General features: G+C 38.1%; 4 protein-coding genes, 2 long non-coding RNA genes and 1 pseudogene across 7 annotated transcripts; 3 read left to right on the forward strand and 4 right to left on the reverse strand.

Moving 5' to 3' along the window:
• Positions 1–5142: 5142 nt before the first annotated feature.
• LOC147495641 (rust resistance kinase Lr10-like) lies at positions 5143–10219 on the reverse strand. Of its 2 annotated transcripts, none has more exons than XM_086564255.1 (3): positions 10089–10219; positions 9920–10009; positions 5143–6584 (listed from the first exon to the last, which is right to left on the reverse strand). In XM_086564255.1, exon 3 carries the CDS (start codon positions 6479–6481, stop codon positions 5390–5392), a length of 1092 nt encoding a protein of 363 aa, XP_086420381.1. In that variant the 5' UTR covers positions 6482–6584; positions 9920–10009; positions 10089–10219; the 3' UTR covers positions 5143–5389. The 2 variants fall into 2 exon arrangements, with proteins under 2 accessions (XP_086420381.1, XP_086420382.1); XM_086564256.1 differs by having other exon boundaries at positions 5143–6635.
• A 7924-nt stretch (positions 10220–18143) lies between these two features.
• Positions 18144–21963, reverse strand: LOC147495642 (homer protein). The gene is made up of 3 exons (XM_086564257.1): positions 21550–21963; positions 18675–19026; positions 18144–18504 (listed from the first exon to the last, which is right to left on the reverse strand). The coding sequence occupies exons 1-3, from the start codon at positions 21919–21921 to the stop codon at positions 18317–18319; spliced, it is 912 nt and encodes a 303-aa protein (XP_086420383.1). The 5' UTR covers positions 21922–21963; the 3' UTR covers positions 18144–18316.
• Positions 21964–32018: 10055 nt separating this feature from the next.
• Positions 32019–32732, reverse strand: LOC147495643 (uncharacterized). Its single transcript, XR_015197621.1, has 2 exons — positions 32395–32732; positions 32019–32314 (listed from the first exon to the last, which is right to left on the reverse strand). It is a non-coding gene; the product is annotated as an uncharacterized LOC147495643 (long non-coding RNA).
• LOC147495644 (uncharacterized) lies at positions 32239–33197 on the forward strand. The gene is made up of 2 exons (XR_015197620.1): positions 32239–32373; positions 32731–33197. It is a non-coding gene; the product is annotated as an uncharacterized LOC147495644 (long non-coding RNA).
• A 791-nt stretch (positions 33198–33988) lies between these two features.
• Positions 33989–36069, forward strand: LOC147495645 (P-loop containing nucleoside triphosphate hydrolases superfamily protein). Its single transcript, XM_086564258.1, has one exon. It carries the CDS (start codon positions 34381–34383, stop codon positions 35827–35829), a length of 1449 nt encoding a protein of 482 aa, XP_086420384.1. The 5' UTR covers positions 33989–34380; the 3' UTR covers positions 35830–36069.
• A 4453-nt stretch (positions 36070–40522) lies between these two features.
• On the forward strand, positions 40523–43467 carry LOC147495646 (uncharacterized). The gene is made up of 3 exons (XM_086568444.1): positions 40523–40945; positions 41997–43307; positions 43420–43467. The coding sequence occupies exons 1-3, from the start codon at positions 40523–40525 to the stop codon at positions 43465–43467; spliced, it is 1782 nt and encodes a 593-aa protein (XP_086424570.1).
• A 15256-nt stretch (positions 43468–58723) lies between these two features.
• LOC147495647 (uncharacterized) lies at positions 58724–59909 on the reverse strand (annotated as a pseudogene).
• Positions 59910–72089: the final 12180 nt, after the last annotated feature.

A 72089-nucleotide genomic window follows, 5' to 3' on the forward strand; every position in this document is an offset into this window, starting at 1 on the left:
ATTTTTATCAATCCGTCAACAATTTCTTTATCTATGTTTTTCGGATCTTCCTTTTCTTTTCTTTTCAAAAAATCCACTCGGTTTTGAACTTCGTTTTCTGTGTCATGTATATATAACTGAGCAAATCTTAGCTTCTGGCCTGACATTGGCAGTAAAGAACCTATCTTATGATGCTTTTTCCCAGTCAATTGGAAAACATAGGGTCCACAACCTTTTTTGTTTATATCTTTGTCTATTTTTCCACCCATAGATGTCATAGCAAACATCGTATTGTATGACCGTATGTTTTCTCTGAATTTTCTTGATCTAGGTCTCCCATTGTAGTCCATGAGCTGCTTTAGAAAACTCGGAGGTTCTTTTAGTAATGGCAATTTTACCTTCCCTTGTTGGCAACAGATGGTGAACTTTGGATTCTTGGGTCTCTTATATTTTGTGTTCCTCTCCTCATACCAAAGTATAGCACCACAAAGGAGAGTAGACACTTGAAGGTCCTCCTAAATTCCACGGCGAGAATTTTCCTGAAAATGAAAATGCACACATGTTAATAATATAAATTAATTTAGCAAAACAATAATACAATTATAACTTTACTATTGGTGACAACTTTGTCTTGATTGTTCGTTGATCCGTAAACATCTCGTCCCGCTAAATTGTCATCGTCCGTAGCATTAATAAGGTGTTAACAAATGATTTTGTGACATACACTAAGAAATGCATTAATAAGGTATTACCAATTGTATCATAATCAATTTCCATATGATCATCGCTTGCCAAGGTTGTGGCATTTGTGTATACAAATAAAACCTCTTGTGACCTTTGTGTATTGCAAGAGCCAATATCCGGCGATAGATGAGAAAAGTAAGAATCCTAAAAGTTTTATTTCATAAATATATTATCATATTTTCAATATTGTACCTGATTGATATTGAGGAAGATTTGCATATTGAGTCTGCTGGAATAATGATTGTGAGATTGGATGTGATGGCTGCACATTGTTATATCCAATTGTTGCACACATAATGATGTAATTAACTTCTCATAAATGTATATAAATATAATATAAATATGAATTTTTTTTACCTAGTGAATGTTGAACATAAGGAAAGTACTGGTATTGTGAATGTGAAATTATAAGTGATGATTGCACGTTCCTATTGTACTGAAAAGATAATGGATACGAAGGAAAGAATCCATGTGCTTGTGCTGTTGAATGTTGAACATAAGGAAAGTATTGGTATTGTGAATGTGAAATCACGGGGGATGATTGCACGTTGCTATTGTACGGAAAAAATAATGGATATGAAGAAAAGTATATTAGTTGAGATAAAGATATGTTAGTTCATGTGCTTGTACGTGCTTGTGCTGTTGAGATAAATGAATGTGATAAGAATTACCAAATGCTTGACCGGCGGGTGAGTTTTGTCTCGGTGTGTTATGCATTCTTCTTCTGTGTGTATGGTTTCCCTTTGCTCTCAACTTAAACATTCTTTCGATGCGTGCTTGTTTTGCCTTCAGTTTTTTGGAGATATCCATTTAGTTCTGCACTGTAAAATAAATTAGTCAATAAAATAAATATATACAAACTAATATGGCATGCTCTCTGCAGGATGGCTGACTCCTCGTGCTACTATGAATGTTATTGTGCTATGAATAATGGAGACCAGCTTATGAAGGCCTCACAATCTAATATATAAGGAATAAGCAATGAAAACTCATCAGATGAAGCATTCGAGAGATGGAGGAAGCTTTGTGGATTTGTTATGAATCGTAAGCGTAGGTTTCACTGCCAATCTTTCCAAATGTTATGAAGCTCAGGCTATGTGTCAAACCAATCAGGTTGTTACATTTCCTACCTTTTCTCGTTTGTAAAATTTGTGCATGTTGATTTTTTCTTCTCCGGAACTTTATCTACAGAAGTTACTTTAATTTTTTCTTATGACGTGACAATCAAATTTGGATTCTCTAATTGTTTGAACAAAAAATCAATGTGAGTTGGGGTTCGGAATGGAATTTTTATTCAAGTGTAATTGAGGATATAGGTCTATCTATTTATTTCTAGTTCGAGGACTCGTAGTTCTAGGAGTTAACTCAGTTCTAGGACTATTTCATTAATAAGGGTATGGTAATTGGTCAGACTACAATAAAAACACTTATTAGCTTCCTTGATCTAATCCATGACGTCTATTATACAGGATGGACGTAGAAGAACCGGAAATAAACGGTTAAAGTTCAATAAGATAGAAATGAAATTGAGATTAATATTGTTCCATTTTTTATTTTTTCACAGGTAAGTAAGTTCCATTCTTTATTTTCAGGCTCAAAGTAAGAATTGAGATGAAAGAGGAGAAAGAGTAAACCCCCCTTTCAGGGCTTGGTATCAACTATGTCGTAAGGTCATCGAGCCTCCACCGACTTCGAAGCCTACCTCAGTGAGGCAGCCTTGAAGGAAGGATAGAAGAGCCCAAACATTTCAAAGTGGAATACCCGTTGTGCACTAATGTGACTATACTAATGTGCAGTCAGTTGGAGCAAGATGTTCGACTGCATATGTAAAGGCCTACATGGGTATTCAGTGGAATACAGGGGGCAATGGATGGTGCCAAGGGAATGATAAGAGAAGCGATTGGAGAGAAGCTTCATGTTTCTTCTTCCTCTCCATCAGGCACAATTATTTATATTGCAAACTTGGGATGTTCAGTAGGACAGAATACATTCTTTGCAATACAGACCATAGTAGAAGCCATATAATGCATATTTCAATCGCAAGGCCTTGGCCCTCAGACCCCTGAATTTCAAGTATTCTTTAGTGATCAAGTCTTAGATGACTTCAACAAACTCTTCATTTCCCTTTCTCCCAAAAGACAATATTTTGCAGCAGCAGTACCCGGTTATTTTTACTCTTGCCTTTTTCCCGAGTCTCTCCATTTTATTTACTGTTCATATTCACTTCAATGGCTCTCGAAAGTACCAAAAGAAATCTAATGAAACAAATCAAGGACGCTATAATTAGTGCTACTGGATTCTTACAATGTTGAATGTGCCCAATCTAATTGCATATGTTGACGCATTGCGAGGTATGGTTTCAGACTAAAGTTTTTTGGACTAAAGTTTTCTTTTGAAGTTGGTGGTGAGGTTTTGTTGGGGATTTTTCTGGTCAGCTTATGTGTGTTTCTTGTTGTTTGGTTTGCTAGTATTGGGATTCGTTATAGGTGGTGTTACAATATACTACTTTGATGAAGAACAGATTCACATATCAGATAACCTTAACTTCGATTATACCAAGAGTATTATTTCCATCATCATGTCTTGCCCAAGCATGTCATGTGGCTTGAATTGTAAAGAGAATATTGAACTTGAAAAATATGTAGGATCGCGTGTTATTGTTCCTAATCAGAATTTGAATCTTGATATTTCGTTGAAGTTGCCGGAGTCAGATTACAATCAGAAGCTTGGAGATTCTAGGTATATACATTTGAATCACTTTAAAAAATGTTAGATGTTTTACGTTCTATGTGTAGTGATTTTGTTGTCTGCATGTAGATCTAAGTTTTACGTGCTTTTCGTGCTTATGCTAGTTTCGTTGTCTTGTTGCATTCCATCATGTTGGGAACAACTTTCCTTGGAAAGACTACAAAGGACCCTTATCAAAACTTTGGTTCTTTGATTCTTAATTGTACACCATGGTTGTTCATTATATATGTGTGTCTGACTTAATGACTTATCGACCAATTAATGTTGTGTGTATAGGTTAAGGTGAACCTCTTATCGACTGATGGTGAAGTTACTGCCAGTCCAAGCTATCCATGTTGATCTACACGTGGGTGTTAGCAACTATTTTTATCTATTAAACACAGTGGCATATATTAAACACGGTGGGTGTTCCATTATTTATTTTCAAGTTTAACAAAAGAATTGAGATTAAGGCAAATACTTTCGGGTGGACTCGAAGCTGCAGATAGATCAGCAGATAACTTGGGCAGATGAACAAATTATTGTTAATATATAGAAGATGAGCAGCACAATTTGATTGCTAATAGAATTTGTTATCTATTTGTCGCACGGATTCGATTGCTACTAGAATTTGTTCTAATAATATTTAATAGATTGTGATGTTATCTATCTACAGAGTTTTAGTGGAGAGATGAATTTACGTGGGAGTCTACAGAGTTTTAGTGGAGAGATGAGTCTACGTGGGAAAGCTCTTTTATAAGAAATTGCCACCTAGGATTGTGATTGCCACCTCAGGTGGACTCTGCTTTAATATAGAGAGATGTGATAGTAGATTACGGTTGGAAAGATCAAGCTGTCCTTTTTTCCCGAAGGGAAGATCAAGCTGTCCTTTTTTTCGAAAGGGATTGACCACTTGAAGTTATAATCTAAAGGGATGAATGTTTGTGTAAGAGTGTGAAATTGTTAAATTCCCTTTTTCTCCAGTTCGAATTTATGTGAATGGTCAATTCTATTAATATATTATAGTAGACTAGTAGAAGTGGAAATGTACAGGTAGAACGACCCGAGGCCTCTCAAAAACCAAAAGCTTCGATACATGCAATGTTAAATTGCCAATTTCTCCATAAGCTTGAACTTATGTGAAAGGTCAATTCTATTAATATATTAGAGTAGGCTCGGGAACATATGTCAACATTCCCCCTCAGTGGGACCCGCTGTAAATACACAGGTAGAAGGACTATATATCTTTACCATGTTAAATTGTCAATTTCTTCAATAAGCTCGAACTTATGTGAATGGTCAATTCTATTAATATATTAAAGTAGGCTCGGGAACATATATGTCAACAGAAATCAAACAAGCAATAAAGCTAATAGGGAAAATAGGTTCAAGCTGTTGACAGGCACATAAAACTCAGTTACACTATAAGACATTCAATCGAACAATATTAGCAACATAATATTGAAATATTAGCACTGTCACAGGTTCACAGCCGCACCCAGATTCCATCCTTGAGCCACAAGATTTGGAAGCGCAGTAGGAAAAAAAAATTGTAAGTGCTGAATCTCGACTTTTCGTTCCACTTGCTTTTCTTCTCTTCTCTTCTATTCTCGAGCAACAAGTCAATCAATCAAACGAAACCTGATATTGATATTGTTAATTCACATTTGAGAGTTGATGGTCGGAGTGAAATTTGAGGAAAATAAATCCTGAATTACATTCAGCAGAAAGAATTTACAGAAAAGATTATTATATGCATCGTTACAAATTGCTCTTAAAGAATTCTTATGAGGAACCTATCGTCCAACCATAATATCGATCTCAGATGATAAACTGGCAATACTGAAATAATATTCACAGCTAGTCTCAGTTGGTCGCGTGAAATATTCACCATCCCTCTCAATCATATCTCCAGCATTTGTCAAGTCACCATAGTTACTTAAACGGACGGATCATAAAATGGGTTGGGAGGCCTCGTGACTTCTATTTCTCCTTCAAGTAAGTTCACCACGGTGCTCATTGAAGGTCTGTCTTCTCGCACATGTTGAACACACCATAGAGCAACCATAGACATTCTTTTGGCCTTTTCTCTATCTTTCTCCTCAATGTCGTGTCGTGCGAGAAGCTCCTCTAACTCCCCTTTCTCATATTTGTTCCAAAGTTGTAGAGGCCACTCTAGTCCCCCGTAGTTATCCATATTCCTCTGCCTCCTCACAATTTCGAATAACATACTGCCAAAGGCATAAACATCAGACTTGGAAGATACTCGGCCTTCCATCAATAGCTCTGGGGCCATGTAACCCCAGGTTCCACAAATTCTTTCCAAGGTGACATCGGTTATATCCCTGTCATATAGCTGCGACAATCCAAAATCTCCAACCCTGGGACAAAATTTGGAGTCAAGTAGAATGTTAGCAGGCTTTATGTCCTGATGGATTACCCTCTCTTCACAACCATCATGTAAATACGAGATTGCCTTTGCCGTCTCAACAGCAATATCATACAGCTTCTCCCAATCTAGAGTATGGTTATTGTCAAATAACAACTTGTCCAGCGATCCATTCTCCATGTATTCAAAGACAAGAGCTTTAATGTTGTCATCAAAACAAAATCCATAGAGTCTTACTAAGTTTCTATGGTAAGTCCTTCCTAGTATTCTCAACTCAGCCATAAATGACTCTTCTGCCTGCTCCCATAAAGTTCCGTTTAATACCTTAACAGCCACTAGCAATCCATTGGGAATTATTCCTTTGTATACCTTTCCAAAGCCACCATAACCTAAATGACTAGAGAAATTCCAAGTAAAGCTCTTCAGTTGTTTACCTGAGAATCTTATTGGTTTCGCTCTTGCCATTTCACTTAAAAATTTCTCCATTTTCGTGGAGTTGCTCTTTTCTCCTTGCTTTATTTTTGTCACAGCTCCAAAACCTTTAATAAGTTTCTTACTGAGCAAGCTCTTATCTCTGGAATTCTTTCGAAACCAGCCTCCAAACCAACTTCGATGAATTTGTGGATTTACCTCATTTAACATTTTCAATCAACTCATTGTCTTGGTCTTCGATTTCCCCATCGCTCTCCAACGCAGCTCCAACGTGGGACACAATATTCACCATGATGGAAGCTTGTAACAATCACTGCAGAAGGACAAAATATGTTACTAATATATTCAGAAGAGGCAATTGTGCCTGGAAGAAAAAATGCCACAATGAGCATAAGCTGAAATCAATATTCTTGTCAATCTACGATTCACATAGGCATTCAGCGAAAATCAAAATAATGAAGAGTGCAAAATAAAAAGATAAACCATATAAAGACCTCCTTCCCAACCATTCCTACTATTAGATCTTATAAGTTGTTTCAAATGTTCAAGTATTAATGCAGATAGTTTCTTTTTTCTTTTCTTTTTTTTCTTTTTTTATTTTTGCAGTTGGATAAAAATTTGTTGTTGTTGTTGTTTTTCGTGACAAGGACTTCAATACTTCATGTTGGGTGACATGAGGAAGAATGGATGACATTACAAAGTATAGTTGGCTTGGACCTGCCAACTTTCGCACTCATGGACGGTTTGTCATAACCATCTTACCTTCTAAAGTTCCTACTTTGGTACTGTTTCGAAGTTGGTTTGGTCTGACCAACTTGAAGAAGCGGCCTGTTGAACCAATCGAGATCCGTTTTGTCGAAATATTTTAAAATTTCAGAAGAGAATTGCTAGCGTCCTGACCCATTAAGGGGGTAGGACGGTCCTGACCTGGTAAATGACAAAATAAACTGAATGGAGAATGACTTGACCAGTCACTTACTTAATAATTTTAGGCTCTCTCTCCTTCGTTCTTTGTTGGTATACAGAATCTCAACCAGCCTTAATTCATCGGAAATATATATGCTCACCATCCCCACAGAAAGAAAAAAGCCGTGCAAACCCAATATATAAGTCTATCAACTTTAGCATCAATACATACATGTTAAAAAGAAGAATCTTGAATATTTATTTGAACCCAAACAAAATATACTAAGATTGGGTTGATATTTTTAACTAAGTTGATTCCAAAAATAACTTGTTTTCTTCCACTTTGTTTTTCTTGATGCAAGACTTGGTTTGATGATCTTATATATTCTCATCTCTCACCCATCTTTTCCTTTTGAAATTAATAGCATATGGAAGTTGGCTTGGTCGCAACCCATGGCGGATCCGAAAATCGACAGTTATTGAGTTATTTGTTTCATGGATGGCCATGAAGTTACTACTTCTACCAAGATCGATCTGGTAAATCTTTCCGGTGGAGAATTGTTGGTGGAGTTTGGAACTGTGGCTGTTATTTGGATCTGAAGAGATGACCGAGTCAACTCATTATGTTAATAGAAACTTGTTTAAAAGGTTAACAGTTAAGATTTTATGCCATTTACCAGGTCAGGACCGTCCTACCCCCTTAATGGGTCAGGACGCTAGCAATTCTCATTTCAGAATACTATAAAACCAAAGTTAAGTTTTTGAGCAACATAAGTTTATGAGAGAAACCAATTTTGATTGAGTGCAAGTAAAATTGAGAGAAAATCCTTGCAAAGAGATAAAACTTGTAAGGAGAGAGAGAGAAGTGTTGGAGAGACTTGTGATGAGTGATTGTAATATTTCTTCCCAATCTTATAAAGGATTTGCTTTGTGGAAATATGCATCATTGGTTGAACCACGTTACATCTTGTGTTTTCATTGTGGTATATTTTATTTTACATTGCAATTATTTGTTTGTGATAGTTAATTCCATAATTTAGGTTTGTGGTTGTTGGTTATGGTGAAAGCTTAGATTTTTCAATTGGAGTTATAGTGTCCATATTCAAACTATCTTATTAGAGATCGATTGGTATCATTTTCCCCAACAGTTCAATGTACTACTCTTATGAGAAGGTATCATCAGACCATTACTTTGATGAGTTAGGCCCCATTTTGCATTGATGCAACTTTTAAGCCTTATTCTTCAATCTATACGACTTGCTTCAAGTATGTAAATTGCAGTTCCAAAACAGTGTTTGGAAAAGCATGGTAATGATGCTTCTTTCTAACGAATTTATTTAGGGACAACACTTTAGACATGGTTTAGATTTAAAAGCACTACTTCGGTGCGCGAGATGTATCGTGCGCAGGAAGTGAGGGCCGTGGATCACTACTTCTTGATACAATACACACGCACCCCCCTTGTGATGAGTGGCCGAGATGTGAGGGCGTAGCCTACATCTCGCGCACAGTAGATTTAGCCTTAAAATAAAAAATGAAATGATAAAATGAGAACAAAGAACTATATAGTTAAACAAAAGCCAAAAGAGACCTAAACATTTTTATCATCGTAGAAGCGAACTCAAATGGCACTGTGGCACCCCGCTCTAAGTTTCATTTCTTCAGTACCTAGTTGCTTGGGTTGTAAGTAACAACCTCACTACATAAACAGGTTTTCAAAAATAAACGAATAACTCTGTTAGATTAAATCCAAGTCATGCACAACTCATGCGTCTATTTCCATTGCTTAGATTATTGCCAGTCTTATAGATTAAGTACTTGGAACTTTTTTTTTTTTTTTTGGGTAAGTGAGAACATAGTACAAAATATCAGGATATGGATATTTATCGATATTCAATTTCTGGATATGTATCGTGGATATATCCCTCTCTTTGGGGATATTTGATATTGTTTCACATGCAAATATCGTGGATATATCCAAAATATCGACAAATATCGTAGATATTGTGGATATTTCTTAATATATCATGATACATTATTTATATTTATTTGAAATATAATGGTACATATTAAATAAAATTGTTATATACACAAAATATCACAAAATATCTCCAAATATCACAAATATCGTTAAAATATCACCGATATTTGCAGTCGTATATATCTCTGAACATATTGTGATATTTATATATCTTTCTCTGAAATCTGGATAGATATCCCCAAATATCACGATATATCGAGATATTTTGTACTATGAGTGAGAATATACTTAGAACCATGGACCAAAATATCGCCTATATCCGATATATATCGGTATTTTGGTACACCGACATCAATATTTCCGACATATATCCACTGAATATAGAACCCTTTTTTTCCGATATATATCGGAATTTCCGATATAAAACTTTATATCGCCGATATAATCGATATATCCGATATTTACGATATATATCGGTTGACTTTTTGACCATTTTTTAATATAAATCCGATATTTCTAATATATTTTCGATATATTTCCGATATTTCCGATATTATATGTCCGATATATCTGATATTTTAAATAATTTGGAATAGTCACCAAAATAATGGATATATCCGATATATATCGGTTTTTGAGTACACCGATATATTGATCGATATCGATATTTTGGGCCTTGCTTAGAACACTCCTTTCTAATAAAGAGCAAATTATTGCTCAAGAAAAAATAGGCTATGTCTTGAACAAGGACAAGCTTTTACCTGGAATGAATAGATTTGGTAAGGATACGGAGGAAAAGCAGAGTTGTCAGTGAAATTCCAAAATCATTTATGCTCACTAATTTCGTCTACCTGTAAAAACAAAAGAGAATATCAATAATGTACTGAGACTGGTTTACAAAACAAACTACAAATGAAAGCTTGGGCATACCGATGAAGCGATGAACAAGAGCAAAAATGGTTTTCGACTCTCTTAGTTCTCATTTTCTCTGGGGAGTTTCTACCTGACTTCTCGAGTCATCATATTTCCGTGTGTACCCCACGCGTAATATGGCAGGTTTGGGTTGACATTTCTGGTTCTAAAGTCAAGTGTATTGGATTTTTTTTTTGATGTAACAGTAAACCTTTTATTAAACAAAACGAGATTTACATATGCCCAAGAAATCATAAAGGACTTGCATATTTACAACCATTGGCGCCTGATGCCACCATACAGACGAAAATGGCGGAAGGAAAGACAAGTCTCGAACAGGCCCAGTTGAAAAGTGTACATTTGATTGCCGTAACAATCGATAGTTCTTTACTTGAGCCGCCGCATGTGAGGCTAGTGCGTCTGCAACCCCATTTGCTTCACGATAAACCCAGCTGAAGTGCACTTCTTGGAAGTTACTCAGCACTATCTTAATCTGAGTAGCAATTCTATCTAATAACCAATGAGAGTTCAAGTTATCCTCCGTTAAAACCTTAAACAACAATTGAGAATCTGTTTCTACCTCAACCTTCATATATCCAGCTGCTGTCACAATTTGAAGTCCATATAATAAAGCAACAAATTCTGCTTCATTGTTGGTTGCGAAAAAAATTGGAATCGATGCTCCCATTATGAAAAGACCTGCTGAATCCCTGAGAATACATCCTCCCCCTGCATATCATGGATTCCCAATAGAAGCCCCATCTGTATTCAGTTTAACCAGGCCTTCTTTGGGTGGGAACCATTTAATATAAACCAGCATTTTTTCCCTATGCGTCTGGCGGGACATGACTTCCATAACCATCTGTATGTGTTTCAAGACTCTGCTAATGTATCGAGATGGATGTGGACGCTTACCTTGAAACCTTGTTTCATTTCATGATCCAAATAATCCACAAGACCCCAACAAAGTAGCGATCAAGACTTCACCATTTTGCATTGTCCTTATATATTGTAATAAGCACAATAACTGCTCCTTAAAACTGCCAATATTCATATTCCTCCGATCAACAAGGCCGCTCAAATTTGTTCCACACCAAATAGCTCTAGAAAAGGAACACTCAAAGAAAACATGAGTTTGTGTTTCAGGAAAGCTCTCACACATGGTGCATTCTGGATAAACATGAAAATGATGAGATGCCAAAATATCCGCTGTTGGGATGACACCTTGCAAGCATTGCCATACGAAAAATCTTTGTTTGAATGAGACTTTCATCTTCCAAACATGTTTGTAAACATTGTTATCCCAAACCAAAGTATCTGTTGTTGTAATCAACTGAATGCAACCATTATAAGCAGACTTGACCGAGTATTCTCCATTGTCCTCCCATTTCCAGATCAAAGTATCCTCCTCATTTGGTGTAAGAGGTATCGAAACAATTCTCTCCACATATTCTACCGGCCAAAATTCATTTAACCTATCCCAATCCCAGGTATTGGTATCCATGTCAATGAAGTCGAAACAAGGTGAAAAGGACAAGTCTAGTGGTTTCCCGATAAGTTCACCAAATCCTCGAATGTGGAATCCATTTTTCATCCCATGCATTAATAGAAGTACCATTCCCAAGCTTCGGACCGATCCGGCATTGATAATTTTTATGTGTTTCACAAATCCTTTTCCACAGGCCCGAACTTTGAAGTAGATTTTACTTCCGCCTTCAAGAAACTGGAATTGTGAAAGTACCTCTGTTTCATTTGATGAGCCCATAATGATGTTGGATTCAGTAGATCCCAACCTTTCTTTGCCAGCAAAACATAATTTTGTAACTGCAGTTCCTTTATGCCCAACCCTCCCTTATTCTTTGACATACATGCTAACTTCCACGGGAAATAATGAAGTTTCCTTGTTGATGGTGTATGGCCCCATAAAAAAGATCTTCTGATAGTCTCCATTCGATCCAGTATCTGTGAAGGTAAAACTGAATTAACCAGAGTGAGGCGGCCTGCCTTAGATAAACAATTAGCTTTCCATCCTGCCAGTTTCCGTTGAAATCTTTCCAATAGAGGACTAAACTTCTGAACTCTACCCTTCCCTGTCAAATTTGGCACTCCCAAGTACATTGGCAGGATAGAAGTAGACGGCATCCTGAAACTTCGTCTCAAAAAGTACACAAACCTTCTATGCAATTTGGGGGTGATGAATAATTTGCAACTTGGTTCTGTTGATAGTCTTACATGACACTCTACAATACTCCTTTAGCAGATTGTTCAAATGATGCTGCTCCTCGAATCCACACTTACCCAAAGACTAAAAGATCATCAAAGATACATTAAATGAGACACCGGGTTGACAAAATCTCCCCAATTTGCAACCATGTATAAGCCCTTTCTCTGTTGGTTTCAAGAAATTAAAAGGCGAAGCTCAACATAAAATAAAAAGGTAGGGCGAAAGGGGATCACCCTGTCTTAGCCCTCGAGATGGCTTAAAAAATCCATGTGCAGCACCATTTAGTAACACAGAGTAAGAAACATTCTGAACACAAAACATTATCTTATTAATCCAGTCCACCGGAAACTCAAACTTGGTTAGCATCACTCTCATAAACCCCCATTCAATTTTATCATAAGCTTTCTGCATATCAATCTTGAGAGCAAAATATTTAGCTTTCCTATTCCCATGCCCTCTTATCTTATGATAAAATTCATTTGCAAGCAAAACATTGTCATGAATACTTCTCTTGGGTAAGAAGGCAGTCTGAAACGGACCAATAATCCGCTGCAGGATTGGTCTCAATCTATTGACAATAATCTTGGAGATAATTTTGTAAACCACATTTGTCAGACTGATTGGTCTAAAATGTTCCGGGAGTGAAGGATTCATGATTTTTGGAATTAAAGCAATGAAGGAATGATTTAGCTGCAGGGAGAAAGAGCCAGAAAGGAAAAAACTTTCTTGTCGCGCTTACTTGATCCCCGCACCAAATTCGAAATCTTTGAAAAAAAAAATGCCCTCGATATCCATCCGGTCCTGGAGATTTAAAGGGCTTCATATGCTTCAGTGCAGTGACAATCTCATCAGTATCAACTCCTCTTAACAAAGTGAATTTTTCACCTTCATCAAGAGATGGGGCATGAACATTTAAAATCTGTGAGATTTCACCCCCAATATACAATTCCAATAATCTCATATAACAGTACTCATCATTTCCACTTTTAAAAATAACTCACAACATAAATACAACTTATATTCCACTTAGTAAATGCACATATGATATAACCTAATTAAATATGAATTTGGCACACCTTACCTTTAAGTCAGCACCTCTTCTTAGGGAGGACAACGTCTCTGCATAAAATGTTAATAAGTCTTACCCTCCTGCAAAACAAAGTTAGATTTTCCAAACGTAATCATTTATAATATACATCTATTTCACTCTCATTGCAACCATCATGGATATATATAATCTAGCATAATATATCGCCAATATTAACATTCATGTCACACCACTATATCCATTATATCATAATATATCACCAATATTAACTAACATTCATATCACACCATCATATCCATCATATTACGCTAACTATATTCACATTCCTTCATAAGAAATTATATGCATCATATCATAATATATCACCACTAGGAAGTACATTCATCCCTCGTGAGTATCAACTCACACAAACCACGTATACATTTCCTTGTAAGAAATCATGTACATCATAACACATAAATATTCATATACAATAACTCACTCATATGTAAAATCAATGTTTTACTTTAATATCACTTGTCTACTTATGAGAATGAGGAAAAAGTCATAACTAAGGAGTACATTCATCCATCGTGAGTATCAACTCACACAAACCACCTAAACATTTTTCATAAGAAATCATATACATCATATGCAATAACTCCAGCACACGTAAAATCAATATTTTACTTTGATTATTAATTATCTCGTTAACTCATTCATTAAAAGACACAGCCCAACCTTTAGTTCCTACTCCACGATTTGCACTACACACATTTGCCAAATCACACATATCTGTGTGTCTCATTCATTCCGAGTACCACTACAAGACATATGTCCCAAGTGGAATATCGCCTCCAAGAAACATACTTTCATCTTGTAAACTTGTAACTTGTGAGTCATAGCCATCTCTGGGCTCTCAATACACATACACAAAACCTCTTTTGGGCATAACAAAATATCAGGTCATTCATGGCACATTCAATGAATACCTTGGGTCATTCCCGCCACATTCAAGGAATACTTATCATAACAATAACAGGTCATTCATGACACATTCAATGAATATCTTGGGTCATTCTCGCCACATTCAAGGAATACCCATCATAACACTAATAGTTCATTCATGGAACATTCAATGAATACCTTGGGTCATTCCCGCCACATTCAAGGAATACCCATCATAACACTAACAGGTCATTCATGGCACATTCAATGAATACCTTGGGTCATTCCCGCCACATTCAAGGAATACCCACCTATATTCCCGTACATTCAAGGAATACAGCCAACCCGCAAGGCAAATGCATTAGTTCCTCTCTAAGGCAGCTTTTCACATGACATCATTAGTCATAAACATTTTATTTCATTTATTTTCATCAAAGAGGCGTGGAGAGATCTAAAGATGTGGGCGACACATTAAATTTTCACCGGACACTTTTACACCGGATTTTAACACTCAAAAGTTCTCATTTATTATAATATTTTTATTACAAAACAAACATCGCCTCAAACAATAATTCATTACTAAAGATTCCAAACACAATAACTAATCAACTCACCTCATTATCAATTATATAAATCTTAGATATCAAAAAGTTCAATCGGAATAACGCATTAGTTAAATGTCTCGTGAATACATTTTAAACAAACACAATCACGTACATAATTAAGTACTAACATTGTACACATATAGTTATCACAATATCTAATAACTAATAACTAATAACTAATATATAATATAGTGTAGTGTAGTGGCTGCTTTTTTTCAAAACTGCATACGTATCCAAATCTTTCAAGATTGGAATTAAGCCTTCGTAGTTCTTATCAACCACATAGTCAATACTATAGTTTTTCCTACATTCATCCAAATGACATGTAACTTAATTATTTAGAAACTAAGGTATATAGATATATTTTTTCATCTAGAACTTGAAGTCCTAACCTCAGCCCATCTAGAAGAAAACTTAGGTCGAAAACGGTAAAAATCCTAATATTCAGCAAACTAGATTTCTGACGGACTATCTTCCGAATGACACAACTCTTTTCACAGATATCCAAACGCATCAAGGTTTTTTGTGTTGAAAAGCTGACACACATAAATTACTTTCTCATGTTTTACAAAAATACCTAATCTTATTCTAAATGTGCCAAAACTAGGCTCGAACACAGTGCGAAGAAACTGATTTCTGACGCATTGTTTTCTGCCAATCAAACTTCCAAACGTCATAATTAATTCCACAGGCCTTCGAATGTGATGGGGCCAATTGGAATAGAAAGCAGACTTTCAGATTTTACTCTTTTATGTTTTATAAAAATTCTAACTCTCACCCTAACTATTTTAAAACTGTACTTGAACACAGTGCGTAGAAACTGATTTCTGACGCACTGTTTTTTGTCAACCAAACTTCCCGACATCATAGCTGTCTCTACAGACCTCGGAATGAGTCGAGTCCAATTGGGTTGGAAAGAAGACTCAGAAAACTCACTCTTTTATGTTTCGGCGAGAGTTTGAATCTGAACCTAACTATGTGAAAACGTGGTTCGAAAACAGGCACAGATCCGGATTTCTGCAGTCAGAAAATTCTGACGTACTAACTTCCGAACACCGTAACCATATCCACAAACCTCGGAATGTGACAAGGTTGATTGGGTTGAAAAGAAGACTTCCAAACCTTACTTTTTCATGTTTTCATAAAAATCTAGTTCAAACTCTAACTAAATTAAAACTGAGCTCGAAATTAGACCAGGCATAACCTTTCTTAAAATTTCAGCAAGTCTATTCTTATCTTCAATTGAAATGCACAACTTTGATCTAAATTAAGTTCAAAATGTATAATTCAATATATGCAAATATAAAATATTACTACCCAACTTCTATGCAAATGTTAGTTCACGGAAGGTATATTTTTAATTACAATAATGATTTATCAAGACAAATGCCCTCTACAAAAATGTATAAAAGAACACAGTGAGGTAGAGACTGCTCAAACGCAAAGGATCCTACTTGTCATGTCACATTAATAGAATTACTATTACACCTGAACTGATATTATACAAGCTTCTTAAGACTTTCTCCAACATGGAACTGAATAACCGAAGTTCAACAAAGTGCAATAGCCCATAAATGCAGCTTCTATGATCGATATCAATGAAAATGAATGCACAAGCAGCAGAAAACATCCTGGTTTTTAAAGTATAATGGCCTACCAGTTAGCATCTTAAGTGGACTAACACCCCAAATAATAGATAAATTTGTTTGAATGCACACATATGAGAAAGCAAAATAACACTCCATAACAACCAATGTAACTAAATATTTTCTGACAATCTACTCATATCTCCTAATTTCAGGTATCACAAGTGTTCAACATGTTAATCTTTAAATTCATGCAAATGCAAATATCGTTTCATTATTTTATTATGCAATTGCATTTATACACATATAAAGTAGGTACTTCCGATCTGTAATGATACGCTCAGTGTATAATGAACACACACATTCATGATTCATGCATAGTATCTATGCTCAGTGTTCCGGACCCTAATCCATTATACAACATACTAAAATAATTGGAGGTGCGAGTCTTTATAATTTGAAATTTTTTCTAGACAATTAGTTATATGGTAGCGCTTTTCTAATATTAAGGGGTGCGACCCCCCACACGCACGCACCCTATATCCATCTATGGGTATTCGTAGCTCTTGGCGGTATATTATTGCTGGAAGACTACTTCAACCGAACACCTTGTTCTCTACAAGTTTGTTACCGCACTTTCAAAACCTCTTTATAAGGATTGACTTATGGGATTGTACATAGTTGGAGGAGCTGAGCAGAAGAAGAAGAAGTTCAAAGGAGCACCAGCAGCAGCAACACCAACAGTGGTACTAACATTGTTAAACCCTCTTCAAACAGTTATAGCAATCAATTGTCTTGAATTGAAAAGGCTCCCTCTGTTCAACGAATAACATCAATCAGCACCAACTTCTCTCAAAGAAATCAAAGGAAGTAGAGAGTGGTGGGATTCACTAGAGTGGGATTATCCCTATCCCGAACATTTCTTTAAAGAGAAGATATAGTAAGTTACTTGTGGCTTTTATTGTTTTCAATTTTCCTTTTAACTATTTCATAATCTGATCTAATGAAATTTTCACTACTACGTAATAGCTCATTCAAAGAAGTCAAGAAGATCTTCTCATCAAGTCAGACATATATATATATATATATTGTAATAGCTGAAGTATTCACTTAAATTTTGCCGAAGATCTTCTCATCAAGTCAGACATGCCTAGAAAAATCTTTGTTTATCTGCTGCTGGTTTATGCAATCATGCAGTACTCTTGCAGGTGATCTTAGCGTCAAGAAGACTGTTACTTATATTAGAATTTTGTTAATAAAAAATGTCCATGAAGCCCCCCCGTGCCTTTAATTTGGCAATTCAGAATGTTGTACATCAACGCTTCACTCTTACTTATATATGTCCATGTCTGAAATTGCAAATGATAGAAGTTCAGCGCATGTTACTCTTGTTAGTATATATGCAGACCCGTTCCTCCCTTAAAAGCGGAAGGTCATGGCCATCCAATATTGTAAAGAGGCCTCCCTTATCCCTTCTACTATAAATGATAGTTTGTAATGATCACATAACAAACACGCCAGAGAAAGGCGATACAGATCATGGTTTCACATAGTTGCATGATTTCTATGGCAGTTCCTGCTCTGACAGAGTTCAACCAGTGAAGTATACTTCTTGGAATTAACTAAATATTCGCCTCTTCCTCTCCCTCAAATACAAAGCAATTATCTAACTTCTATGTGGTATTGCAGGGACTAAAGGATGATTACTATACAGGTTAACCTTGGATGGTATACAAAAATGTTACAAAGACAAACTGAATACTTGGATATTACATAAAGCATCTCTAGGACATTTATACATCTGCAGAATGACTGATGTTCATGTATTTTTTGTTTTTTTTTGATGTTCATGTCTTCTATGACACTGATCTTTTGATAGGAAAGGGACTCAAAAGCTTCAATTTAAAGCAGTAATCGAGACCAACAGCAGCAAAAACAAAGACAAGAAGATTTTCTGAGACATAAATTGCACCATCAACCGCATGAGAAAAAAGGCTCATGCTACTTAATTCCAATGGTGGCCCTGCCCCTAGTGCACCAAGCCCTGCATTGTCAAGCAGATGCATTATCATACTATCTGATATCCACAAGATTCTGTACAACTAAAGGTGCATTTAAATTTTAAAGCATTAATATTTTTAGAAATACATCACAAAAATGAGACTCAGTTTCTTTTGTTCTGATTGGCACCTCTACCAAGTTAACTAATAGTACCTTTAACAACACCAAAAGCAGCAAAGGCCCCACTCTTCAGATGAACATCATCCAAGTCTGTCCTTATAGTGTATCGGTAGGTTACACCAAATAAAGCACAACTTATGGCGGTGATTGCTAGAGGGAGTAGTAACTGCTCAGTGCTGGATACCTGAGAGAATGAAATAGGGAGTCCAGCGAGTGTGCCAACCATGGCAGAAACAGATGCTGCTTTAACAGACTCCCATCTTTCTTGATCTTTGTCAATTTCCACATCTTCAGAACCAACACCATCCATATTCAGTGAAAGAGAGCGCTCAGCCTCTTCAACCATGGCCCTAGCGTCAGACATTTCCTTTTGGCATTCTGCAATCTTAAACAACCATGAAACCAGACTTAAAAGTGAAAAAAATTTGTTATAAACCACAACAAATATTAAGGCCACAAGTCAACAACAGAAAATTTCTCCGATAGTCCTATTATTGATACTCCTCTAAAGCCAAAGCAATAGCACAATTTACCTATTGGAACTACATCCAAAAGAAAGTTCAGAACAAAATTTTGTAGCTACTGATAAATATAATCGGCTTACATAACAAAAGAAACACGAGTTTCAAGTATAATGACATAAGGAACTGAAAAAAACTTTAGTTCAACAATATGAAAATGGTCGCAGAGAGTAGGAAACTACGTCAAAATCTATTAACCAAGTAACAACAAGTGTAGTGATCTTATTTCCCATAAGATTGGCTTGATCCATTTAGGCATTAGCACAACTTTTCTTGTATTAAGTGTCAAAGTGAAAAATAGTCAAATTAGCCAAGTGTCAACTTGCATTGCAGGTACAGTAGAAAGTAGGAGGAATCTCCATTATATCGGAGTTGGTAAGTTCGTTGGAGTATATTCAGCTGGTAAGAAAACAATCCTCGCATAATAAGAAAGATCTGTGTGTGTGTGTGTGTGTGTGTGTGGGTGTGGGTGGGGGGAGGACTTAAGTGAGATAACACCAAATAGACGAAGGACTGAAGTGAGACAATTCCAAAGCTCTGGAAACAATTTAACTCAGAAAATTCTAGGGCAGCAAGAAAATTGAAATGTCATATATATTACTTTTCAAGTACCTACTATGATTTTTTTTTTTTGGGTACTAACTTACCAAAATAGAATGTGACTTGGGACCTGCTCCATTAATTATTCATTTTGTTCTTGTTATCTCCACATATGAATAGTAAAATTGGTATGACAGAAAAATCTATCTACAATTGCTATCTTAAGCTTCAAAGCGTTTTTCAACTTATTTTCATTCTAGAAGTTGGGAAGGGAAAACTTGTGTAGTCTATAGTTTTGTTCTTTGTAAAATGATTTTTTACATATTATATAGTAATTTCGTTTGTCTTATTCTCAAAAATTGGGCGGTGAAATTTGTCCCGTCCCAATCATTGCTAAATTTCATACAAATTTTGTTTGGATTCTGGCAATTGTTAGGATGTGGAAGTGACTTTGACAATCCGTTGGAGACACAAATTGCCAAATATTTTGCTACCTGTCATCAACGCATTCCTATAAGTGATTGCTACTTTACGACATAACAATAATTTAACAAATTTGAACCCCCAACGCGTTCTTATGTTCATTTGCATCTACCACCCATTGTCATATTCAGGGCCAAAATACGTTGCAATTTAGAAATGATTGGGAATTTGGGATGGGATAAGTTTTGCCGCCTCAAATTGAAGAATAAGACAAAATGAAACTTACTACATAATAAGAGCATCATCAAGACATCAACGCATCGCCTCAAAAAATTGTGACACATCGGCTTTTTTGTCCCCCAAATATTGTCATTGCTATTTAAGTATCAACGCGATTTTTTTTTATTCTCATACTATAAATGGGACCGCATAACTTGTGTTGTCCCAAATTACTTTTGAAAAGATTTTAAAATTGACTTTTCACGTGAACTTGTGCCGTCCCAATCTCAACGTGTTTTCACTCCCATTCTGGCAATGGGTAGTAAATGACAATGGATTTAACGTGTTGGGAGTCTGAATTGTCAAAATAATTGCCAAATCATCAAAATGACAATGGCTTCGTTGATGACGCTCTAATATGTGAAAAATCAATTTAAAATTGTTTTAAAAAGAAAAATGGAACGGCACAAGTTCTTCCGTCCCATTTATAGAATATTAGAATGGGATTAAAAACAAAAAGTGCATTGGTGCTTAACATAGCAATTGTACTGTTTAGGGGACAAAAAAACTGATGTTGCACAATTTTTTTGGCAAGGCGTTGATTATGCTCTAACGGGACATGTATTTGATACTTGAACCAAGGCCCAAAATATCGATATCGATGAATATATCGGTGTACCCAAAAACCGATATATATCGGATATATCGGATATTTTTCATATATTCATTTTTTTGGTAACTCCCTGCCTTTCAAACTATTTAAAATATCGAAATATCGGATATATCGGAAATATAATATCGGAAATATCGGATATATATCGAAAATATATTGGAAATATCGGATTTATATTTTAAAATGGTCAAAAAGTCAACCGATATATATCGATTATATCGAAATATCGATTATATCATATATATAAAGTTTCATATCGGAAATTCCGATATATATCGGAAAAAAAAAGAATTCTATATTCGGTGGATATATGTCGGAAATATCGATGTCGGTGTACCAAAATACCGATATATATCGGCGATATATCGGATATATCGGCGATATTTTGGTCCATGACTTGAACTACAACCATAACATATGTAGCAATTTTCTCACAATTCACTCACAAAACTCTTTTTTCAATAGCAATAGTAGTACACTAATGTCTTGCAAATCTTTCAGCATGCAAAGCAAATAAGATACTGAAGTTTACCTCAGATTGTCTGCTTTCAAGATAATCAACATACTTCTTCAACTTTGCAGCTTCAATCTCCTGCCTTTTAATCTCAGCAAGTTCTTTCTTTGCCATTTCAACTCTTAAACTAGCTTTCTCTAATCCATTTAACAACCCCTTATTCTCTTCTTTCTTCAAAAGCTCTTCTACACTTTTATCCACCATGCCAGATAAAACACTCTTTAAACTACCATTACTATTAATACTCTCTTCTGAACTACATCTAAGAAGAAAAGATTTTGGTATTGTAGAATACCCATTAAAGGGTTTCACTGAAGTTGAAAAAGAAAGTGGGAATTGAGTTGTTAGAAGAAACTTGGAATTCAAGGATGGGTTTTGTAATGTTTTCATGGTTTTGAAATTTTTTACTTCTTTTGAGTTGGGCAGTGAGAGTGTTCGTGATAGATGTGAGATATTTGGGTGTTTGGTTCTAAGTTATTGGGCTTTACCCACATCCAAGCCCAATAACAGCCTAACCCATGAGTAACCAAAATTGTGAGGGCCCAGTTTTGGACATGTTCTTTGAAGCCCAAGCCCAGAAAAAAAATTAACAGAACCGATTTTATATGCGTGGATGTTGCATTGTTTTACTAGTTTTTATGCAAAGACAATAATGTACAGACTTACAAATTACAATACTAGTATACTGGGGCGTGCCGTGGAGAGGGAGAGATTGAGAGGGCGTGGAGAGAGAGAGAGACGAAGAGAAGAGATGAGGAATGAGTACGGACAGATGAAAACCAATCAAATGACTTTTGTCCACATAACCTCCCTCGGTCCAGAACGCTCCGCTCACTTAATTAAGTAGCAACTCTAAAATTTCCATGTAGAGATTATGGCGCAAATTCATTGCACGAACTTCTTCAAACAGTTTAAATTTCATTGTTAGGTCCATTGTAGGATCTATAGTGCAAAATGCAATTGCGAGATGTAATTTGTTTGGGATGTTCAAGGCTGAAAAATACTCTGATGTAAGGCTCAAGTACAAAGTCCAATACCGATAGCCGGGAATTCTGTAGAGAAGCCCCTGTTTAAGTGCATCCACTTGAAGTCTAACCAGACGAAGCCCAATTAGCATTAAAATTTTCTCATAATTTGGACATGGGTTCTCATTCTAGTTTTTCTAGAGCATCTTTGAAAGTTTAAATCTTTTCAACTTGAAAGGTATTTTAGCCAGAGTGAATGAAGTGAGTGTACGCGTATACTATATTTGATTGGATTGATCTAAGTATGGATTACTAAGTAAACTTGCAATTCTAGTCTTAGTTGTTAACCGCCGTCGAAGGAAATCTTTACTCGGCCATTGTTGCGCAAACATTTTCACATTGGTTTTCGTGTAGTATGGAATATGGACTATATATAGGCTATGGAATAAGAAAGTTCTTAGTTAATGCATAAATTTTAGAACAATAAAATCTTGCTCCAAACATAGAACAACATAGAAATATAGAAGATTATCGGAAAAAAAACATAGAAATATAGAATACGTGTATCATAACTCATAAGTCCTTGATTTAGATATACATGATAACATGAAGATGAACTTCACTTGAAAATCACTCATCAAATAGATTACTTTAAAACAGACAGCAAGTACAGGTGCATCGACAGAGTCATAGAACAAGCCAAGGAAGACAAAATGAGTGCGCCATCTGGTGTAAAGAGATTAAATCATCACATCTTTCCTAAATTAAGGAACCCCATGACTGCGACCTTAAAACATAGCATAGTTTAATGGAAAAAAGCAGCAATGGTCCAAAAAGAAGAAACAAAAAGTAGCAATTGCTATGCAGAACTGTACTACCCTAAATTATACTTATTAAGACAGTTGGTAAAAGCTAATGTCGGATTTGCGTTTGCCACTCTTCGATTTATAATTGGATACATCATACATAAAATGTTTTTCGAACACTGTGTGGGATCAGTGGTGCTGGAAACCAGGTGGGAAGACGGTCATTGCGATGGGGATCGACATTGTAAGTCTTATATAAAGGTAAATGTTGTTGAATAGCTCTTGAGCAAGGATGGAACCAGCTCAGGGGGTGCCAGGAGTACAACTGCACTCCTTAGAACTCCAAAAATAATACCAGTATACAACTTATGTTTTATTGTCTATGTTTTCTGTGTAATTAAGCTAGTCCTTGATAAGATATATACCGTAGATGAGAACGAAATAATTACGCAAAAGTGCAATACACACTGTGTTTTCCCCATTGAGTCTTGGCTTTCCCGTTGGCCGGGTATGATTTTGTGAACAGGCATGCATCACCAAAAACTGTTTGTTATCAAGGAAGCAAACTTCAAATGCTTGGGCTGTGATTTCTATAAAAGACTTTCGAAAATAAGGAAGCTAAGCACAATAAAAAAGAAAAACCAAACAAACCAATATAAATTGTTTGGTATCAACAAAATTGATCCCTCTCCACAATTAACCAATATATATATATATATATATATCAATATTTTATCATCATAACAAAATATATGTATTGTGCTCTAAAAACTATGAAGCACACCAATCCAATGCAACGGAAACGTCAACTAATATCAAATGTAATAGAAGCAACAAACCACAACAACGGTGTATAAAATCAACTAATAACTCCTAATACAAGTAGTAAACAATGTAAATTACTCATCAATTAAAGTAAATAACTAAGAGAAGAGAGACAAAATTTTACGTGGTTTGGCTTGAGCCTAATCCACAACTAAATAAAGAAATTTTCAATAGATAGAATATTCAAAAGAGTACAATAAGCTCACATCTTGATTATAAAGAATCTCCAAAGTCCCCCAAGAAGAAAATCTCTTTTTTTCCCTCCTCACAATAATGTTCTCTCGACTTTACAATTATCCAATAGTGTAGACAACTACCAAAGAATTTGGGCATAAACAAATAAATAGAAGACTCAAATCTTTTTTCTTCCAAAGCTCTCTCAAAAGAGATACCAAATCCCAAACCCTAGCAACCAAATTTGTCTCACACCCACACCCATATCTTCTAAACCCTGAGTCTTTTATCTAGTGTAAGACAAAGGTACAAAAGTTGGTCGATATGACATTATAAATGTCATACTCCAATGTTATGTCACTTCTTATGGCATACTTTAGTAGACCACAATGATTATGTTCTCTGTTCGGCTATGTAGTATTGAACAGTACCATTTCCACATATGTCACAAATAGTGTCATACTCCACTGACATATTTTTGCCTAATAATTCTCCACCTCGGTGAGAATTTCCCAAATTTGAGCCGATCAACTAACCAACCAAACAACAACCAATCAATGTCTCTAAGGACCTAACAATGAATGCACCACAAGGTGGCTTCCTACGCATATACCACAAAAAAGGATCAGGGTTGTTTTAAACTACTTAAATATCATCTCCACTTCCAAGCTTGAGTCATCTAGAGAAGTTCCAACACCATCTCTCGGATTATGAGATGGTCCAATTCCTTCTCTAGGATTTAGAGATGTTCCAATACCCTGAAATCTTGTATGGTTCCCAACAACAACAAGTGGGTTCGCAACTTCAATGTGCACATGGGCTTGAGTACCTTCAACAACAAATGTGGCTTCTAATATTTCATTAGTTGCGTACCCATCCAAACTTTCAACACAAAGAGTGGCATTAGTCTCCACTTTTGATATCTCTTTTCCACATCCGATTCAAAATGCCTAAATGAAACGGTCTTCCGTTCATTTCCAGAGCCACGATCTTTCATCCTGGTAGAGTTTCCAACAACCAAACATGGAGAACAATCTCTACCTACACCAACCACACCTCCAGTTAATTAGAAAGTACAAATTCTTTCGCCTTGTGCCTTTCATTACTAGACGTGCACCAGTAACAATCTTTAGAGTTCCACCAAACAGAGCAATTTTTAAACCACTAGATTCTAAAGCACCGAATGAGATGAGATTCTTCTTCAAATCAGAAATATCCCTGACATTAACCAAATTTCTAACTGTTCTATCTTCTAATTTTAACCGGATCGCAGATTGTTCTAACCCCACTAATTTTGCAGGAATGACCAATGCCTAACAAAACATCACCATCTATCTCCTGAAGGTTAGCAAATCAATCCCTATTGGCACACATATGGTAGGAGCAACCCAAATCCAAAATCCACTCTAACATGGAGCAACCAATAGAAAATGTAACCGACAATGACAAATTTTTAACCACAATATCATCTTTACAACAATGTGCATGATTTAACTTTCTATTCAACTTGAATTGGGGAACCTATTTTTCCAGTATGCACATATATTCATTATTCACAAGAGCTTTTCCACTTCTTGACTTACGTCAAGAACCAACCAACCTACCATTGTTCAAATAGAGTCGGTCCTTTACAATTCTTCACATGTACTTGTCTTCCAATGTCTTAAACATATCATTCGTAAAGGTTTCCAAAACGACATAGTACTTCCAATCATTTAAGAGATAATACCGGACAACATTACAAGTTCTCATGTTCAACATCTCCCAAACGTCTACTTTTATACCTCTTGGCTTATTGTCAAAAGCATCATCCAAACTATTTACGGTTAACAAATCAACAACCTCAATTTTCCATATATCAAAGTCAATATTTCCATTTAAGCTTTCGATATCAACCACCATAATAGGAGTTGTAACCATAAAATTCGACATACTTGTCATATTTTTAATTTCCATAACACCATAAACACCAACAACCAAAGAAACACTCTCAGAAATTTCTTCAAACACTACAAATGCGAAACCAACCAATGAAACCCAAAATATTTGATTGCACCTAATTCAAACTTCTACCACAATCATCCAATTACCAAAAAGGCAAAGGTAGAACATTTAACTCTTATACTAATTTGTTGTTCCCCAAAAACTATAAAACACACCAATCTAATACAACAGAAGCGTCAACCAATATCAAATGTGGTTAGGGGTGACTTCAGATTGGATAAAGGGCTTTCAGAAAATTTTCCAATTTTTTTTGGAAGGCAATATCTTTTCCAAATTCGATCCAATTATTTTCTAGATGAAAATTTCTTTTCCGGATTCGAAAAGTTCGGAAAATCCAAAAATTTTCAAAAAATTTGGAATCAGCAAAATTTGAAAGTAAATAGAAAACTTGAATTATATAATCGGATTCTCTTTTAGGATAACTATTTTTTTTATCCAGTTAATACATTTATTTAGCAATTATTTTGAAATGTATTAATTCAGCAAACAACTTACCTTTTAACACGTTCATTCAGTAAGTTTTTTCTTCATGTAAATGCATTAATTCAGTAAATAGGAAAACGAAAGAAAAGGAGACATGTACTAGAATGACAATATTGATTTCTTGAATTTATGAGAGAGACAATGTTCTACTTCTCTAGGATTTTTATTTGGTTTGTAAACTATCTATAGTTTTAATTTAGTAACTAATGAAATAGACGGTTATATGTTAAAAATTCGGAAATAGGATCGAATCGGATCGGATTTTGAAAACACATCCAATTCTGATCTAATTATTTTTCAGAAAAATCAGAATTTCGAATATTGGAACACAAATATCATTGCCAAATTCGAAAAAATATTTGATCGGAATTCGAAAAAATTGGGTTTTTAGAAGGAAAAAAATGGCAACCCTAAATGTGGTAGAAGCAACAAACCACAACAACGGTGTATGAAATCAACTAATAACTCCTAATACAAGTAGTAAACAATGTAAACTACTCACCAATTCAAACAAACAGCCAAGAGAAGATAGCCAATTATTTACGTGGTTTAGCTTGTGCCTAATGTACAACCAAATAGAGAAATTTCCAATAGATAAAATATTCAAAAGAGTACAATAAGCTCTCACCTTGATTATGAAGAATCCCCAAAGTTCTCTAAAAGAAACTCACAAATCTCTCTTTTTCCCTCCTTACGACAATGCTCTCTCGACTTTATAATTATTTAATGGTGTAGGCAACTACCAAAGAGTTTGGGCACAAACAAATAAAGAGAATACTCAAGTCTTTCTTCTTCCAAAAGTCTACCAAATCCCAAACCCTAGTGACCAAATTCGTTTCACACCCATATCTTCTAAACCTTAAGTCATTTATATAGTGTAGGACAAAGCGTCGGTCGATCAATATGATATTAAATGTCATATATAGTCAAATGTTATGTCATTTCTTATGACATATTTCAGCAGACCACAATGATTTTGTTCTATGTTCGGCTCTATAGTATCAAACAATACCATTTCCACATATGTCACAAACAATTAATGTCATACTCCACTGATATATCTCTGCGCAATAATATGTTTGTTTATTTGAGGTTTCAGCTAGTTTCAGTCTAAATATATGACAAACCAACAAAGAAACATCCTCCATCAAACCAGACAATGGCTAGAAAAGAGAAAAAAATATAACGATAACACATATTTTGATATTTAGTGTCCCAAAAACAACTGATAACACAAATCACTACTTCATGTGGGTGTGATTGGTTTAACAACTTCAGCAGAAGACCATGTATTATTTGTAGAATATAATAAAGTGTAAGATAATGAACTAATATCACAGTAACAAATTTTGTATAAACCAAATCACATTGTAGGTTCCACAACATATCGCAGTCAAGGGTGCGTGGTCGAAGGGTCACAACCTCTCTTTCTTAACGTTCGTCTACCCCGAGGATATCCTCATAGGGACGCCAGCCGAAACCGTTGGATCTCGGATCCAACAGTCCGAAAATAAAAAACAAACTATATTCTCTCTCTTCCTTTTTGTTTTTGATTTTCGCACTGTTGGATCCGAAATCCAACGGTCTCGGAACACTCATCCCTATAGGGATATCCTCGTGGTAGCCCAAATCTAACTATGTAGCCACCTTTGTCTTTATACTATCCTTAGGGGACTACTCTAAGTTTGTTAATTTGCTTACAGAAACGAACTACATAAAGAATTATTAAAATCTTGTGAAGCAAAATATGGTTTTGTTCTGAGTAAGAGTTTCAAGTGATTTTGCTCCTAAAATCCGAATTAGTTAATTTAAGTTGTTCCAAGTAAATCCTCAACTAATCAGTAACCACCCATATAGCCATATATATAGGCATGAACCGGAGAAGTACTAAGAGTTCAATTGACAATATTTAGTTGGAAAGAGAATATTTTAGTATTATATTTAAATTGTTATAAGTGGGATGATGACATGATGTAGTATATATAAGGTAATTTAGAGTAAAGATATAGATAGTGGCCCAATTAAAACTCATAGAAAATGAACACATGGCTGAAATTCAACTTTGGAATATTTTTTGTGTAGATATTTATACAAGTATGTAAACAGTGCTACTTATCCATTAGATTTTTTTTTTTAAGTCTTCAAACATGTCTTTCAAGATCGATAGGCAGCCTGCTTTGGATTCTAATGCTAATTCAAGAAGTGATATAAAAAGGTATAATTTTAGTGACCTAAGGGAGGTTCTTCTAAATTATTTAAAAATGAAATTTATTCTAATTTTAGGGATTTAAAGTACTGAGAGTTCTTTTAAATTATTTGAAATGGGGAAATTTATTCTAATTTCAGTGATGTGAGGGGGGTGCTTCTAATAAATTGTACAGAGAGGGAAATTATAAAATTCATATTCCATAGTGGGGAGAGAGTTCTTGGAAATAAAGTCGGCTATCATAGTGTAGAGATAGGAGACTTCGAAGAGTCAATAATCCAATCTTATTGATCTTGATGTAATAAGAGAACTAATTTCGATCATAAATGAGTGTTCTTAAGCCTATTCCTAACTAAGTAGAGGTTTCACACTCCTCCATAAACCATAGACTAATGATGTACATTACCACCACTTTTATGATAGTCTAACAATTTAAGAACTATACATATATGAAATGTGCAATGTTGCTTCTATATTTTTGCGGGATAGTTAGGTACAAGTATGTAAACCGTGCTACGCACCGAGGTTTTTTTTTTTCTAAGTGACATTAGGAAGTTTTTTTCTCTATATAACAAAGAAGGGTAGGGTGGGTTGACAAAGTTCCACCTCATAAAGTAATACATGGTTGTGCCACCCCCTCACCATAGCCATTAGATTGTTTTTCTGGGGTGAGTTAACAGGTTTTTTGGGTGAGTTTAAGAGTTTTTCTCACCTCACCCACCCCACACAAAAAAGGCCTGGACTGTTTTTGGACTGAACTTTTATAGGTTGTTGGGCTCTAAAATATGAGTATTGACTCATTTAAATAAAAAATGGGGGAGGGGTGGATGCGCATCGAGGGCACCGAAGGCGCACGTATCTGTGTCATACGCAGTGTGCGTCGGGGGCGCCAAAGGCACGCGTATCTGTGCTATAGGCGGATGCATGCAGATCGGGGCCCCGAGAGCGCTGCATATCTATACCATACCATATGCGCGATCGAGGGCTCCAAGATGAGCGATTCTCATGTTGTACGCTGGATGCGCTGCGCGTGGGCTTAAAGGCTGAAAGTATTGGTGTCGTACAACACTGGTAAATACTAGTTCTTAATAAAATAGGATTTGTTCTAAATTCAAAAAAAAATGGAGAATAATTAAATAATTTAAGTGACATAATGAAGAGTGGGTTCTTGAAAACTCGACTATCATATAGTGTAAAGATGAGTGTATGACCCCATTACTAGTTATAATTAGAGATATTAGGAATATCCCAGTTGCAAAATCCAACATTTAGGTAATAATTTTGAAAAAACAACGTGGGTCATCTGATGGTGGGTCATCTCTAACTGACCATTTTCGCAAAGTAGCAGTTTTCACAAAAGTAGTATAAAAATATGTGTATTCTCAAAGATGAATAGAAAATTCGATCAAATGCCTTAGGGTCAATTAAGATGCCTAAAAATGTCCAAATGCTCAATGTGTAGTCAATCTATAGTGGGCTGTATTGTACAGCCAAAGAGAGGAGTTGCATTGTAGCAATTCCACCTTTGATAATGTTAGAACTGTTTTTTTTCTGTGCAGTTTAAATATTAAGCGGTAGCTAATCCGTTAAAGAGTGCATATGGATTAGACCTAATAATTGAAATATATCGGAGATTAATAGAAAACTAATCGGGTGATAATTTCGAATTGCATTGTAGCAATTCTACCTTTGATAATGTTAGAACTTTTTTAAACATTAAGCGGTAGCTAATCCGTTAAAGAGTGTATATCGATTAGACCTAATAATTGAAATATATCGGAGATTAATAGGAAACTAATCGGGTGATAATTTCAAATAAAATTTTCCTTTCCTATAGGTAACATGCCACAAATAACTAATAGCTAAATGTATATTGAAGTGAAATGATAAAAATGATAAACATATCCAAACAATCACCAAATTGCAATCATAGCCTCATTACAATATAGTCTACTATCAACAAATAAAAAATATATAAAATTTCAAAAACCTAAAAGCGTCCATGACTTGCTAAAATTATATCATGAGAAAGTTGGTTTAAATTGGGTTTTCTATATTATAGGTTTTTTGTTTTATAATTTCATATATACAAACCCTTAGACCTATTAATCGCCCTTTTTTAGACACGCATTTGTGATTGACCCTATTTAGATCAGGGTTTTTTCTACTAATCGTATTGGCGAATTGACCCTATTAATTGTCGCCTATTAAATTGCACAGAGTCATATTTCAAATGATAGTAGTAGCAAGGCCCAAAATATCGATATCGATGAATATATCGGTGTACCCAAAAACCGATATATATCGGATATATCGGATATTTCGGATATATTCATTTTTTGGTAACAGCTTCAAACTATTTAAAATATCGAAAATATCGGATATATCGGAAATATAATATCGAAATATCGGATATATATCGAAAATATATTGGAAATATCGGATTTATATTTTAAAATGGTCCAACCGATATATAAATATCCAATATCATTATATCATATAAAGTTTCATATCGGAAATGAAAAAAAGAATATATTCGTAGATATATGTCGAAATATCGAGCCATATATCGGATATATCGGCGATTTTTGGTCCAAAGTAGTCCATATTCTTTGAGTCAAAAGTCCACAGTCCAAACCCCAAACTGAAAAACCAAAGTGTCGTTTTGCATGGCCCAAAAGGTGCACACGGAATGAACACGAGTTTGGAATTTGATACCCTCAGTTTGGATTTAGCTGGTGAAAGAGAATGAATCAAACCACGTCACTTCAAATTGCATCTTTCTTTTCTTCTTAGCCACTGCTTAATCAATATATTAATTTTGGTTTGGTGAAGAAGATATAGAAAGAGTAATAAGAAGTTTGATTCGACCAACTACCTTTTTCATCATTCATAAACAAATACAAATTTTTAAGAAGAGGTTCTTGTTTAAGACTAACTTACAAAATGGGCCGTTTGGTTTACTGTAGCTTAATATGCAGCCTTTTTCAGGGAACACATGTCCTTGATCGAACTCTACAAAAAAGCCAAAGTGACATCGATTTTCATTAATATTGACCACAAATGGATATGGACAACTAGATACATAGTGAGCCAACAGAAATCCTCCAAGTGTGATTCATGTATTCAGCCTGGCCTGGATAGCCTTGATCTTCTTTGGAAACTTCATCCTCATTCCTCAAGGCGTCATTTGGCATTTGGCAAGCTTGTATAACATTAATTACACATGCTTATTTTGGCCCTGTTTTTTTCCAAAACTCGTGTCCAACAGCATATTGAGCGTGGGTAGCAGAAAAGCTGGCAGACACCCTCGGTTGTTCCTGCATGAGGGGAAAAAAATGTCAATATCGGTTCAACCGTTCGGAATCTTGATATACCGGTAAATTTATATATATTTTACATTTTTACATGAGGGAAATCGAGGCCAACAATAAAATATTGACCCACGAGATATTCAAAGTTTTCACAAAAAAAATTCAGAAAACTCAGGGAGTGGCAGTATTTCGCGCACAAGTGTGTTGATATGTATTGCCCAGAAACACTTGCTTGCCCTTTGTACTATGGTTCTTTCTTTTCCTGAACCACTACATGAAATGCTTATTGTGCACCTGAAGCTGGTGCTGAACTGTCTAATATGATTGTTGTACGTTGGTATCTCTTCAGTACTTTTTTTTTTGATAAGATGTCTTCAGTACTTGGTATACTACTTACTGCAACGTAGAATTCAAAATTACAGGGGGAATCATCTTTTTTACTGGAAGTTCAGGTTTCTAAAAATTACATTGCATTGGACTATTGAAGGGACGCAGGCGGGCAGACTGCTGAGATGAATCATTTTTCTGGGTAGTACCAATTGATAAAGACACAAGGAAGAAGAGAGACAAACAAATTAAATATTAGTCGATGAACTTGAATCTACCTGAAACAATTGAATAAGCTTTACTTTATGAGAAACATTGTACCAGTGGCCAGTACTATTGACTCTATGAGCACATTTGAGGTCATAAACGCTTTGGTTATTTGCTTTCCGTCAAATATCTAGTTATCTACACAGTAGTCAGTACAAATTGTTCAAATCAATTGTTCTTTCCCTGTTTTTTCAGATATTTAGATGAAAAAAGAAGATATATCTTCAGAATAATGCATTAGCTCATTTTTATAAGAATCTAAGATGGAAATATAATTATTTGACCTACTTTTTCCTTTCTCTGTCCCAACAGCTTTAATGCTTTATTTACCCTTGTATATATAGTTGTCTTTTTAATGAAGAAAAGAGGCTAATGAAAGCCATACATGCCATTCTATCTCCGCTTAATAATACAGCTACTCCAAAATAATATACCAAGACTCCATAAAAGTAACCAATATGGCCCCGCACAACTGGAATTTTGTTAATTTCTTTACCTAGAAATATATTTTAATAAAAACGTATCATTGCAACTCTCTTGCAAATATTCTTTAATTCTTCATTTAATAACAGATTTCTAATAAAAGTCAGTATGCAAGCAATGATCATAATATGAGATTATGGTAATACAGATTACAGAATATAATTAGTAATGGTAGTTGCTCTGTGGTTGCTGAGTTTACAATCATTTCAAGAGTACAAAATCTTAGTAGTTTAGGACATATTTCATACTGTTGTCAGTTGTAATGACCTGTAACTAGTGACTATTGTCCCTTCTAATAACAACCACCATTATCACGGCTCCACCAAATGTGAACTTTAAGAGAAAATGTACTTTAGAAAATGAAACCTTTCCCCTCCGCGGAACATGTGTCATGTGTGAAACTTTTGATAATTGTCATATTAATTTTCTTCCATGTCCCATACTCCCATCTAATGATCTTAAAATTTGCTCACGTAACGTGCAGGGGGTGTTTGCTCATTTGGCAACTCTAGTAATTATGCCCAACTTGATCGGTCATTAGGAGACTAAGTAAAACATTCAACATCATATATTTTTTTTTAAAAAAACATTCAACATCATATTGAGAAACCAATAAATACGGCAGAGATTGAGAAATAAAAGAGTCTGAAGCAGTGCCATAGCTGTATTTCCTTGAATAAAATCTGAGTCCAAATTCTGAAATTTCAGTCTCTCCTTCCTTCTTTCCTCCTTTGATTTGTCTCTATTCTTCATTTTTGACCCCCATTTTATTTAGCCGGCACATGCCGTCCTTCAAAGCATCAACAACAACAACTGTCCTCCCTCTTAAAACCCTTGTCTTAAACATCCTTGAATTCTCCTCCCTTCTTCTTCTCCCTCATTGGATTTCCTAAACCCAATCTCTGAGAAGAAGAAGTTTTAATCTCATAAGAAAAAAATAATTGTAAAATTGTATATCTTCTTCTATACAATTATTTTATTCTTTGAGAGTAACAATGATTTGGAGCAATTCTATAGTTGCTATATTTGCGGTTGCTGTTATCTGTGTAATTCTTTATCGAAGTATAAGTTTGAGATATGTACTGAGAAGATGGTGGAGAAAATTTGAAGGTCTGTTTCATGTATACCAGTTGTATAAAGTACCTGAATACAATGAAAGTTTTCAAGAAAACCAACTGTACCAGAAAGTATCAACGTATGTGAGTTCTTTATCATCAATTGAAGATTCAGATTTCGCAAACTTGTTTTCTGGTAAGAAATCAAATGAGATTTCAGTCCAACTGGATTCGAATCAAACAGTTCAAGATTCATTTCTAGGAGCAAGAGTTTCATGGAAGAATGAAGAGAAGGCTGAATTCAAAACATTTGTTTTGAAGATTAGGAAAAAAGACAAACGAAGAATTCTCCGGCCTTATCTTCAACACATTCATTCAGTTTCTGAAGAAATTGAATTGAGAAGAAAAGAAATGAAGCTATACACGATCATGAAAGACCAACGTTGGTCTAAATCACCATGGAGATCTGTGCCGTTTACACATCCTGCGAATCTCGAGACGATTGCAATGGATAATGAGGTCAAGACTAAAGTGAAATCGGATCTTGAATCGTTCTTGAAATCGAAACAGTTTTATCATCGACTCGGCCGAGTTTGGAAACGGAGTTATCTTCTTTACGGTCCGTCGGGGACAGGTAAGTCGAGTTTTGTAGCAGCAATGGCGAAATTTCTGAGTTACGATATTTACGATGTTGATTTATCCAAAGTTTCGGATAATTCGGAGTTGAAGTTGCTCTTGTTACAAACTAGTTCGAGGTCGGTGATTCTTGTTGAAGATCTCGACAAGTTTTTGAATGAGAAATCGACGGCTTTGAGTTTTTCGGGTGTGTTAAATTTCATGGATGGTGTTTTTTCGTGTTGTGGTGAGGAGAGGGTAATGGTTTTTACTATGAATAGTAAAGATCATATTGACCCGTCGATTTTACGGCCTGGGAGAATTGACGCTCAGATTTATTTCCCTCTTTGTGATTTTACCGCGTTTAAAACGCTTGCGAATAATTACTTGGGGTTAAAGGATCATAAACTGTTTCCTCAAGTTGAGGAAATATTTCAACATGGTGCAACATTGAGTCCAGCTGAAATTGGTGAAATTATGATTGTGAACCGGAGTTCGCCGAGTCGGGCTTTGAAAACCGTTATTACTGCGTTACAAACGAATGGCAGTGATGGAAGGCCACCGAAAATAAGTGGACGGCGGTTGAGTGAAAGCGAGACGAGTAAAGAAATCCGAAGTGGCGATGAATCTGTGGATCATAGTGGCGTCTTTTGCCGGGAAAGCGTACATACTGTGAGAGAGTTTCGGAAACTCTATGGTTTATTCAGAATGAAAAGTGGGAGGAAAAGTGCTAATGCGTTTGAATTGAATAATTCGGTGGAAAAAGAAAGTTGATGGTTTCGGTGGATTTGTACCGGGGTTGATACATAGAATTGTTAGAAGCCGCACAAAGATTCTAGCCGTGCACTTTTTTTATTTTATTTTATAATTTGTAGTTTTTAATTGTATTCAGAAAAGTCCATCAAAGGTTGTGGGGATACAATTTTCTTGTTTAGTTTAGGTGCCTTCTATTAAATTTTTATTGTACACAATTGAAATTTGAGAGAAAATATATTCCATTGCATTCATGTATAATCCTCCCATTCATGTATAATCAATTTCAACATGCATTTTTTACATGAATATTCATTCACATAATATGAATGAAATCTCTGCTATTTGTTAACTCAATTAGAATACTCGTAAATACAAGTATTTAGTATTTTTTGGCTCATGGCTTCACTTGTCTAAGAATAATAGTGGACCACAAATCCAAATTAATTTGTTAAACGATATTATACTTATAGAGCATCTTTAATGGTAATAACTCTTGAATACCATACACCAAAATTTTAAAAATTTGGTAAAAACAATCTTTAGTGATTAGACCAAACAAAAAAAAATACACCAAACTAAACATCAAATGGGTTTCAATCTAGTGTTTGGTTTGATGTTGTATCAATCGTACGACTCGGTGTTCAATAACCTGCGTAGTTTTTCAAATACCATGTAGGCTGTTGTGGGCTTTTTTGGCGCGGTTTTCAGAAAGCAACGTGAGCTTCGAAACAACGTAGGCTTTGGGCTAAACTGTACAACACAGTGTTTTGCGTGGGCTTTGTAGGGTGGTGTTTCAAAAACTGCTCTGGCTATTCTAGCGCAGTTTGGTGTCTAACTTTTTAAGGTGTTTGTTTGGTCAAAAAAATTTAGTGTTTTTCAGGTCTCACCACATGCTATTAGGCTAAGTCCAATAGTGCGGCAAAACATTAAATATCACGGACATTTTGATCCAATGGTGCGTCAAAACGCTAACCCGCCAACGCTATCGGTATAAATTTACTTATATATAGCGCCAGTTTTAACGAGATAGCGTCAAGTCTACACACTACTTTGAGTGGTGGGTAAAAGAAATCTAAACCACACGCGCCTTTGAGAATGGCGGTTTGGAAAGTCCAAATATATATATATATATATATATATATATATATATATATATATATATATATATATATATATATATATATATATATATATATATATATATATATATTTTTATTTTTTCCCCACACGTGTGGGAATGGCGGTTGGAGAGTCCCCCAAAAAAAAAAAAAATCCTACCCGCCATAGTCACTGGCGGTTAAGAGTCCTAAAAAAACTTTTTTTATTTTTTTTTCCCACACGCCTGTGGGAATGGCGGTTGGAGAGTCCCAAAAAAAAAAAGAATCCTACCCGCCATAGGCACTAGCGGTTGAGAGTCCTAAAAAAAAAATTTTTTTTCTCACACGTGGCAATAGCGGTTGGAGAGTCCAAAAAACAAAAAAAAAAATTCTATCCGCCATAGGCATTGGCGGTTGTGAAAATAACCATTGGATTGGGAAACGCTAAGCCGCTAACTGTGCGGGATGACGCACCAAACCATTGAACTTAGCTTTAGTCCTATACTCCCCGTGATGGTACGAAGTACGAACTAATAATTCGAATACATAACGATCCCCAAAGCCGATAAGGCGAATAAAAGAAACAAAACGTTCCCCAAAAAGGGTTTCCAGCTCCCGCATCCGAGACACCACCGCAAGCTAAGATCCGAACTAAGAAAGTTGAAATGTTGGCCAAGATTAACTGTATGCTTGAACGTCTTCGTTTGAGGAAGGAAAGAAATTATCCCGATTCTTTGCAAAGAAGCACAGTCAATATTAGCCATATGCGGCCGCGAAAGCCCGACAAAATTAGCTCTTTGCCTGAACCAGTTCTTGGCCACATAGTGTCCTTCATTCCTTCCAACGAAAGAAGCACTCAGAACCATGCATCATTCTTTCTTCCAGTTGGAGACATGTCTGCTCCTCTCTTCACAATTTGAACTTCAATCAAAATGACTTCATAATTGTAGGGGAGTGATATCTTCATAAAGTTATCAGACACGCGTGGAGCATAAGCGAACTCATGACATCGACCTCCAAAACCGACACAAAGCGGTTCCTTATGAACACACATGTGCGCAGCATAAGCGAACTCAGGACATCGACCTCCAAGACCGATCTGTGAGTAGCTCCTTTCATGTAGGTGGTACGAACAAAGATATCACGGTACGAACGCCTCGGATAGGATCACCACCAGGGGTAATCATTACCAAAATCTTACTTGTACTTCCCACCACCGGGAAATAAGGGCGACCGCGCCAACTCCCAATCAGCACATGACTAATAATATAACCAGCTCAAGACTCATTCACGATCTCCACCTTACACGTGTGCAAGAGACACACGTGTCTCCCGGATTGACCTTTCCTTTAGCCTATAAATACCACCTATTTGAACTACGTCGGGCCTGATTCCTCTCTCCCAGAAAAAGAGAAAAGACCAAAGAAAGAGGATACGTAGGCAGCTCGATCCACCCAGAAAATCTCAACCCTTTTTCCCTCTCCTATCGCAAACACTAAGGAAAACCAAAACGCTCTTTTACATTGGCGCCGTCTGTGGTTTCGATTACTTGAGAAATCACGTTACCCTAACTACAAACTCTCCAATTCTCAAGCCCACGAAGCATGGTCAGCCTCGAAGCTCAGGTTCAACACCTTGCAGAACAATTGGGTGTAACAAATGAAAGCATTTCCTTGCTCAGGCAAGAAAATGCTACTTTAAGGGCCCAAGTCGACGCTTATCAACAAAGACCGATCGGCAATGTTCTTTGAAAATGGCATCAACGAGGTTAATCGCCAGATTAACAAATTGTCACATAGGATAGGCCAAAGTCGCGGTCGGAAAAACGAACCCCAAATTGTTCAAAAATGCTCAAGACATACCGCGTGGCGTCCGTTCATCTGGCGACGTTCTCGGCCAAATCCTCTCCTCAAGATTTTATCCGACCCGATTCCCCATGTATGATGGCGGCTGTCCCGGTCAACATGTGGCTCGATACATTCGAGTTTGGCCCTCTACGGTTCTTACGAGTATGATCATCTTCACTGCCGATTATTTCGGTCGGTCTCAAGGATGGCGACTTGATTGGTTCTTCTCTCGAGCTGATTCTATTAAAACTTTTGAAGCGACTTATCGACTGTTTGCTAGCCAATCGTGCCTGACAGAGCGCAAGAAGGCGGATCTTGATTATTTGTTCGATTATCCTTCCGAAAAATGAGACCATTCGCCAATTCTTAGGCGGTTCAAAGGTTTGAACTGGTTGTGCATGGAAAGCGGATCGAAAGAATCTTTTGCCACACCGGCATTTTCAAACGCGCTGTCATGGCGTCGTAATACCGACTTTGTCGGATCGATGAAGGAACGCCCGAAACACTATCCGGCTATGCGCCGGGTTGACAAGTATATCAAGTTGCAAGAAAGTTTGAAGTCCAGTGGTTTAGCCGAGAACCAGGAGGTAGCAGCGATCTCTGATCATACTCCGCGTACCAAACAACGATCCAGGTCGCTGGCACCTACGGCTCAGACCCGCCAAGATAATAACAGAGAATTCGCTGTCTTGACTCACTCTCCTAGTTACATCCTCGACAAGATCCGGCGAGCCGCGTACTTCCGCCCAGATGTGAAGCAGCCGGCTGATAGCCCTGACAAGCCATATTGTGCCTTCCACAGAGCCAAATGTCATGAAACGAATGCGTGCTGGGGGCTTAAGCACTATCTTCAAGACCTTGTCGAAGCTGGTCACATTAAACATTACACCAACATTCCTGACGGTGATTTGCGTCATAAGCTCATGGCTCGCCCGGCGTCTTATGACCGATCTCCACCTCGCCGAGTCTTGTGATCGCTCTCCCCATCGCCGTCATCATAAAGACTTTCAAGCTCGCCCTGCCCGTAGAGGACGTCCCCAAGAGCGTTCTCGTCATGAGCGCAGACAACACTCCTCAGATCGGGATAATGCTCGCACAATTCACATGATTACTTTCCCCGATGATTCAGTTACCTCATCAAGAGAGAAAAGACGTCGTGTTGGCGCTCTTCACGAAGTATATCACTTTACTTCCCACGCAGAACACGCTCCGCGACGCTCAAGCCGCCATTCAGGAGATATCATTTTCACAGAGGCCGACCTCAACAAGGTCTGCCTTCCTCACAATGATGCACTCGTCGTCCACGTCAAGATCGGACCGATGGGCCGGTGAAGCGTCTTGATAGACCCGGGGAGTTCCTGCGACATTTTATTTTACCACACTCTTCAAGAAATGAGTTTACCCAAGTCAGTTCTGATAGACCCGATTGCCCCCCTTTATGGTTTCAATGGTTCCAGAGCCGACCCAGTCGGTGATATCATCCATCCCGTCTCAGTGGGTTCTAAAGAGGACCAAGTCAGCTGCAATACACGCTTCAGCGTCTTGGACATCCAGTCGTCCTATAATGCCATATTAGGACGACGATGGATCCACCAAATGCAAGTTGTACCTTCGACGTTGCATCAAGTTCTCCGTTTCCCGAGCCCCAGAGGATTGATGGAGCTGAGAAGCAATCAACTGGAAGCATATCAGTGTAACCAAATCTTGTCCGCATGAAAGACTGAAAGTACACCATTCCACACAAGTAGCGAACCCATCAATTATACCATGGCCAAAGACCTGGTTGCAGAGGTCAGAGTCAACACATCCAAGCAGCACGCTGGGGGCTCCAGTAAGAAGAGGAAGTCGTCCACTTACACTCCAGACGTCAATCCAGCCGTTGCCGCTCCAATGGATTCACAGACACGTGTTACACCTCCAGTCTTCCTGCCGACAATTACTCCAGCTCCTCTTGGTATGCCCAAAGAAGCCATTCCAGTTCCTGTCCTCGTCACCACAGCTGCCGATCCAATCCAGATGAATAGATGCACTCTCCCTCAGGACGTTGCAGTGCCTCCACGTGAAGAAGCGTCGCCACCCAGGCCAGCACCCCAACAGGTCGACAGAGAGCGGGTCAACTTAGGAACTGATAATGACCCTAAGTTTGTATATGTAGGGGCTAACCTTGACCCTACACTCAAGGCCCAACTTGTAAAAACTTCGGCTATGAATAAAGATGTTTTTGCCTGGTCGTATATCGATGTGCCTGGTATAGACCCTAGTGTAGCCTGTCATCGGTTAAATGTCAATCCTAATGCTAAGCCGGTTAAGCCACGACCTGACCCCGGTTATCTCTGCGGCTTTGAAAAGCCATCAATGACGAAGTCGACAAACTCAAGCAAGTCGGTTTCATCGGAAAGGTGGAATATCCCGACTGGGTCGCTAACATCGTCGCGGTTCCCAAAAAGAATGGCACAGTTCGCCTCTGCGTCGATTTCCGCGAATGTCAATCAAGAAACACCGAAGAAACCGGGCTGCAAGCGTTGACCGACTTGTCGACTAAACTTGCGGACATGAACTTCTTTCCTTTATGGATGTGTACAGCGGATACAATCAAATCCCACTCGCTGAGGAAGATTAAGAGAAGACTTCATTCATTACCGAACAAGGAATTTATTGTTATAACGTCCTCCCGCTCGACCTTTAAGAACGCCCGGAGGCGACATATCGGCGTCGTGCAGTACCGACATGTTTCAGGACATGTTAGGAGAGACCATGGAGGTTTACATCGATGACATGGTCGTCAAGAGCAAAAAAGCAGTCGACCATATTATCCACCTTGAGCAAGCGTTCTCCAGATTGCGCCGCACTCGAATGAAGTTGAACCCAGAGAAATGCCTCTTTGGAGCGTCCTCTGGTAAATTCCTCGGATATCAGGTGTCACAACGAGGGATCGAAGCGAATCCAAACCAAATCAGAGCGTTCTTAGACATGCGACCCACGAACAAAGAAGCGATAATCGGGTTGTCGCATGGTTTGCGCTTAATCGATTCATATCCAGGGCATCGACAAGTGTCGTCCGTTCCTACAACTCCTCAAGAAAGGTGAGCAGTTCTCATGGAACGATCAATGCCATCACGCATTCGCCACTCTCAAAGAATACCTCACCACACCTCCCGTCTTAGCCACACCCGAGATTGAGACAACCGGGCTATATACCGGCGATATCGATTTCGCAATCAGTTCGGTTATTTTCAAACAGGAGAACAACTCAGAAAAGCCGATCTACTTCACAAGTAAGACGGTCACGCCAGCTGAAAAGAATTATTCTTTCCTTGAACGAGCCGTACTTGCTTTGGTGTATTCGGCACGGAAATTCAGGCCTTACTTTCAAGCACATCCGGTCAACATACTGACCGACCTGCCACTGAAGAAACTCCTCCACAAAGAAAACAAAACTACTCGTATGGCCGTATGGGCCGAGGAGCTCGGTGAACACCACATGGAGTTTGTACCTCGCACCTCTCAGAAAGGTCAAGTCGTTGCCGATTTCCTCGTCGATTTCCCTGTTAACGACCCACACTGGCAGTCAGAGGTGGAGCTCACTGTTGTCAAAGAGCGTGTCAAATCAGTCTGGTCTCTCTTTGTAGATGGCTCTAGCAATCCCGGAGGGAGTGGCATCGGGGTCGTCTTAGTGTCTCCCGACGGAGTTATGGTAGAAAAATCAGTTCGACTCGACTTCGCATCTTCCAATAATGAGGCGGAATACGAAGCGCTCATCATGGGCCTTCGTATGGCGCTACATCTCAGTGTGCAAGAGCTCCAAGTCTTTAGTGACTCGCAACTGGTCGTTCGCCAGATCGCTAAGGAATACACTACTCAGGAAGGTAACCTTTCGAAGTATCTTCAGGTCGTCCATCATTTGTTGCCTTCTTTTAAGAATTCTACCATACACCATTTTTTACGTGATGAGAACCGTCATGCAGACAGCCTAGCTTACCTAGCCACTCAAACACCGAGTTGTGCTCCACGAAAACTCCTCATTGAGGTAGTCGATCGACCTGCATACCAGGTCGAACATGCCCTAGTTATAGCCGATATGTTCCCTCTCTCCGACGATCAGTTGCGCCAGACCTGGATGCAACCCATCATGGACTACATCCAACAGGGCATGCTCCCTGTCGAGCGTGCCAAAGCCAGGCAAATCCAATATCAAGCGCGTCGTTATTACGTGTTACATGATAAGTTGTTTAGAAAATCTGCTGGTGGACCGCACTTGCGATGTATTACTCCAGAGCAGGGACAATTGATATTTGCTGAAATCCATGAGGGAGAATGTGGAAACCATGCCGGAGGTCGTTCTTTAGCCCACAAAGCAATTTCCCAAGGCTACTTCTGGCCCCATATGCAGACCGATGCCAAAGCATACGTTCTCGAAGTAAAATGTCAAACATTCGCCATTAACATCATTCACCAAGACGCCGAAGTGATCAATATAACAAGCCTATGGCCATTTCACATGTGGGGCATGGACATTATGAGACCATTCGTCCCCGAAAAGCACCGGTTTTCGGTTCGTCTTAAGCCACCCGCGACTATTTCACCAAGTGGGTCGAGGCCATTCCTTTAGCACATGTCAAAGAATCGCATGTCTGCAATTTCATCTGGACCCATATCATCACCAGATTTGGGTTGCCACATACACTCGTCATGGACAATGGACCCCAATTTAAAGGCCGAACAGTCAAAGAATTTCTAGCAAAATGGAAGATAGTTCATGCATTTTCTACTCCACAGTACGCTCAAAGTAATGGTCAAGCGGAAGCCAGCAATAAGGCCATCTTAGAAAATTTGAAGAAAAAGATTGAAAAGAACAAGAATCAATGGCCGACCCAGTTGGAGAACATCTTATGGGCTCATCGCACCACAGCTCGGTCCAGTACCGGGGAATCTCCATTCTCCTTGTGTTATGGCACGGCCATTCCCACCGAAATCGACAAATCACTACGACTCGGTCCGAGCTCGTTGAAACCGGACACAATGATTTAAATTTAGCACGAGAGGTCGATTTGCTTTCGAAGAATCCGGCGTTTAGCTAACATCGAGTCGCATCTTATCAACAAATCTGAAGAACTCCTATAATAAACGGGTGCATCCTCGATCATTCCGGCTGGCGATCCGGTGCTCAAGAAGACGCAAGAGCGATTCCAAACTAGCCCCTAATTGGGAAGGTCCGTACATAGTAGAACGTGTTGTGGGCAGCGAGCGTCTTGGATAAAACTCGGAAGGAAAATTGTTACCTCGCCCATAGAATACTTATCTGCTGAAACGATTTTATCAATAAAACCTTTGTTGTTGTATATATATATATATATTTTTGTAAGCATGATAAGTTTCAGCTTCATTTTTTCTGTCTCCTAGTATAAGCTATTCCATTTACTGGCATCCAAACATTCTCCAGCTCACATCCGACATACGACCAGTCTACTTCCCCGCTCTCCCACGCTTAACGCGCCATACGCTCTCATAAACAAGAACGCTCTCAGCGAGCAGACAACTCTCCGGAGCTCACAGGCTACATAGCCTCTCCAATTCTTGTCACGTCGAGGACCTATATTTCTGGGATCGACTAAACGAGAACGCTCTCCACGAGCAGACAACTCTCCGGAGCTCACAGGCTACATAGCCTCTCCAATTCTTGTCACGTCGAGGACCTATATTTCTAGGATCGACTAAACGAGAACGCTCTCCGCGAGCATACAGCTCTCTGGAGCTCACAGGCTACATAGCCTCTCCAATTCTTGTCACGTCGAGGACCTATATTTCTAGGATCGACTAAACGAGAACGCTCTCCGCGAGCAGACAGCTCTCCGGAGCTCACAGGCTACATAGCCTCTCCAATTCTTGTCACGTCGAGGACTTATATTTCTAGGATAGACTAAACGAGAACGCTCTCCGCGCGCAGACAGCTCTCTGGAGCTCACAGGCTACATAGCCTCTCCAATTCCTGTCACGTCGACGACCTATATTTCTAGCGTTGACTATACGGCAGGATGTATATTTCTAGAATCATAAGCAGAACGCTAGTTACACACAAGTACACGGCAACATGCATACGGAACATCATGAATAACATTATATGACCATTCGTCACAACAACTACATCCACCGATCTGGCCGGGATTACCCGGAAAATCCGGATCGGTGCCCATTACAAAATTAGCCAAGTAGCGAACCGCCACTTTTCGTGGAAACCGTTCTCTGCGGGGAAAAAGCGAATCGCTTTCGAAAGCCTGAAAACACAGCCTCTATTGTTAACTCTCGATAAGAGAGGAAATGTAAACAGAACTTACAATTCATGCCTGACAGAGCCAAATGAAACTCACATCATCAAATCTCACTTATGACATGCTTATCTTACGGTGCTTGCTTTAGTCGGCGGTATGCCGAAATGACCTCAAACATCACACGCATCTCATGCCCTCGTTAAATGCGTTCGCATAATCGCTTTCTTCAATAAGATCATACTTCTCGTCCAGAGCGGCGTAGGCGATACAGGCTTCGGTATACGCCTTCTTCGCTATACGTGTCACCTTCTGGCACTTCTTAGCATAAGCAGTCACCACAGCTAATTCCCTTTCTAACTCCGTCACGTCCGTCACTAACACAGCATTCTCGGCCATCACGTTCTGGTACTTGGTAGTCATCGCTTCTACTTTTCTCTTGTCTGCCCCCCATGCAGCTCGCATACACCCTAGCTCGACGTGAGGGTTGTCATCCATCTCAGTGTTTTGGACAACTTCTTTCAACTTATCATATCCTGCAAGAAACTGCACGAACGAAGTTAACGAATCAGTTTGCTTTGGTCACCGACATAACAGCCTAGTGTGTCGTGAACTTACCAAACAGGCAGTCATATCCATCGTCCCCAGCAACGTCTCCATGTCCTCATCTTTCACCTCTGCCTTATCACCATCCAATCCGCTTCAGAACGCTGGTCGCTATGGGCGCCGAGTGGAAGCTACAATCTGAGTGTTTCACCATACGCTTCTTCCCCATCTTCCCCGTGTAGTAGAATTCGCTCCCTACATCACCACAGCGCGGGGACGAACTCTCACCAGCGCCTGGGCGACCTTGCCTCAGGTCGCTACACTCCGCAGCGTGACGATCAGTGTCGCCTACCCGCTGCGGCGACCTAAACACAATGCCGCCCGTTGGACGTCCAGCCCTCCTAAGTCGTTTATGACCCTTCACCTCTACAGTCTCAGCTTTCCTTTTTCCGCGATCACTATGCACGTGCGGTTCAAACTCCATCCTCTCCATTATCAGAGGCGACGTTTCTCTCATGCTTTTTTTTCCCCTCATGAATGGACGACACCTTGCCATGATAAAACCTAGCACACAAAAGTACTGTCACATGAGCTACAGTTTTATTCCAAACTCTTCTCGATGAAATAACACTCTCAGAGGAGAAGGAACGTACCTGAACCAGCAGCAACGATGGTGATGCACAGCAAAGGAGCAAAGCGAGAAGATATACTTAAGCTTAGGCAAGAAGACGAGCAAATACTTTGTTGGTATTCGATGAGCAGTTTTATGCAATAGGAAACGTCTTTTCCTAAGTGCCTCATAATTACCTTGAGACGCCAAACGTCATCTGCCCGCCATCATTATGTTCCTTGAACCGCTCGTCTCCCTCCACGTGTCACGCACGCGAGGGAACATTGCCATTAGCGGCACTAAACACAACACGATTCGACTTCTTTCACGAACCAGGATCCAAATGACACGGTGGCCTGCGTTCTGGCGCACCACCTTAACAGCTGCAAGCAATTTAACAACCAGACGCTCATGCAACTTTACCAGTCATGGGCAAGGAAGTGGTCACTGCAATGCACCTGCCATGCTTTGTTATACGCAGACACAACTGTGGTCAAGCAAGCGATTCACACATAATACGACAACAAACAACAAGCATGGCATACACGCAAACAACGACCTGTCTTAGCAAGTTGGAACCATAGTAAGTTAGCCGGGTTGCTGAGATTACTCAGGAAATCCAACCCGATTAAGCAATATTCGTCCTCACAGGAGTACCCCAAAACGAGCGGGTACCGATCACACCACAAGCGGGCACATACAAATAAAAAGACGAATCGCCGAGTTACCCTGTGAAACCAAATTATTGTATCACAGTGTATAAGCTGACAACATTACATAACAAACTTACAACTCGCTATCTCTGTGCTCGACAATCAGTTCTCCAGGCATAAGCGATTCATCAATCTCAGCATCCCTCCCAGTCACCATCACAGATACTCCATCCAAGTCTAAACTCATCAGCACATCAGACGCAGCAGCATCAGTTCGCGGTAGCACAATCTCCGGCATGACCTTTGAAGCAGCAGGAGCGCCACTAATCACTCCCGGCACCTGTTCTACCCCGGTGTGAGATATACAGCGTGCATGATCTGTCTTCAAAGCGTTGTAGTCCGCCTCCAGTTCAACGAAGTCTGCATCCAGAACGTCATAGGCTTTGGTAGCGTCCTGAGCAACCTTCTTGCAGTGTAAGGTATACTCGTTCAGCCTACCAATTTCCACAGTCGTTGCTAGGACGTTCTCTTCCGCTCCCTGTAGTTTTTGCCTCAGATCTTCGGCTTCAGTGTCTTTCAACATCTTGGCGGACTCGATTTTGATGAGTTTTCTTCTTCATCTTCCGGTTCCTCCGCGTTCCATCTTGAGGCCTCCCTCGGGCGTTCTTCACTCATCGGTGTGTTCACCACCACTTCTGCAATGCGCCTCCGTGGAATGAGGGCAATCTCCTTCAATTTCTGAAACCCACTTACTAGCTGCAAAAGCACACGCATGGTTAATAGCCACAAAATAACAAATATATCGTAAACGATTACATCAAACGAAGATAGACACGCTGTTACCAAACATTGCGCAATTTCCATTTGTCTCAAGTTATCAGCCAGCCCTTTGTCATCCAGCTCCTTGCGATTGCCATCCAGAGCTATCTGTTCTAACAGGCAACCAGATATCTTACTCGATCTGAAGCTACAATCACTTCGGCTTCCGCGGTTAGTTTTAAGCCCATGCTCGTCCAGGAACACAAACTAGCCCTCTAGCTCGTCAGCAGCCACAACAGCCTTTCCACTCGCCTTACGCGGAGCTTTCGCTTTCGCCACCGGACTGGATTCACGCCCCCGTCGAGGCGCACTAGAACCCGCCCCAAAAGTGGCCAAGTCCATGACCTGCCAGTCGCGTGCTCCACTCTGGCGAAACCATAGCCCCAAGCCAGCCACCATCGAACCGCCCCTGACCGAGGGCTTTCCCCAAGCGTGCGGCCGCTACTTTCGTAACTTCGAGCGGCGTCTTCCTCGAGAGGCATAGCGGCGGCCTCTCTCCGACTGCTCCGCCGAGGGTTGAAAACCACCGTTTCCAACTCCACAGCGCATCGACGAACCCCTTCCGGGGCCGGAAGCTTCGATCCTCCGATCCCGAGGCACCACCTCTAAGCGAGTCGCCTGCAGCGCCGTTGCCTCTCCTCAGCGTTACCAAGTCACTTTCTTAAGCCCTCCATCACCTCTTCCCTTGTTTGACCTCGAGCTCGATCTTTTTGCGCCTTCCTTTTTTCCCGGATCGCAAGCCCACCCTTCTCCACAAAGAAATGCGCAACTTCAGGCAACTTCGCTTGTTTCTCTTCACGAGTCAGCCGAGCGAACCTCTCTATCTCCCCACGATCAGTTCGCTTCTTCACAGAAAACTTTGCAACCAACGCAAGACAAGAGCCCGTTAGAACAACTATCAGTCGTTAAATAAAGTAACAACAGAAATTTTTTCCTACCCACCAGATATGTTACAAATCCTAGTTCGCAATCTACACCCGTTCACACAATAGTTGCCAACTAGCAACAGCGGCCTCTTTGTCCAGGCTTCATTGCTTACACCATCGATCACAGCAGAACGCGTTGTCATGGTTTGCAAGCTAAAGTTCATATTCCTCGATCGCCTTACCACATAGTGCTCCACTATGTCGGATACCCCTATGTCGTATTCCCCACTCGCGTTCAACAGGTCAAACACCTTAAACAATCGCCAGGTGTTACCCACGAACTGACAAGGAGACTTCCAACAATGGGCCAAGAAGTCACATACCAGTTTCGAGAATGGTATTTGCATATGCGCTCTCAGCTGGCCCTCACAGATTATTATTCCACCATTTGGCGGGTTGTACTCCTCACTCCGAACATTTTCACTCAACCGTTGTTCGTATATCTCCAGGTTGGGGACATTAATCCCATACGCTACCCTCGATTCGAACGAGTTTGCGACGACGGTTTACACTTTTAAAGGGGCACATCACTTGATGACGATCATCCCTCGACTGGCGTCGCCACGCCACCTTCGACCCTAGATCGGGTATTTCCCTCATCTACCCTAGCTTCTTCATCCAACTCACCTCAACGCCCGGCACTTATCGCTTCTTCGCGTCTTCATACTCTTCATGAACTTAATGATATCTCGAACTTCCTCGATCGAGTGTCATCAAAATCGGACATTCTAACAAGTCTTTTTATCAAATACTCAACTCAAACCCTACAACCTTACACGACCCACGTGATTTTGCGAATCACACTTTCGAAAGAGAGGAATGCAAAGTGAAAATGGAAAGATAAAGCAGCCGAAGCACTCACCTGAGGAACCCCTAGCTTGCGTTTTTGCAGAGGAAGCAAACACAGAATACCTTTTTGGTTGTCCCAAATTTGATTTTGTATAAACCGCCCGCCAGGTTACCAAGAAGTTATGATTACAAATTATGCTCTAGCCCGCATTAATGTTCCAAGATAATTGTTTTTCAGCAGCTCCATTATATAACGCCCGACCGCGTTTCTTCCTCAACTGTTACAATTACATCACGCGCACATCACGCCACCACCACCTTTCCGCCAAATTGTCGGGCCACATGATTCAAAAGTTGCGCCATCCCCTCGCCGGATCGTCCACCACGGGTTGCTCATGTTCCACACGTTCTTCCATTTTTCTCGCCAGAATGTTTCCCGTAACATAAACACTCTACCGGTAGGGTCGGGTAGGAGTGATATCTTCATAAAGTTATCGACACGCTGGAGCATAAGCATAAACTCATGACATCGACCTCCAAGACCGACACATAGCGGTTCCTTTATGAACACACAATGCGCGGCATAAGATAACTTTAACGGGACATCGACCTCCAAGATCGATCTGTGAGTAGCTCCTTTCATGTAGTGGTACGAACAAAGATGTCACGATTTAACGCATGACCGAGAGACGTAACGCCCTCCGGATAGGATCACCACCGGGGTAATCATTACTAAAATCTTACTTGTACTTCCCACCACCGGAAATAAGGCGACCAGCGCCAACTCCCAATCAGCACATGACTAATAATATAACCAAAATTGACACTCATTCACGATCTCCACCTTACACGTGTGCAAGAGACACACGTGTCTCCCGGATTGACCTTTCCTTTAGCCTATAAATACCACCTATTTGAACTACGTCGGGCCTGATTCCTTTCTCCCAGAAAAAGGGAAAAGACCAAAGAAAGAGGATACGTAGGCAGCTCGCTCACAAGCGAACTCGGTCCACCCAGAAAATCTCAACCCTTTTTCCCTCTCCTATCACAAACACTAAGGAAAACCAAAACGCTCCTTTACAATAATGAAGAGCCGTCAAGAGTTTTTCAGGGATTTTGTCTCTCAAACACTGTTTCATCACGATGGTCAGATATACACAACTTTACACTCGTTGCTCGCGTTGAGCGCCCATACGTAACTCAATATAAGCTCGGTGAGTGGATTTTGTTTGCTTACAACACAATGTCCAAGAGATTGACCTTTATTTGAATTCAGTAGAACCCGTAAGTATTCCACCTTGCCTCTTTACTTCCACATTACTAAGTTGTATTTGAACAGTTCCAAATTTCAGCTTAACTTGCCTTCAACTATTTATCTTCTCAACCTCCAAAACTTAACGCTTAATAGGGTTAAGTTTCTTAATGATCGAGGTGGATTCTGTAGGGGAGCGATATCTTATTATGCACGCGTGCAACGTAGTTAACTTCGGGGCGCCCGACCCTCGAGACCCGATCTGTGGCAGCTCCCTCGGGAACACCCCCACAAATACCTCCAAGAACACCTCACGAAAAGGAGGACGAAGATATTTCATGCGAGCACATGGCGAGCGCTTCCGGGTAATGATAACCATCGGGGTAATCATTACCCATCCCCGAAAATAAGGATAACCTCCATCGCACCCAATGAGTGCATGACTTATAATATAACCAAATACACTCATTCACGATCTCGACCTTACACGTGTAGCATAAACACACGCGTGTCTTCTAGATTGATCCTTCCCTAAGCCTATAAATACCACCGATTGAACTTCGCCGGCCTGATTCCTCTCCCCAAGAAAGAAAGAAAAGGAGAAAAACTAAGAAGAGGATACGTAGGCAGTCGAAGTGAACTTCGGTCCCAACAAGAAATCCAAAACACCCCTTTACTTTCCAAAAATATTCTTTGTTACCTCCCAAACACAATACTAATTACACCAAAATTAAACAACATTACAAACGGCAAAATAAGACAACTACAACATCCATCATATAGAAAAGTTTTGTCCATTGCGAGAACGTTGAAGGACGCAGATAGATGGCACCCTTGTCGCCAAAAAAAATTCTTGCAAGGCATTTTGTTATGCCCTTTCTCTCCACCCAAGGTGCAATGTCTTTGCTACTTTGGCCCCTTCCGTGATGGCCAAAACTTCATCCTCACAGTCGGGGGATGACCTGCTTGACGTTTCCCTTCAGGTGGTAAAATGCGCTCATCGTCACATTAAATGTCCCATTGCTCCCTGCTATGAATTCCTTTTCGTACCTCAGCATATGTCCGCTTCCACATGTCTGTTGTGAAGTACTGATCAACAAAAGTGTGATATGTCCTACCTATCCTGCTATGGTGATTGACATTGATGGCTTTGCATGCATGCGCACAGGATACCCATCTGTTGGAACCACCCACAAGAACACTCCCTTTTCACGAGATCAACAACGAACTTTCTGCCTTTGGTAGAGAGAATGTCAAATGTGTTGTCTGAATACCAATTTACTGAAAAAGTCATTAACCTGCTAATGTTATCACGCAAAAGAGAAGTAGCGAGTGGTGTTAAGCTTTCAAATTTCAAGGACCACGCAGCTGCAAAAGTACGGAATTTCCAGAAATGAACTCCCAAAATCGTTCTTATTTCATCAACAAGAACAGTGACGGGACATGAACGGTCATCCACAATCATTGCATTCCAGCTTTTCAACGCGGTTTGTATATATAATGCCATACCGCTTCACTTCACTAGCACTAGAAGCCCACTTTTCTAGAGGTATGGATGTTTACTACAAGGGATTTGTTTCTTCACGCATAATTCTTGGCCACATTATGCGCAACTAATCAATTCTCGCTTATATACGCTCTAATTTTTGTTTCCTTTTTGTTTTGAGTGTTAGATGTTGTTGAAGTACTTGTCTGATTAAGTAATTTGATAAGTAAATGAAGCACTTTGTTTTGTAGTACTACAAAATTGTAGGAAATTTGGATTGCAACCCTTTATATATAGTGAACAAGTTGCAAATCAGCAATTTAACAGAAGGGACAAAATCGACAAAGTAGGGAACAAGTTGTTGCACGCCCACCAAATCTTCCCAACACCCACTGTATACTGTAAGCCAATAACCAGTGGAAACTTTTTCATCCTTTAATAGAAGGGAAAAATAATGAGGGAGTACTTGAAATGGATTGAACACTGGGAGGAAGTGCTCACTATATATGTTTAAGTTTTGAGTGGCTATCTGATGCGATGAGGGAGGTGATATATGTAAAATTGCTTGATTTACTTACGAAATGAACGATGAAACTCAAAACGCAAATGAAACTAAACTTAATTACGCGTTGCTATCAAAGATTTCTATACTCTCAATTCTATCGAAATAGAGTGGAGTAAAAAGTTCGTTCCACTCTCAGTTCTTTAGCATTTAAGTTTCCAAGATTTACTAATCTATTCAAAGTCTAATGAGAAAAATGGTGGAAATTATACTACGATGTGAATTAAAACTAGACGTAATATAAAGATTATAACTTTACTAATTTAACTACTCAAGAATTGAATTCTAAATTAATAACTAAGAATTGAATAACAAACAAGAATCGAAATTAGATCTACACAATTTTAAATGACAAAATCGAAATTATCAAGAACTACTATTTTATTTATCTAATGAATGAAGAATAACGATTCAAATAACTAATCTAAAACAAGGAATGAAACTAATTAATTAACTAATTGAAATTTAAAAACTCAAATCTAGATCTAGAAGCTACTTTAATGGCTAATTTTTTTTTATTCTAACCTATCTACCCCTTTTCTTAAGAGCTAAGTCTTCTTTTTATGTAAAGAAGGAGACCAGATCCACAATTTCGTGCATGGGCTGAGATCTCATGTTTTGGGCCAGAAAATCGAGCCCAAAGCCCAATTTCTTCAGTCCACAGAGCTCGTTTCAGCTAGGTTTGACTTCAGCGGACTTTTCGTCCACTTTTGCTCCTTTGATTGGGTCAAGGCTTGGACCATTGGAAAGCTCTTTCTGAGCCGGTCGTTTTGACATAAGGTAGGCCCAAATCTGAGGCCTGAGTTCAAAGTTATGGTCTTCGGAAGTTCTGCTGACTTGTGCACTATTTCTGCCCGTGTTGACTTTTCAGCTTTTGACTGAGCTTCATAAAGGTTTGTCTCCTCGAATCTTGGCCTTTATCACAGAACTTCTTAGCAACCAACCCTTTGCTCCTTTATATCGCCAAAGTGGCACATTTCTGTACATAATTGAGTTTCATGCCTGAAATACATAAAAGCACGTAATTAGCATTAACTCTTTTTTATTACTTTCGCATAATTGGTCTAAAAAGTAATATTATTAAGGGGTTAAAACTACAGTTTTGGGCTCTTATCAGGAGGCAAGACAAAAGACTGAAATAAATGATAGACCCAACAGTTACCATAAAGATGGGACTATCAGATTTTACAAAAATGAGTCTTAAGTAATGTATGCATGAATGAATCAAGATATGAGTGCGAAATCCCTGTAATGAATAAACATATGAATGCAATTTTCTTAGTTTTTAGCATTCCTAATCAAATAATGCTCCTAATGAAATAGCCTAATCAATGAAATAACAGTCCCAATCAATTTAGGGTCAATTTATGGTCAATAAATATCTATGGGAAGATCTATATACTTATTCTCGGTCTCTTTGGGAAGTGGGAAACGCAGCTCCCCATAACAAAACATAGACCCCAATACCATTTGATCACCACACCTTCAGTTAAGCAACCACAAATTTAGGTACGACAAAAGTTCCTAAGAAGCACTATACTACCCACAATGTAATAATCTAATATGACAATGTACAGATTAAGTAAGCCAATACGAGAATGGATTCTGATATCGAGACATGAGAAAACCATTACGATAACTGAGACTTGAGAAAACGGTTCGCAGAATCGAGACATGAAAACTATTAAGTATAAAACCTTAAACAATAGTCATGGAAACATTTTATGCCATACAAATCAGAAACAACCAATAGATCAAACATACAATGGCGGCCTCTTCTTCTATTGCACAACAACAACAACAACGAAAAGGAGTTGCATACAAATATGGGTGAGGTTCTTAAACGTGCTCCACTCCCATTTGTCCGAAATCAAAATTTGTGTCCCGAAATGTGAAACTCTTTACAAGTCGAAATTCCTTTGTAATGGACAACGCTACTTGTGGGGATCATTTCTTGGTTACCTTATAAATATTGACAAGAAATGGAAATCCACAATATCTTTCGCATCCAAAGATTGACAACAACCCTCCTATTCCGGCCCACACACTCAAGTACAAACCGCATTCAAAATACCATCGTTAAGTCTTCAATGCGAGGTATTGTTCTCTTGACCACACCTTACGAGAAAAACCAAAAATATTACATTTGCAAACCAACGACAAGAGAGGTCTATCAACTCAATACTCCTAGGGTTAGATTCTTTACAGAATCCCTTGGAATGTTGGTGAATTTAATGGAACCATTGGGTTTCACTATAGTTCAACAGTCAAAGCCCAACTTCAACACTATAAGGCCTACCCGAGCAAGTAAAACTAAGCAATCTGTCATCATCATGTATGTTGAATGGTTTGATTCTCGAAGTTTGAAATGGAGAAGGTTGAACGACTTGGAGTTGTCATTTAATGATAAACACATCAAGAACTAGCCCGCAGCTACAAAAGATCTCTTCACTTGTCTCTTTTTGATGCGGGCATATTGGTATTTAACATTGCCCCTTGAATCTTGAATCGAGGATTGGGCTACATGCAGACTAAATCCCAAAAAGTCGATACAAATTTTTCAAATTTAATGGTACTATTGCTATTATGTTCGGTTTTAGGGGGTGAGGACAACATTGCTACTGAAATTAGAACTTAGGGTTTTACATGGGTGCGACAATAGGTTGTGGAGGAACCGAGGGGCGATATCACGTTGGACAAATTGTATTCCTCTTTTCAGTTACCCATGTTTAAATGACCTACTCATAGAAAATATTGCAGTTTTTGAATGGAAGAACAGGATCCTTTGGTACGATTTCAATGTAGACAAGTTGGTATTTGTCAAAAAAATCCCAACCATCGGCAATCACTCCATTCTCCCATTCATGTCGACTTCAACTGCAGCTCGGTTTAACCAGTAGTTGATGTCACCATTCATGTTATATTTATCGGAGCTTATATTTTTATTTAAAATTAAGTAATATCTTGTAATGTACTACATATATTTAGGGTGACATCAATCTTTCTAGTTTATGTAACTATTGATGTTCATGTTACCTTTGGAATTTATGCTTTGTAGGTTTATGATGGTTTCTGTGTCAGTAATGTTTATTACCTACTTCAACAACCTATTTCTGACGAGAAAAACTTACAAAAACTTATCACCATATTTAACACACAAATTTGGGTTCGACAAAAGTTCCTAAGAAGGGCAGTACTACCCGCAATGTAGTAATTCAACAAGAGTATGAACATTCAGTGTTCGTACTTCCATTGTATGAACACTGAATGTTCATAGTCCAACAAGAGTATGAACATTCAGTGTTCGTAGTTCCATTGTATGAACACTGAATGTTTATAGTCCAACAAAAGTATGAACATTCAGTGTTCACACTTGTAAGACCTGAGTTTATAATAGTTTTAAATAAGAGAATAAAGATTAAGAGAACACATGATAAATATCAATAATAGTTCACTTTCATAACAACTGATATACAGATATACATATTTTTTATTTGTCTTTCATAACAACCGATGATATCTGATATATCTTGGCCTCTCCCACATTCATACACGTCAAAATATAATGTTTTATCCTTCCTCACATTCATTAATCATTAAACTGCCCCTTTCGATAATTTTTCATAAACTCATGATTTTCTAGAGTCCAGCTTCTTGGGCTGTCTGTCAGTAATTGGCATGCAAGTTTAGGGCGCATCTTGTGTGCTTCTTTTGCTTTTGTTACTTAAGAAAATCTAAATCCGACCATTTAAAAAAGAATTTCCATCATTTTGCAAACATGGAGTCCACAATCAATGCAACAATTTAGAAAATACAAATCTCGGGGTCAATTATAACTTTCTTAATGTAGAAGTTTATAAGAATTTCAAAGAATAATTATGCATTTACCTATTGGTTTGTTCTGCGCATTTTGGAGATTGTATTCTTACTTGACTACTGAGCATATGAATTGTCATTTTGTCCTTTTCCGATCCGAAAAATTTATTTTCTCAACCAGTTTCTTCTTCTCTTAAAATAACAAGAAGTTATTCCTTTATTTATGTTAGAAGATACAAAAAGTTTCTTCTCATTTTAGTGTTGAAATTACCATGTCTTTTGCAATTTTGGATGACTTTTCTCATGGCTTAAGGAGTTGAAATGTAACAATTTCTCTTGTTCTCCCATTACTTAACTCCACAACCCGTGTGTCCAATGGTTTTCTCAATGTATTGGAATCGCCAAGAAGTTGGCACTCAAGTCGATTGTGTCCACTATTTTTGCAATGCCTCCTTCCAGTATATGTTGTGACATTGAGTGCGTAAAGTAATAAGAATGTGAGACCAACCACAAAATAGATATGAAACAATAATTTGAAATAAATTATTCACCTTTGAGTACGCAGATAGTAGACATGTTTTTTTTTTGGTTAGGAACACTTTGCGAAGTTGGAGAGACCACCAGTCGATGACCTGTTGAATTGAGCATTTTTTAGATTCAAAACAAAGTATGAATGAAGTAAGTTCTACAAATAAATGAAGGTCAGATATCGAAATTAAAAAATAGCAAAGTATAAACATTATTCAGTTGATGTAAGGTCAGGTATGAACATTCATTGTTCATAGTTCAATGGTATAAACAATGAATGTTCATAGTCCAAATAGGTATGAACATTCATTGTTCATAGTCCACTAAGTGTATGAACACTTAATGTTCATAGCCCAACAAGAGTATGAACATTCATTGTTCATACTCCACTAGACTATGAACACTGAATGTTCATAGTTCAATGGTATAAACATTATTCTGTTGATGTAATGTCAGGTATGAACATTCATTGTTCATATATAGTTCAATGGTATGAACATTCATTGTTCATAGTCCACTAGGTGTATGAACACTGAATGTTCATAGCCCAACAAGAGTATGAATATTCATTGTTCATAGTCTAGAAAGGGTTATTAGAATTTACCTGATAATCAATTTCCACTTTCAAAACGAAGGTCTTCTACTAGAGAACCCGACTCTTTGGAAATTATCACCATCTCCCTATATTGCGATTGTGCTTCAAAAAACACCAAGAAATTAGCATCAGTCAAAAATGCTATTTGATGTCATTTTAAACTTGTAAAACACTTACAGTCTTCCTAGATTTACCTGGTGTCTGCCATTTTGAAGAAAGTGTCGTTAATTTGTCTATGACTTTCTTCTAATCCATGATAGTAGGGACTTGTCTTAGGGTTTAGCAGTAGCCCACTGTCAATATCTCTGACTTGCTTTCCCTTATCAAGAATTTCTTTACCAGTGTCAAGGTTCATTACTTTTTTGAGTGGCTTCGTCTTCCCTTCTTTGGTAAAATTTGGGTCCATCTGCTTAGTTTTCCTATCTATATTGTTCTTCACTTTCCTAGTTATGGAAGTCATTTTAATTTCTATCTCAGCTTCTTTCTCCCCATTATTTCTCTTTCTTTTCTTTCTCCTTGGGTATAGGTGATGAGGAATACCGATGGAAAATGATAGACCTCTAAAGTCTAGATAGTCATTTGGCACCATTTCTGCAGACTCATTTGGCACCATTTCTGCATCCTCATTGAACACCATTTCTGCTTCCTCATTCGGTACATGATGGTGGACTGCTTTATCAGTTTGAGGTTGCACTTCTTCCTTATCCCCCTCTTGCTGGTCATTCTTTATCAACTCTTCCTTGAACTATTCATTTTCTTCTTTGCACAATAGAAGTTCTTGTTCAAGTGTGTTGACCTTATTTTTCAACTCTTCCTTCAACTTTCCATTTTCTTCTTTGCACAAAAGAAGTTCTTGTTCAAGTGTGTTGAATTTCTCCATTAACTCTTCCTTGAACTTTTCATTTTCTTCTTTGCACAATAGAAGGTCTTGTTCGAGTGTGTTGACCTTCTTTTTCAACTCTTCCTTCAACTTTTCATTTTCTTCTTTTCACAAAAGAAGTTCTTGTTCAAGTATGTTGACCTTCTCCCTCAACTCTTCCTTCAATTGTTCATTTTCTTCTTTACACAACAGAAGGTCTTGTTCGAGTGTGCTGACCTTCTCCCTCAAAATTTGGTTCTCCAGTCATATTGACATGGCCTCATCATCTTCTTCAATCGTAGGCTGGACAATCATTTCTTGATCAGAGGGTACAACGTCACTGGATATGTTCTGCAGCAATGTTATTTCCTCATCTATTATAGCTTCGGCATCAACAATTACCTGATAAAGTTCAGCGTCAACAATTAGTGTTTGAAAGTTCATACTCTTATTGGACTATGAACATTCAGTGTTCATGCCTATTTGGGGGTATGAACACTGATTGTTCATAGCCAATGGAGTATGAACAATCTCCACTGGTATATCGTCCACCTTATGTACCAAATTATTCATTTTAATTCATAGACATATAGAAAAGTGCAATGTTTGTGGGGTATGTTTCAGTAGTACAACACAAACTACAAAACATTTCGTAATCAAACTAGAAAACAAACTGCTCATAGAAGTATTCTGAAGTTTAAGCATTCCTCAAAATCAAGAACAATTTTCACAATCCACATACTGAAGGAGCCTGCAAACGAGAATTGATGGCCTGCAAATAATGTTGCCAACATGGATGGCTCTCTGTAATTGCAGGCTACCCAAAAGGGTGTTGCTGAATGTACTTTTGAACATTCTCTGATGTCGCTAATCCTTCAAAATACATCCTAATATCACCCCCATTTCCTAACGATTGTCGTTCTTATTACGAAAGTCGTATGAAGTAGGGAAGATGGCAGTGTGTGCGGGATTAAGCAATGCTTTATAAGGAGAATCATCGACGAGGAGACTGTTCGATTTATTGTACTCTCTCTTCTCCCAAGGAAGATTTGGGTCATCCTTATCCCAAAGTTTGACAAGTTCTTTCAACATCAAAGGCTTCGCATTGTTCTCAATAGTGTAAAACCCAGTAGTAGAGCAATGGGATTGGTCCTAACAAAACAACAATTGGGACTTCATATCGCCCATGGCAATATTGAGCACACCATCCAAATTTCATTGTCCTTGATGACCAAACAGCAACATTGAATCTTTGAAAACAAAACTTCAGAAAATCAACACAGGACGGCCTCTTTAATATTGCCTTTCTAGAAATGAACTTGTCGGCAATACAATCTAAAGGAAGGTCAAACTTGTTACCTATGTGAAGAAGCAAACCATTGACATCAAGAATGAGAAGTTTTCGCTTTGTTTTACTGATCAGTGGTCTTTCAATGAGCAAGCCTTCCATATTCTCCGATTCAAGCTCTCTTTTTTTGGCGATAAATTGTCTCTCGGTAGTTCCACAATCAAAGATCACGCTTTGTCAGCATCATCACCCTTTTCACCCACATCCATTCCCTTAACCGTTACACTATCAGCTTGTTGGCCCTGTTAATATTAGGTGAAAAAGATAGGTATATAATTAGGGCTCTATAATTAAATGTATTAATTAAAACTGATATAACAGGAGCAATGTGAGAAGGACTTACATTCTTGATGTCAATGGTTTGCTTTTCCCCCTCTTGCTGGTCCTTCTTTTTCAACTCTTCCTTGAACTTTTCATTTCATTCTTTGCATAACAGAAGGTCTTGTTCGAGTGTGTTGACCTTCTTTTTCAACTCTTCCTTCAACTTTTCATTTTCTTCTTTGTACAAAAGAAGTTATTGTTCAAGTGTGTTGACCTTCTCCCTCAACTCTTCCTTCAATTGTTCATTTTCTTCTTTACACAACAGAAGGTCTTGTTCGAGTGTGTTGACATTCTCCCTCAAAATTTGGTTCTCCAGCCTTATTGACATGGCCTCATCATCTTCTTCAGTCATAGGCTGGACAATCATTACTTGATCAGAGGGTACAACGTCACTGGATATGTTCTACAGCAATGTTATTTCCTCATCTGTTATAGCTTCAACATCAACAATTACCTGATAAAGTTCAGCTTCAACAATTAGTGTTTGAAATTTGGACCTTGAACAATCAATGTTCATACTCTTATTGGACTATGAACATTCAGTGTTCATGCCTATTTGGGGGTATGAACACTGATTGTTCATAGCTAGTTTAGTGGTATGAACAATATTTGTTCATAACTACTTTTGGATATTAATAATACTAATACTATAGTATATTTATACACTAATACTATAGTGTGTATTTATACACTTCATATAGGTTGAAATCTACCTGATCAGAGGGTACAACATCACTGGATATGTTATGCAAAGAATGTTCTTTCCTCATCTATTATAGCTTCAAAGATCAACAATTCTTGTATAAAAGTTCAAAGATCAACAATTAGTGTTTGAAATTTGGACCATGAACAATCAATGTTCATACTCTTATTGGACTATGAACATTCAGTGTTCATACCTATTTGGGGGTATGAACATTGATTCTTCATAGCCAATGGAGTATGAACATTAATTGTTCATAGTCAATGGAGTATGAACAATGATTGTTCATAGCCAGGTTAAAGGTACTAGTATACTGTATTGCAGTGGAGGTGTGAGCGTAGCATATAATTTATTTTGGGGGTTTTTTTTTATTATTATTATATTATATTTATTTCCACGACTTGATTAATTTTTTGATAATTAAAAAAATAAACTAAGGAAAATAGGCCCAATCATTGTCTAGTTTATCAAGTGTAACAATATTGATTGAATATTTTTGCTATGGTTATTTTATTGCGTATTTGAACCAACATTCCTGTATTAACATGTGTAATGCTTTAGCACGTGCACAGAAATGTATACTATGATTCTTCTATCTATCAATAACTACGTGTGCAGTAAATGTGAAGAAATAGACCATTATCCCAACAATAATGAAAGAAGCTAGTATTTGTGGGAATATCCCCCGTTAAGTAGTCATGCATTACGATGGGCACCCCAACTCTATGACTAATGGAGCCCTTTTATGTTTGGAGTTAAGTCACATAATATCCTATCAACATACATTTAGTTTTAAAACAATATTACATTCTCCAAATGGATAAGAATGGAATTTTTGGCAAAATCTTCTCTATATTTTCAACATTAAATCACAAAATCTGCCATTCTAAAGAAACATGTTTTGTCTTTCGTTATTTGAATAACCAAAAATACATATATACATCACCATTAGAAAACTAAAATAACATCTCGAAGGTTTTAAAACACTATATATATAATAAGTTACACGGTTATTTACTTTAGAAGTAAATATTACATTCTCCACGTAGAAAAATCACAACACATATTTTACAAATGAAAATTTCGACAGAGTCTCCTTTGTATTTCAATATTAAATCATAAAACCTGTCATATATAGAAATCATAAAACCTGTCATATGTAGAAACATACATTTGAAGAACCAAAGTAACAACATCCCAAAAGTTCTAAACTACTATATATATATAACAAATTACACAATTATTTAAACAACTATAATATAAAAGCCAGTAGTTGAAGCGACAAAATCCATATGCTCAGCAACAATCAAAAAATGTCCTCCTATACATTACTTGTGGAAGAACCTACATAAATCCAAACAACAAAATTAAGCATGATAATGACATTAGACATTCATTCATTAGAAATATAAAACATCTTGATGAAGTGAATTCACAAACAAGATAAAAAAAAAAAGTTACAAATATGAATATTACATACCGAGATAAAGAAAAATGAACATTTCAATGATTAGATATCCCAAAAAAGAAGATGATTTCAAAAATGCTTGAGGTAGACAAATTGAAACAAAGCGATTCTCCTCTTGCAATCGGGTCTCTAAGACCAACACATTTTCCAATCTTTTGTAGTCTCTCCAAAGAAAACATAGGGCTAAATGCTAGATCACACAACTTTCTTGTGCGTGACAACGCAACAAAAGTCAAACCGAGGCTTTCCCTTTCACCAATATCAACCACAACTCGATCGAGAGTGAGCCCTTGACTTTTGTGAATTTTTATAGCCCAACACAATACAATAGGAACCTGAGTGCGCTGGCATGATGCATCATTGGACTTCCAATGAGATGTTTGTGGAGTTATTGGTATTATATTTGAATCTGGACGGAACCTAGCACCACAATAGTTGTCAAAATCAACCATAACAGCAAGAGGTATGTCTTACGGTGATTTACAACCATTTCCATAAACAATATCCACAACAAAGATTGCCCATTGCACCATTAACTGGAACCATTTGTAGTGGCAAGGTTTGAACGAAGCATAACACGTTACCAACCGATAGACAAAGAACTTTCTCCAAGCCTTTTGCATCATCCGATAAAGCCTTGGAAGGCGATATCACAATTATTTTTGAGACAATTCGAGGCAATTGGTTTACCAAGCTCAATCGGTCGGGTGAGATTATAATCATGTCGGGGCTGTTTTGTCGAAAATAGACGCATAAAAGCATCCTTGAAGGTGTTAATCTCTTCCATATTGAGCAAGGAAATATCTACGGTTAGAAATAATTGCCAATCACCGACGGTGGAAGTTCCATTACTTAGTCTCGAATAGTGCTTCCTGAATGATGCTTGCCCATCCTCTCGCTTGTCGAAATATATGTGATAACCCGAACACATTTCTCAAACCAGAATACACAATTCCACCATTTGTTTGCTGAATAGACCCACCTTTGACATATAGTGCACTGTCGCATACAGGAGGTAATTGACGCATATCACCAACAAGGATAATAGAGACATCACCAAATGGCTCGTTTTTTGCAAAAATATCTCGACAATGCCGATCAATATTTGCAAGCATACTTCTTCCAACCATGATGTACTCATCGATAATGATAAGTTTGGTGTCTTTAAAGTCTTCTTGCATACGTCGACATTGATCACCTTCAATCTTTTTGGAAGTTTCTTTCAAAGCTTTCCGCTCTACAGTGATAGCGAGTTCATGATGGATGGTTGCACCTCCAATATTAAAAGCGGCAACTCCAGTAGGAGCCATGACACGTACTGCTTTGTTTGTTCTGAAGATTGCAGTAATTGAGTGCACAATTGCATTTATGAGAGTGGACTTTCCCGTACCTGCACCCCCACAAACAATCAATCGAATACATGCTCCATCTTGTAGTGCTTTAACAACCATATCATGAGCCACTCTTTGTTCATGAGATAATACAGTATCTACTACACCAGTAAGAGGATCACTATTCATTTCGTTGGCACCACGTAGAGTATGCACGAATTTTCTATCAGTCTCAATATTTGGATATCGTTGTAAACCTTCACCCCAATTGTGTGAAATGTCGAAGTCCTCCTTCCTAATTCCACATTTTCCCCGGGGACAAACATGGGCCCCATTGCAGCAGCTATCATCCACTCATTCCTAAGTAAGTCTTCTGTACCAAGCTCTACCTCAATACCATCTTCAAACTCTTCATCTATTGGTTCTGGAAGAATTATCCCATGATTAGAGTCAAAACTCAAGTCATAGTATCTTTCGGACCACAATGCAAATTCTCCTTTTGCTTCTTCGAGACTTCGATAATGGTGATGAATTAAGACTTGTTGACGACAAAATGATTCCCATTTTTCAGTGTTTGGCATGATGTGACCGTCTAGCTCGGGGAACCAAACGCCTGGCCGCATCAACTCGAGATGTGTGCCAAACATTCCGAAGAAAGTAGTGTCTCTTTGCCATATCAAGGAGGGAAGTATTTTCATAGTTAGAAGGTCGTTGCATATATTTTCCTACAAAGCTCGGATCTGTTCCAACAATCTCTTCATCTTCTTCCACTCTTCTACTATTATAGTTGATGCTAACATGCTCTTTTCATTTACATTTAAGAGTACAAACTTTACGGATGATCGTGTCGATGGGTACCCCATCAACAAGTGACATACTTCCCGGCAGAAATATCTCGCTCGAGAGACACTTTTCATAAGGAGCCGCGAAAGCAGATCTTGCATTTTGACAGTGGTCGTGAAAATCTTCAACAATTTCTTGTAAAGTATCTCTGAAACTTTTTGATGCTGGCTCAGATTTTTCGGCGTGCATATTTACCAATGTAATTTACAACAGATTGCACTGAAAGGATAGGCGACCAATCAATGTTTGCACGCCATGTCCGCAAAATCTTTTCGATTGTTGGAACATACTAATTCATCATTCCGGCCCACAAAACGATACATATTACTGTTAGGAGGCTCTTCTACAATCTTCGATTGACCAATTACATCAAAAGGGTACCTAAAGCGACATAGCATTTGTTGTGCTACTTTGTGTACACGCATACAATGACTTCCACATATAGAGTGTCGCATGACCCAATTGACCAATGAAACATAGTCATCCTCATCTGTATCAAGTTGTAAGTCGAGTGGCAAAGTACGTGCATAAGGATGCTCTTGCAGGTTTCTAGACACGCTTGGATCCGGGTTCATAGTGCAAACAAGTCTATCAAAATATTCAATGACATTAGATCTGTCGGCTGCACTTGTACCAATTCGAGTAACATCTAGAGCATCCCTTAGCCAAAGAAATCCATGAACATGACCACTACCACGATTTTGCCATTCAAACCGGTACCAATGATCAACCACAGAAAACTCATCACGTAAATAATCCCGAAAGAAGAATTCCACCCTTGCCTGAAAGAACCAAGCAACAACATTTGGGTTATCATTAATTAACTTTGCGCGTCCCCTTCTTTTATCTAAAGGAGACATATTTTCGAGATCATTAGATGGGTCTAAAAGATGAAATAGTTCTGGCCATTGCATATCAGCAGCACTGAGTGTGAAGAAAATGGTTGGTGCACCTAATTGTTTAACCATAGCAGTCAATTCCTTCAATCTTGTATACCAATAAGATTGTGTACCACGAATGTTCTTAGCAAAGTAAGAGATAAGATTAGCTAATTGTTTGTCGCCGGACGAAACCATATTTCGAATTTCCTCAATTGACAACTCGATCCCTAGGATTTTTCCTCACAAAATATCACCCAAAGAAAGTGCACGCCACCTTGAAAGAGAGTTCCAAGCGGTAAGCGGAATCTTGAATCTCTAGCAAAACGCCCATCATGATATTTCATTAAATACTGAAAGTATGGCAATGGAGTGACTTTCCATTGACGAGCTTGTCGTAGATCAGCATCACCATAAGGAAACAGAGTTGGAAATGCCATAGCAATATATCCTGGGGTTGAAAACTCATCAATGATTTGAGTAGTAAAAGGCATGTGAACATTAGTTTGATATACATTTGGAATTTTCAATGCCCTTTGCAAACAAGCTTGTTGATTAGGTTGCGCCGCAATAGCAATTGTTCCAACAACATGAAACCCATCAATGTGCAAATCCTGGTTATGCAACTCAGGCGGTCCCTCATCTTCATCTGCTTGCCCAGGTATGGCAGAAACTACATTGGCAAGATCTTCTTCAGGTTGGCACATATGTGGCATGTCTTCAGGTTGCCCATCTAAAGGTAGTCCTTCTAGAGTTCCATCATCAATAGTGATATCACCATAGTACTGATGATGAGTTTTTAACCAAACCAATGCTCTGCGTACAAATTCTCGCCGAACACGGAATTCCTTACATGCATGTGGTCCCCCTCTATTAACTACCAGAATTGCAGACAAATCAGCGGGCTTGAATGGCAGAACCGTGGCAATCATATTGACATCTTGTGCAAAGTTTATCACATTACCATTGTACTTGTATTGTTGACCCCTAACACGATACATAGACATCATGGGGTGCACCCTGGCAATGAGAATTCTTTCTAGATCAGACAAACGAGACAGTTCCAGAGGCACAATTCCAGGATCCATTGAATTGTCAACACTGAACATGCCGGCATGAGTGTTATTGCCTCGGTTATCTAACTTGCAAGAGGTACAAATACCTACAGAAATATTTGTTATAGGTGAGGTTCTCACTCACTACAAACATATTCCAAAAACATTACTCACAAAAAAAAAAATACAGGATAAACAAATACCTGGAGAAATCTTTAGATCCGAATTTTCTTTTTGCATAGAGGACAACCCGACCCATAAAATATCATTACATGATTTTTGAAATACTTGTGCATTGGAGAGTGGTATGTAGTCGTCCATAATAGGTGGTAGATTAGGGTTTTCATGAACATTGTCTTCCCCTACCATCACTTGAACACCAGGAAGTCTGTGGTGAACAATGCTTCGCCAGATAACTCTTTGACGAGCAATAGCAACTCTTTGTCGAGCAATTCTTTGACGTGCAACTCTTCGCCTAATAACTCTTCTACTACCCGCATTTAGGGCATTTTGAACAGCTCGTTCAACAGGGTTTTGCATTGCAACTGATGTTATTCTACGAGCTGTAGCTAGAGCTTGCTTGAAATGTCTTACTTCATCCGTTTGCATTCCACGAGCTAAAGCTCTACGAGCAATATCTATCCTACGGTGAGCATTTTTCTGTTCGGAGGTTTGGCAATTGCGTGCTTGTTTTCTTTTGGCAGTGTCAATTGATTGCATAGCTGCACGTTGCTCACTTGTCTGTTTTGCACGTGCTCTCATCCGTTTTGCATAATTTTTAGCCCTATTCTTTTCCACCCTTTGCCTTTCTTGATCAGGAACTGATTGTCTTTGCTAAAAATTACGTCTTAAAGATTCTGCATGATATGGTATCCGTTGATTAAGGTTTGAATTATTAGTGGGGCCTGCCACCATTGGATTACGAAGCCATTGAATGAGCGAACAATTGTCTTCTAAATCAAAACCAGATACACTCTCCTCCTGCAAAGATTTATCTTCTTGAGTTACAACGTTGTGAGTACCTCTTGAAGTCCCTGCTTGATCTGGTTTTCTTTCATTCAATCTTGAATTTTGATCTTGGGCAACCACCCTTAGATTGTCAACCAATTGAATAAGCGGTTCATTTCCTCCTAAATTAGATATAGTCTCCCTGAGCAAAGAATTTTCTTCATGATTTCCAACCCTATAAAGCCATTGGATGAGCGGACAATTTTCATCTAAATTAGATACACTCTCCCTTTGAAAAAAAATTCTCTTCTTGATTTCCTTCCCTGTGAGTACCTCCATAAGTTTCCTGCTGTTCTGGTAACCTTTGAGCAAGGTTAGAATTATCAGCTTGGGCTTCCACGGTTAGGTTGCGAAAAGAAGGTTCTGGTATAAGAAAGGAGGCAACAGAAGCACGTCTAGAATGACTTGCACGTCTTCTAGTGGTTAAAATCTCCATTAGGTTGTTGAACCTCCTGATGTCGGTGGCAAATTGAGTAAAAGATGTGCATGGATTACGAGATGTACGCAACCAAGTAGTTGGTGGTATTTGTACTAGAAAGTCAGTCACACTAAGTTCATTTGAGGGTTCCATTGGTAGCCGAGATAAAATAGCATTTAATCTTGGATGCGTCGATTTAACGAAGTATAGAATATACCAAAACGCCTACCAGTTTGATGCACTTCAACTGGTATACCACCCTCCACCACTTCAAATGGGTGAAAGAGAGAAATGCGAGGGAACCCCTGTTCTGACATTTTGAATGGAATACCTATATAGTCAACAAACTACAACATTAAAAAGATATATGTTCCACCTAACAACGCCTGCCTTCCAATGCAAAAAGTCACAACATATATTTAGAACAATAATACTTGTCCTAATACACAATACACTCTAACTCATAGTCCATTGGCACTAATACTAACCATTTAATTTAGTTTTATATGGCAACTTAAAAAGATTCAATCAATTATAGATGGGATCTAATTTAAAAACAATATGAACGATTAGACCCAATCGCTAACCTTTTTCAAAAGTGCTCTAGTGGTAAAAGGATGGTTACTATGGATTTGCAAAATCCCCATAAAAGAAACAACGAGAAAAAGAAAATGCAAAACAAAAAAAAATAGTGCACATGTATAAGAAAATATTAGTTGTACCACTAACTAAATGTTAGTAGAATGGATAAAACTGTAAATGCAGGGATTATACGAAACACATCCAACCATCACGTCACTTATGGAAAAATAAGTATTAGTTATGTTATTATAATGTCCAAGGATTAAAATTAGAACAAAAACAAACGAAGACATACCTCTTGCGGCTGAAATATTTATAATGAAACATAAAGACCTAGAACCAAAATATTGCACCTGTAAAGACAAAAGATAATTGTTAGCTCCATTAATATATAAATCTTTATACAAAGAACTCTTTAAAGTAGACATGTAATCTACATAACCTGAGACAAATGTTGATTACTAATAGATATAAAATTTGTTTTTTTCTTTGCACTGTATATTTATTAAGAAAATGACTAATTGTATATAGTTATATCAAGAAATGAATATTGTGAAATAATAAAAGTAACTCCATAGGACTATGCAAGTATGCATGCATATGAGGTTCGGTTTATGCATCTAATAAGGCTTGGTTCCACACCTTCAAACCTCCCCACAAGTGTAAACACAAATGGATCTTTAGTTGGTGATGTGGTTGGGGCTTTTAGCACCGTCACTAGGGGTGTTAACCACTAGCCGTAAGCCTACTTGCATCCCTCCTATTGGGTTATTGGGGGTATGATATGGTGAATATAGATGAATGATAAATAAAGAAATTAATAGTAAAAGAGGGTAAAGAAAATGAACATTATCTCGGTGCAGTAGTAATACAGTATACACAACGTAAATGTTAAGTATACCTAGTAGACTTTCCTATAGAAGGTCTTAAATTATTGAAAGTACACAATGAGCATGCTTTAAAAACAACATATCTAATCGCCAGCCAGTGAAAAATATGAATAACACAAACAAGATAGGGGCCCACACAGCCACAGTTAAGTTTCTCAACTAAATGACAGCACGCGATAAAAAAGTTTACAATTATAGTTCTGTATGTCTCTAATCCCTGAGCATCAACATATATAACTTCCATGTTTTTTACTTCATTATTTATATCACGAAACAAATACTAAATTTTTCCCATAGTTCAACCTTACTGTGTCCTAGACTGCAAACCTCTTGATAGTCGTACATTAGTAGCTAATCATTGCTTAGTCACATTTACCTCAGGTTTGCATATTGACAATACACACACACAAAGAACAAGTCTGACAAAAATAAAACCACAATAGGGCAAGTAGATTGACTCTAGAGACCCGACATCATATTCAATAAGCACACTAAAGCTAACTGCTGAAAGGAAAACAAAGAAAATGGAAAAGACAATGTACCAAACGAACAGTACTAACCTGCTTTTGGTCACGAGGACCAAAAGATAACGATGAAAGAGCGAATGCAGTAAATAACAGAGGAGTTATATAGTTCTGTATCTGCTTGAACAGAGTCTCTTGAAAGTTCCCCTGATCTTCAGTGTTTGGGTCCTCTGGAGAAAGTAAACAAATCTATAATCTATACCGGAGATTTGTGATTAAATAAAGATATTAAACAATTCCAAGCCAAAACATTGTATATCACATTCAATGAAGTAATAAAATCCAATGAAATAAGAGAAGGCAGGTTACGTATGACTACGCCTTTCACGAATCATTTGTCATTGCCCATTGGAAAAACTAATTGTAACCTTATTATGAAATGGTGTTGCTTAAAACAAGAGCTTCAATACCCTTCCTCCCCCCAACCCAGACAAGTGTTGGCTAGCCTGATTCAAACAATCAACAATACTAGCACATTTAATAGGATCAAACAATCTCACACAAGCTAGGAATTGGTATAACAAATGGATCAGCTAAATTTGGATTCGTTCAGTTTGCATGTCAATGATGTCATGGAGATCCTCTGTCCCAAAAAGAGGTGTGCTCAAAATTGGTTTCGTCCAATTGTCTAGGCTGGACAATCATTTCTTGATCAGAGGGTACAACGTCACTGGATATGTTCTCCAGCAATGTTATTTCCTCATCTATTATAGCTTCGGCATCAACAATTACCTGATAAAGTTCAGCGTCAACAATTAGTGTTTGAAATTTAGACCATGAACAATCAATGTTCTTACTCTTATTGGACTATGAACATTCAGTGTTCATGCCTATTTGGGGGTATGAACACTGATTGTTCATAGCCAATGGAGTATGAACAATCTCCACTGGTATATCGTCCACCTTATGTACCAAATTATTCATTTTAATTCATAGACATATAGAAAAGTGCAATGTTTGTCGGGTATGTTTCAGTAGTACAACACAAACTACAAAACATTTCGTAATCAAACTAGAAAACAAACTGCTCATAGAAGTATTCTGAAGTTTAAGCATTCCTCGAAATCAAGAACAATTTTCACAATCCACGTACTGAAGGAGCCTACAAACGAGAATTGATGGCCTGCAAATAATGTTGCCAACATGGATGGCTCTCTATAATTGCAGGCTGCCTGATAAAACATAAAATTGAATAGTCTACCTATGAAATGAACGATAAAACTCAAAACGTAAGTAAACTAAAACTATCTTACGTGTCTATGTTTATCAAAAATTCTACTCTCAATCCTATGAGATATAGTGGAGTAGGAAGTTCGTTCCACTCCTAGTGCTCTAGCATGGAATGTTTTCTAATCTAATTAGTCGGTCTTAAGTCTAATAAGAGCTTTACGAAGGGTGTTATACTACGATACCTATATGAAGTTGATTATGTTGAATTTAACTACGAATGCTATGGAAATACGATTGTTTTTTAATCTAGATAAAGGATTAGAGGGGAATTGAATCCACCTCGAATCCAACTTAATAACCTAGTATAGATTCTTGTATCTCGATTCTTACGTTCTTACGACAAGAATTCGAGTTCTAATCCCTAGTGTTCATGGCATTTCTACCGAATACTAACTAGCATGTGAGGTCGTCCACCCATTCTCATGGCGAATCACGACCTTCTAGATTGGAATAGATTCTACAATGCTTCTACACTATACCACTAAGTTTTCGTCAAGGCTTCATCAACCCCTCTAATGGAGGTTTTAGCCTTGAGTCATCAAACCATCATTTCCCATTGAATTATAACTACACATCATATTAAAACTCTAACTTAACTAAATTAACTAACAATGTTTCAATCTACTTAAACTACGAAATGATAATCAACAAGAATTAAAACTAGATCTATAAATTGAGATGACAAAAATCGAAATTGACAAAATAACTATTTTATTTATCTAATCAATCAAGAACAATGATTCAATGACTTAATCTAAAACAAGAATTGAAAATGGAACTAAAACTTAATTAAAATACTGGAAACTAGATCTAGAATTATCTAGATTGTTTTAGGTCTAACTAACTACCATTAACAAAGAGCTAAGCTTTGGTTTTTATACTTTCAGATCCAAAAATCATGCATGGGCTTGGAGCCATGTTTTGGGCCAGAGAATCAGGCCCAAAACCCAATTCTTTCAGTCCAAAAAGGCCTTTTCAGCTGCAGTTGGCTTTAATAGACTTTTCGTCCACTTCTGCTCCTCCGATTGGGT

This window comes from Coptis chinensis, chromosome 6 (genome assembly GCF_015680905.1).
Source record: "Coptis chinensis isolate HL-2020 chromosome 6, ASM1568090v1, whole genome shotgun sequence".
In the NCBI taxonomy this organism is placed as follows: domain Eukaryota; kingdom Viridiplantae; phylum Streptophyta; class Magnoliopsida; order Ranunculales; family Ranunculaceae; genus Coptis; species Coptis chinensis.

Excerpts from the sequence above, each read along its gene's own strand:
- LOC147495641 (XM_086564255.1), bottom strand. The coding sequence starts at position 6,481 with ATGTTAAATGAGGTAAATCCACAAATTCATCGAAGTTGGTTTGGAGGC.
- LOC147495642 (XM_086564257.1), bottom strand. The coding sequence starts at position 21,921 with ATGAAAACATTACAAAACCCATCCTTGAATTCCAAGTTTCTTCTAACA. Across the intron at positions 19,027-21,549 it reads TTGAAAGCAGACAATCTGAG|ATTGCAGAATGCCAAAAGGA; the intron begins GTAAACTTCAGT and ends TGGTTGTTTAAG. Across the intron at positions 18,505-18,674 it reads TGCTTTTGGTGTTGTTAAAG|GGCTTGGTGCACTAGGGGCA; the intron begins GTACTATTAGTT and ends TTGACAATGCAG.
- LOC147495645 (XM_086564258.1), top strand. The coding sequence starts at position 34,381 with ATGATTTGGAGCAATTCTATAGTTGCTATATTTGCGGTTGCTGTTATC.
- LOC147495646 (XM_086568444.1), top strand. The coding sequence starts at position 40,523 with ATGGCCAAAGACCTGGTTGCAGAGGTCAGAGTCAACACATCCAAGCAG. Across the intron at positions 40,946-41,996 it reads CTACACTCAAGGCCCAACTT|GAGAACAACTCAGAAAAGCC; the intron begins GTAAAAACTTCG and ends ATTTTCAAACAG. Across the intron at positions 43,308-43,419 it reads CCGAAAAGCACCGGTTTTCG|ATTTGGGTTGCCACATACAC; the intron begins GTTCGTCTTAAG and ends TATCATCACCAG.